Source organism: Lactuca saligna, chromosome 1 (assembly GCF_052625555.1).
Source record: "Lactuca saligna cultivar CGN05327 chromosome 1, ASM5262555v1, whole genome shotgun sequence".
In the NCBI taxonomy this organism is placed as follows: domain Eukaryota; kingdom Viridiplantae; phylum Streptophyta; class Magnoliopsida; order Asterales; family Asteraceae; genus Lactuca; species Lactuca saligna.
In genome coordinates, this window is record NC_136417.1 from 25745196 (window position 1) to 25817284 (window position 72089).

Here is a 72089-nt window from a genome sequence, read left to right on the forward strand (position 1 = left end):
GGACAAAAGCCCGTATCAGAAATAGAATTTGAAATTGATGATTAGGAATTAAACTAAACTTGATTAAGCTGTTTTATTATTGAAAAAAAAAACAAAAATTAAAGTACTTCAATGAATCTTACATTCGATCTTACATCTAGAATCAAGAGCAATAACTTCATATTTAGGAAAAATGATAACATTTAGCCACCCCGAGAGAGAGAGAGAGAGAGAGAGAGAGAGAGAGAGAGAGAGAGAGAGAGAGAGAGAGAGAGAGAGAGAGAGAGAGAGAGAGAGAGAGAGAGAGAGAGAGAGAGAGAGAGAGAGAGAGAGAGAGAGAGAGAGAGAGAGAGATTCTTTGTAGCGGAATATTTTGCAACATATGAATATCATGCATCATATGAACATTTTAGTGTTAGGCCTGTTAAATGATTCATATGCTGCTAAATGTCCCGTTAGAGAAAATGGTATTTGTAAATTTGGCGTTAGCAACCATTAATTAATGTAATTGAATTGGTTATAGTTTTATTATAAAGATAAAAAAAAAAAAATCACTTTGTTTAGAAAAAACCTATCATTTTGATGTTTTATGGCTATATTTTTTCCGTGACAACTGAAAACAAAGCGTACACTTTTCGTTAGAAATACGAATTTCTTTGTTTTTACTAAAAAATATTGATATTATATTTAAGGTAGGATGCATGAGGGACTTGCACTGTAGGGTACAAGTGAATGAGAGAAGTGTTTGAGGAGAATATGCATGTGAATGTGATGGGAGATGAGTGGGTCCTCACAAACCTCAAAGTTGTTTGGTTTTTGTGATTGACTGTCGTCTGAATGCTCAGCATCTATCTAAACCTCACATTACATATTTAATCTTTCTAAAATATAATATCCATACATAAATGTGATATATTTATATTCTATTAATTTTAATTTTAGGTATCAATGGATTTTTTTTACAGATCTACAAATCTACAAATCAAAGTTTATTTTACTTCGTAAGTTCATAATCATATAAAAGTTTGATCTTCTAAAACGAAAATAAACATATCGATGAAACTTTTTCATTATTTTGTTAATGAAAGAGGCAAAGCTTTTATCATTACAAATTTACTCAATAACCCTTAAGCGTATAATGAAAATACGATTATAGATTGGATACAAACGACTAAAAGTACATTTGACAAAACTAATTGATCACTAGTAGTTGAAAACTTAAACATGAAAGTTGTTTATATTTAAGTAAACGTGTTCCGATAAAAATAATTATAAGTTTTCGAAATGAGTAAATTATAAAACATAACAGCTAAAAGCTATCAAAAACAACTTGAATTAGCTTTAAGATTATTGGTTTTTTTTTTATTTAAAATAAAAGTTACAAAGTTTTTTTTTTTTCTCTTTTTAATTTGAATTTTATTTTTAAAATTAAAAATTTAAAACTTATAAAAATAAATATCAAGCATTTGGTTCCAAACATAGTGATAGGCCTGTATTTAAGCCAACCTTTTTGTCTATATCAATTGTTCAAAATTTAAAATAATATTGTGGTCCATGTCTTCATTTTGCAAAATTAATTATTGAGAATTAAATAACATACTTCACAACTTAGTAGCACATACACTTTTAATTCAATTGGTGTTATAAATGTACTATGATGACAATTTTGTCTTCTTCAAATGATGTCAAAAGGAGCATCATGGGATTCTTTATAAAGTGGTAGTAAACCTTTTTTCCATTATGAATCACGTCTCATTATTGCTCATAGTATTCTATATTTGTTAACGTTAGAAAATAGTAAAAAATCATATATATTAAAATGGTTCTTTTTAAAAATTTAAACAAAGTACATTATGACCTACTTTTTAATATCCAAAACGTAACGTGTGTAAATACACTGCAGTAGATCCAAGGTTGATTAATAAGAGATGTGTGAATTACCATTAATGAGTCACCAAGACCCTTGCAGCAAAGAGGACTGATAAACAATTACAAAGAACATGGCTGAGGAAGGTTATAGGGGACCATGCCATGAACAAAGAGATAGAGATAGGATTGTGGGGTCTTGTTCTATGTTGTATCTTATACATCATACATGAAGTTAAAGAATGAGTTAATTTGCTTCAATTTACACTTTATACACAAAGATTGTAAAAAAAACACTAACCATGTCTTTTTAATTGATGTAAAAACCACATGGGGTGCGTTTTTGTGGGGTCGTTTGGGGGGTCCTCTATTTTGTAGTGGTCTCTGCCTCATGTTGATGTGAAATCCACGTGCGAAATGGTTGACGGGCCCTCAAAAATTGGCCCAGACCTGTAAAATATAATATTTAATAAAATATAAATATTTCTATTTTATTAAAAGAATCATATATAGGTTATACTTTTTTTTAACCGACAATTTTATTAAAGAAGCGCACCGCCTAGCAAGTTACTAGACGGTGGACAGGAGAACATCATAAGTTACAACTTATATTTCATTCAGATTAACTATCTCACCCACAACTTAGTGGACATGAACACCATTCAGTTCGTCCATAATTACAACTTGTTCTCCTATGCTTTAGCCAAGAATGCACTATCGATTTAACTCCATCAAGGATCCTGAACAGGGAGGTGCGTACATCCTTGAACATCATGTCACATCTCGCTTTCCATAGTAGCCATATCGTACTCTAGCATACACTAATAAGATTGTTCCTCATTTTCTTACTTCTGCCCCACTTTTTAGCAAAGCTAATGAGATCTCCAATAACATGAAACTAAGGGTGAGGGATCGCACACTATTTGAACACAAGCTCCCAAACATTAGCTGCCATAGGACAGTGGAGCAGAATGTGTGCAGCATCTTCAATTTCCTGTGAACACCACAAACATCTATCTTCTATCCCTGGCACTCCCTCTTGTTTAATGCATTGTTGGACGAAATTCGACCAAGATTAGCTCTCCAAACAATAGTTGAAACCTTTATTGGGATTTCCCACCTAACTTCATTTTCTATAAATATTGTTATTTATTTCCAATCTTACACTAATATTAAATATCTCAAATACACATTATTCAACTAACAACAACATAATTCATACTAATTCAATTATTTTTTTATTTCTTTTTTTATAAGAAGATGACTAGTAAGCAATTCAAGAAGTTCGAGAAAGAAATATTAGTTGTAACATCTTCTGATACCTACAAATATAGTGAGTATCATTATGAAGACAAAGGATCTCATCCTAACCAATTACCTGATCATACACACGTCTTCTCATGAATTATTTCCATCCAAAATGCCTAATAATATATTTGAAGCTATGAAGGTCATTGAAGAACAACAACACAAGGAATCAAAGTGCTCTCGGGAAATTAATGCACATAAATAGGCTCTCATTAAAGAGACAAAAAAAATTATGAAATAGGTTATGGATGTGAAGAAAGTATTACAAGAATATTGTTTTGATGTTGATATGTATTTTTCTAAACTTATTGAAAACATGGATGGTTTTGAAACTAGTATTAGTTACAAACATTGTTTTATTGATGATGAAAAATCAATGTATCCTTTATCATTTTTCGGAACTTTTATAATTTCCTTTTGGTGAGTAAGATAATACATTAGACTATGTGTTGAATATATATATATATATATATATATATGTGTGTGTGTGTGTGTGTGTGTGTGTGTTAGGTTATTGTGTTCTAACTATCTATTGTGTGCATGTAGGATTGATTCTCGACCAATCATTTTAGTTATTTTAATAAAAATAATTAATGCATATTACATGTTAAAGATATAATAAGCATTAATTAAACTTTTAGCATTTAATAAGTATTAATTACTTTCTTAAAATAACTATAATAATTTGTCGAGAATCAATCATATAAGCACACAATAGATAGTAGAAACATTTGAATCTAACTCATATATATATATATATATATATATATATATATATATATATATATATATATATATAATTTAAGTACATTGTACTAAGGACACCTACAACAGAAAATGAATCCACGAAGATAATATACCATATAGCATCAAAATTTATACCTTCAAGACCAATACCATCCAAATGGCATACATTCGCAGAGGAGTCTGTCTCTTGTCCTAAAATGTTCCCAAATAAAAATCATATTTTGTCAATAATATTTGCCATTTTCAAGTATACAATGTGTACATCTTCCTTAAAATAGGGATAAACCATAATGGCGGTCCAATATATCAAACTAGAGTTGTATATAGCGATCCATCATCTAATCGATGAAGAACTCCCTCTTAAAGTCAACATCCAATATTGTGTATATCGTGATTGATCAGAAATTGATGGTATCGGTCAATCCTATGGTGATACTTGTGGTTGACCCAAGGATACATATTTTGATATACTCGTCGATAATGACTAAGGTCTTGATAGTGAAGACTCAATGCTCATATATTTCTCTTGACGTATGGAAGCATTACAACATTAATCATAAAGTGGGGAATGTAACTTTTTTTGAAAGTTTAGTTAAAATGTTATAATATTTAATTGTAAAAAAGAATAGAAAAGTATATTGCTATAGTTGTATAAACAACAAGTAGGTTGTTATTCCATCTAATTCTAAGATAATAAAAGAAAACTATTTGTAAAATTGATAATGATCTTATAAATATTATAGTTTTGCTGTGCTAATATAAAATTCAAAACTTTCAAGAAATGAAAACTACCAAATTATATTTCTTAATATGGAAACAAAACAATATAAGACGACCTGTGTAAAAGAAGCCTTAGGAAACCTGGACTGTGTAAACATGATATTTGGGTTGACAAAGTACATTGGTTAATTTGGACATTGGTAGCATTATACAAGTCGTGTACATAAGACCCTATGAAGCATGACTGTATAAAACCCAAAATTAGACTAACCAAATGTATGTTGGTTAAATGGGAAACTTTATAGAAAACATGATCCATGTAATTAAGGCCTTGGGAAGCATTGCCCGTGTAAATAGAAAATAGGCTAAGTATTTGTTGTTAGCATTACACGTCTCATGTAATTTTGGGCACAAAAAAACATGGTTCGAGTAACTTGACTGACTAAATATTAAAAGTTAAAGTATTCTTAGAGCATGAGATGTGTGATTGTGGAGATCTTGAGCTCAAAGGTGAAGTAAATGAAGTGATTTCAAAAGAAAGAAACGGAATTTGATATTCATAGACTTGGATTTAATGTAAGCTCTCTTTCTTAGAGCATTTATTTGCTATAATGGAAGAAACCTCATGACCCTAGATTTTGTATATTTTATGGATGATGATGATTAAGTTTTGAGAACATGTTTTTAAGCATAAAACACCAAGGATGAGACATATTATATATAACATGATAAATTGATAATTTGGACCTAATCCCTAGTTTGGATAATTGACTTAGACACTTGAAATAGAGTTATCAATTAAGGCACATAAACATGTTACCCGTAACTATCAACATATTAAAAGTAACAATTAGTATTCAAGTTCATGAAATGGGAAAATATGTGACATAAATGAAAGCTAAATTTGAATATAGGTTTAGTTGAATCCTTGTCATTAGAAATGATTTCTTATGCGATTAGGGATTGAAAAAAGATTGCGCAAAAGCACAAGGATAAGGACAAAAATAGTAGTTAACTGAGACTAATTACCAAAAGTGAGTAAATATAGATTTTCTCAAAGTGATACATGTCATATTATTTGTTTTGTGTTTATTGGCTCTCCATAACTGATGGAAAGAACGATATAATCTTGAGTTTTTGAGTTTTAAATTGTTAACTACATATATTGAGCGGCATAAAATCTTTTAAGGACATAAGTCATTGCGTGCAACTTTCAACAATCAATAATCAACAATCTTCATGTTGGTTTTACGTAAAATGTCTCATATTTAAATTTTTCCTCAAAATGGGTTGTTCTCCTTCTACCTTTATTATAATATATATATGATAGTGGACGTTTAATCTGATTTCTAGACGAAACTTGACAATTAAATAATAATAATATGATTTATTATTTGGGATGATTCGATATATTATTCCCAAATATTATTTGTCAGCTTGTTTGCGTTTGACTTACTAATGACTTAGGCTGTGTTTGAAGTGCCACAACTAGCTTATTTTTCGAGATTTTTAATGTTGTTGTGTTTGTTAAGTTAAAAAGTAGCTTATAAGCTAGATTTTTAAAAAGTTACTTAAACTCGCTCTTTAGGAGTTTTTTTTAAATTTTCAAAATACACCCCTTAATTAATTATAGAAAGACATATTTTTACATGTCATTTTATGTAATTTTATATATTTCAGCTAGCTTTTTAGCTAGTTTTACCAAACGTTATTTTTTATTAGTTAGTTTTTCAACTAGTCTGTCAAACATAGCCTTAATATTAGTTCATAATATTAATCATAAGATTGTTTGTTTGTCAAATCTAAAATACCGAAACTAATATGTTATATATTAATGACAACCAACTTTATAAATATAACCTAAAATGAATTGTTTTACAAAATACAAACATTTTTTTCATGATCTTTTAACTCGTAATAAATTCAAGACATGAAAAAAATGATTGCCATTTTTTATAATCAGACATTTTTCAAAGACAGATAATTAAATCAAAATGTGATCTAAACATAGATTCATGGCTTACTTTTGTAAAGTTACTCCGTTTGATTCGGCTTTTGTGCGTTGTTGATTGTTGTCTAATCATGTTTTCAAATTTAAAAAAAACCACTGTTTTGGCATATTTGCTTCATAGGTTAAATTGACAGAGAAAAGGAACTCCAATATTAAAGCCAAAAGCGTGGCTCCATATACTTTATTATAAAGCTTCTTTAATTTTGTATGAAAAGCTATTAATGCATATAGAATCAAAAGCTATGACTTTTAAATTATAATGAACAAAATCAAGCTTTATTATAAATTGACTAATTGGTAATACATGCTGTTTATTAAAAATAAACAGGTTCATAAAGAAGATACATCTCTAAACGTTTGGTTCGATGTAGGAGGACTACGCATCGACTCAGATCGGATCAATCTGAAACCAAAGTAAAAGATAATGTAGCCAAAAAACCAAAGCGATTATGACAAAACCAAAGAATAATATACTTATTTGGATTTTTTTTTTTTTTTTTTTTTTTATTTTTTTTTTTAATGTATTTTGGCAAAATTTATGTAGAAGTCTCAAATTTTATTTTGTTAACAAAAAAGTTCCGATTACCGGATAAAAAATCAAATCAGCCTTTTTTTACCGGTAACTATTTTTTATCCGATTGCTTTCAAAAAAATAAACCTGACAATTTCAGATAAGAAGACACGAATCTATGAGAGACACGACACGAATACATCTTAATAATTAAGACACGAATACATCTTAATAATTAAGATAAAACTTATTTCTCATCTTGTAATCGTATCGTGTCAAACTCGTGACTGACATATTTTCATGAAACGAATACATAAATTATCAGGTCTGCAAAAAAGTCATACTAACTGGCTAAACAAAAGTCTTTTTTTTTTTTTTTTTAATTATTATTTGGCCTAACAAAAGTCTTATTCGTTGTATGATAACTAAAAAGTTGATGATAGTACCTCCAAATATTATGATTTTTTTATTTCAATTTTTTTATCATTTCACTAAAAATCTAGAAATTTCTTGGTTGAAATTATAAATAAAAATAAACTTTATTAAGCTCTACAAAACTAAGGATTAAAGACCTCTATAACCAATTATTTGCTATAAAAGCATCATATTAAACTCATTATCATCCATATAATCCATTTCCCTTACAAATTTATGATACAAGTATTATAAGATATTCAACTTATGTGTTAAACCTTAGTATAATCTACCTATGTTTATATAGAAACCATTGACTCATAACAAATCAATCAGTACGATAGTAGATTAGGTGAGATTATACGGATTATAGAGAAGAGTATGAGTTTTATTCTTAAATCTTAAGCATATTTGAACAATTCTTTCATGAATCAATTACTTTAAGCATATATTTAATTTATTTCATTATATATCCTTAGAATCGAAATAACTTTACAACAATTAATTTTTTATTAACGGAAAACTAACGTCGTTGGCAAAAGGATTTTCGGGTCGTTACATATGACATGTGAAGTTGTCATAAGTGATTAGACCATTTGGGTCTATGTGAATACAGAAGGAGAAGGCATGTGACGAGATAGAGCAAGAGCAGGAGTAGTGATAAGAAAAGAGTATGAGGTGAGAGGGAAGAGTACGAGAAATGGTGAAGATAGAGTATGAGAAGGGCAATTGATGAGGTGAGAAGAGGTGTAGATAGAATAAGAGATGGTTAGGAGATGAGATGAAGACTCAGTAAGAGCCCGAGAAGAGGTAAAGATAGATTGGAGAGAAAGCATGAGGTGAGAAGAGCATGTGAAGTAATGAAGAGATGATAAGGCATAAGGTGAGATATAGTAAGAGTATGAGAAGAAGATGACAGAATGATAGAGTATGAAAGTAAAGAAAGATAGAAGTAAAGTATGATTGCATGAAAACAAAGCACCATATAACTTACCAGACCTGTGATATGATATTGTACACTTTTCATGTATTGCAGGTTCAGGTAGTAGCCGTTGTACGATGGGAGATAGGAGCACGAGCACTTGGACAAGAAGTAGCTTTTATTATTAGTTTATTCTTGTTGCTTTAAATGATAAGTACGATTTTATTGTAAACTCGATATTAACTTGGGATGTAAATTGTTTTTGAGTTATAGAATTCCACAATTTTTTATAGAAAACTCTGATAACCCCTAGAATATTATATGAGAAAATTTGGGTACTTATAGTTGACATACAATGAATGTTGAGTTCAATGTTCATGTCAAGTGGTAATAATGGATTTGAAGTTTAATACACATTGAACTATTGAATAAGGAAATGAGTAATAAAAAAGATTCATACTTTAAAAAAAATGGGAAATTGACATTGTAGCACAACAAACTTTTGGCTTTGTCCCGGATTAGTCACCCAAGTTATTTTTTGCACAATTACTCCTTTAACTTTCAAATTACCTATTAATTACACCTTTATCCTCAATTTTAAAGGTTCAGCCGGTTCTAACGCTTTGTTGACAAGGCTGACATGGAAGCTTCATCCCTCGTGCAACACACGAAATTAGGGGTTATTAATTGAAACCCTTAATCGATACACTTCCTTCACATTTATTCACGTATTCGAAACCGTAAAAACCCTAAAAACTCTCAATGTTATCGTCTTCTTTCCACAACCCATCCGTTCCTCACTTTGGTAGTGAGGATGAAGTGTAGAAATGTCACTATAACTTAGAAGCACTACAAAGGACATTGTGGAAAACAAAAAAACCCTACACGCCCACTTTTTGAACTGTCCCAACTCACTGGTAATCTTTGATTTGAGCAATATTTGTTTATTTCTTTAGAATGTGATAAAGGCTAGCTTCGATATTGGTAAATGTCATGTATGATTTTAATTTACGATGTTTAGGTTAACTGAAATCTTGATCAATGATGTTTGGTGACTTTCGGTGTTTGATTTGTGATGTTTTGAGCTGAAATTTGTTAAATTTCTTTGATGTTTGAATTTTCATGATCGATTTTAGATATTTGATTCTTATTTTGCTTTTTGACTTGGATAGATGATCGAAAGGAGGAGTTGTAGGTTCTTCCATTGGATAGATGATTAGGTACAACCACGATACTATAAGGAGAAGTTGTATGTCATAATGTAGGAATTGGAGTCGTTGTAGGGTTTGCTTGTTAAGGCCAAGAACGGCAATAGAGTTGCTCAACTGGAAAGGTTGGTGACTTTGCATAAAGATAGCATTGTAAGGTTGAAGATGTGCTTGATGTGGATCGTGTTGCTTTGTATCTGCTCGTTTGTAGGGTTGGTTTGGTGTTTCATAAATTTATGGAAGTGATGACATAACTTTTAAGTCTTTTGTTTGGTTGATGTAAAAATTCCAATCAATATGCATGTCTTTTGTACGGTTGATGTATAATTTCAACCAATATGCATGCCTTTTGTTAGATTATGGTAGTGGGTTTAATGTAAACTTGTGGATAATTGGGTAGTATTTTAGTCCTAGAAATATGTTTGTAAGATACTCCTTTATGTAAGTTAATGGAAATTGTATTTGAAAAATGTACTTGGAAAGTTGTCTTGACCTTATTATAATGACTAATGTTGTATTATTTAAACTTATTTTGTTTATGAAAGTGTGTATTAGTAAATGGAATATGCAGGAGTGGACGACTATGCTCCCTTTTAATGTGCATAAAGTGAGTAATTATTAAATAATTGGGACCACATAGTTTTGGTGCATCTATATCATGCACAAATATTGTTAATGTACCATATACCCATTCGTATGCATGCATGCAATAAATTAGGCAACCAAGTTTCTAACATGATAAATTCATTGGAAGTAAATTAAAACAACTTCCATAGAAAGAAACTAAAACATTCCAATTTAGGCAACATACTTTGTTACATGATAAAGACCATTGTCCTATAATAAAACATCTTTCATACAAACATTCTAATTTAGACAACCAACTTTCTTAAATGACAAACAACCAATTATGACCACATTACCAAAAAGGCAAAAACTATGTTACCGTATATTCATAGATTTTTCCTTTGAATTCCCTGCATTTTGATCCAGGATTCAATCAAGAGATCACCGAAAAGATCATGTGAACTATGTAGCTTTAAACTCTTTCCTTTTGAGGAATGATTCAGCTTAGAGAACGAGGCAGGTTAAACCTGCAACTCCTTTGGTGTTATGTTGTTTGGATTTTGGGATACTTTGATTACTAAAATACACTTTTGAAATAATGATTTTGTAAACATTTATGGTTATGGGTTGTTTTTGAAAAGTTGAAATTTATTGTAATTTTTTGGATGTTACATTGGGTTTATGGGTTAAGTGTTTAACCTATTAAGTTATTAGGACAAGTTCCCACTGTGTAACATGTTGCTCTCCATGACGTGGAGGCTGGTGTCACCACAACTGTTTTATCATGTAGCTTCCACGACGTGGAGGTCATCCGGGGGATAACTTTGACCATTGACTTTTGGTCAAACTAGGAGAGGTGTTGAGCTATAGTTTGAGGTTTAGCTTGTGATTGGTTTAGGAGGTTCTTGTAGTTGATCTTGTGGGACTTTGAGTAGTGGATTTCATCTATTCGTTTATATGATTCTTCTCACTGTATCACCTATATCATAGTGTGTGCATGCCATACAACATGTGTTTATTTGTTGATTGATGTATGTGTATCTGAGTTGTTGATAACTTCTGGATTGTTGATAGTCCGTAAGGTTGCTGATAATCCATAGGGCTGCTGTGAGACTACATGAATGTTGATAACCCATGATTGTTTAAATTGTTGTGTTGTATATGATACTTAGGACTGTTGATAGTCGCTGATAACCCATAGCTGATTATTATGAAGTGCGGTATGCATTATGTTGGGGAACTCATTAAGTTTTGTGCTTACAATTGTGGATTAAATGTTTTTAAGGATGTACTTATCGGATTGTGAAAGCAGGTTTGTACACACACATCAACAGTTCTATGATTCGAGATTCCGCATTGTCTTCCTTACAACTCTGATTTTGAATTATGGTTTATGAGCAATTGGTCTGACTTGAATGTAACTTTACAAAAATGGGTGTTTGTTCAATTTTTAAATACGAAAATTTTATTTTAAAATTGGGACGTTACAGTCCCATCTTCTGGAGTTCTATCTGCTTTCAATTTAAACTTTAACACTTTTTCTGATTTCTTTTTTAATTTTATAGGTGTCTTTAATGGTTTACTGTTTTTTTTCTAACTCAACATCTTGTTTTTTTATCTGCAAAAATAAATTCCAACAACATTTTAATATATTACCATAAAAGTAAAATAAAATATTTAATAAAATTTTTTAAATTCGGTTTTACCTTTAGCGGGCACAATTGTAAAAGCTTCTGTAAATGGAATACAATTTCTTCATGTATAAACCCTATTTTTTTTTAACAACATCCTGGCAAATTGGTCTTTAGACTAATACACATTATTTAACAATATCATAAACAAAAAACAAATAATGATTTTTTATTCTAGAACATCATTTTGGAATTAATCTTCGTATTTCGAACTATGTTCTTGGTATTCTAGAGTAATACTACCATTCCGAAATCCCTTGTAAGTTGTAATGTCTAATGTAGATTTATTTACTGACGAAAAATGGTGTTAAACGAATTTTAAGATATTTATATGCATCTTATATGTCTAAAACAAAAAATACATAAAATAGATATTTCGGACTTGTTCTTCGTATTCCGGACATGATCTACGCATTCTGGAATACATATAACTGTTTGTAAACTAAAATACAAGTAGCTTAAAGAGTATAACTCACTTAGTTTGATGAATCCATAGTAAAAACTCTGTCCGAAACGCGGGTAACACGAACTTCAGAATTTCAAAATTCAAAATTTTTACTCCAAATTTTTGGGTGTGGAGCCCATATATAACATTGGGCTACAGTAATGGGCGTGACCTACTTTGATCTGGTCCAAAATGGTTATTCCAGATACAATGGTTACTTTCCAAAAAGAAGATAAAATAATAAGTTGGTTATTTTTGCTAACTATAAACTATTTTTAAAACTATACTCAATAGACTAATAAACAATATTCTGGATTCCCGTTACATTATTGGAGTAGATTTCAACAAGATAAATTGGTGCCGAATCCTAGTGCACTATGACATCAAACATGACATAATTTGTTCACTTATGTCTAAATGACATCCAAAATGATAACATTACCCGGTTCAAATCCAATAAGATCATGTGTTATAATCATCTTTTGTCAAATCCACTTAGACCATGTGTTATACTTATTTTTCACCATCCACTTTTTTTGCTCCACATCACTCCCCTACCATCTACATACCATGTTATACTTATCTTTCATCTTTTAAAAGCAATATACAAATCCTATTTCACAGGCAAGAGAAAAAAAGAAAGGGCAATAGGGAGAGGGGCCGCCCAAGGCGACATGGTGTTCCTGATGATAACCTCCACACCTCACACCCTTTCGGAGGAGGTATAACACTCTGCTTAATTACCTAAGAAAAAATTGTATTATTAAATACAACTAGTAGATAAGTGCCCAACAAACAAACAAATTATTATTGGTTATTATTTTCCAATATTAATCTATACAAAGAACATTAATTTTAATACATGTTTTATAAAAAATAAAATCAATTTAGTAACATAAATAATAAAAACACCCAGTTCATTCATATGATGCAACAAGTGGTTCCACTAAGCTCTGTAGTAAATTAATCATATGGACTGTGCGCCCCACCACACTGTGGTATACTTTCATTTTCGTTCATACATACAATACATTGTGCCCCCATGGAGTACCCATGCTTCTCCTGCCAAATTGTTTGACAAATATATTTGTACCCATGTCCCCAATATGCTATATGTTTCAAACTCCTTTAACTTTTAGTTATAATTTTATTAGTTACGTTAATTGGCCAAATGGTTTAAAATATTTGATATATCTGAAAAACACTAATTATATCTAACAAGCTATGCTATCAATAGCGCGCTATAGCAGTGCTATAGCGATGCTATAGCGTTTTGCGTTATTACCGAACCGCTTTTTTGAAATGGCGTTTACGGATAGGGTGATGCTGTTAGCGGTGCTATTGACCGCTATTTATCGCGAATCTCATCAGTGCTATAACGATATTGCACCCGCTTTTACAATTTCGTACATATTGGCATACGCTGATAAAGAAAAAAACGATTGTGTGTTATTTCAATATTAAATCTTTATTTTTTAAGTAGTCCACTACACTTTTTGTCTTAATAAGTCCAAATAATAAATATAATTAATTACAAACTAGAAAGCAACAAATGACAATTTCTTTTTCTCGTCTCCTTCAATACCTAGAAACCACAAACGACTTGAGTTGCGATGAAATTTTGATACTTTTTAGTTTCCATATTATTATATTAGAATATTATATATAGATTATGTTATGTTTTTTTATGATATTAATTCTATATAGTATAATAATCTAATATATAAATTTTATATAAATTATACATAATACTAAAAAACCGCTATATCACTACTATACCACCGCAATAACTGCGATTTCAAATAAGCATGTGATCGCTATTGAAATTTCAACCGTAATAATTGCTTGGCTAACAAGTTTATTGATTACTTAGATCAAAATGAGCAAGAGAGCAACACATGAAATCCCAAACACTTTTTTGGCCCATTTTGAAAAAAGAAAAAGCAAAACCAGCCACTAGTCTTAACTCTTAAGGTTTTTTTTTTTCTTTTTTTTTGGTCAACGATTAAGTCCATTTCCTTAGAGACCATGGATTGTGCAAGCCGCTGCAAAATATGTTACACGACATTGCAAAATAATCAAAACAATATCGTTTTGCTATTTCACATTGACACCAAAAAATATACATTTCGAAGGTCCACTGCATATGATATAGAGTATTGCGAAATGGTCAAACAACCTCGTTTTGCCATTTTACAAAATAAAACAACATTGTTTTTCCATTTTGTAGGGATACTGAGAAATGTGGAATAATCTTGCGTTCTTGGCCATATTTAGCTAATGTTTTACTTAAAAACATTTATATATGTATGGAAGGTAGAAATTGGGCCGGAAGGAGTAGATGTGATGGAAGAAGATGAATTGGTGGTAGTAGGTGAAGGTGGACGGAAGATAGATTATTAAGATGTACATCCGTCAATAGTTATTCCACACGTCTTAAGTGAATGCACCATTATGATTAATCAACATTTCACATGTACGTATGGATTATCCAAAATAACTTTTACAACGAACTATATACACAAAATATAGCACAACAATACTGTTCGCATTTAGCTAGCGATTCACATTAAGTTAGGGAATATGAACGATTGCAAGGGAGACACTCACAATCAGAAATATATACAACAAACTATGTGCATTTAGTTAGAAATTTGCATTAAGTTGGGTATGAATTGTGTCGAGGGAAACACTCATGTTCATAAATATAGCTAGCAAATGTTGCGGTAGGTTTGTGCTTAAATTCATCACGAAAGTTATTGCCATTGAATATTTGATGATGCCTACCCCATAAAATATTTGTGTGGCATCCCCAATTTACTTTAAAGTGGAGAATGTATTAACTAATAATTATACATTAACCTTATCGATCGTTCTCTATCTTATTCTTTTTTAAAGTTACTTTTTTCATTATATATTGTTAGGTGCTATTTGTGCACCTTTTTGCACACCTTTTAGTCCCATTTTATGCATATATTTAGCAAAATTGTTCTTCCTTTTCCTTGCATTTTATCATATTCATTTTAGTCTCTAGAACAACCTTATTTGCACACTTTTATATCTTTTTCAGGTAAACCGGAGGTTGGAACGCGCTTTGGAAAGTGTCGGGAAGCATTGGTGGAGATTTCGGGACGATCCGGCGAAGAACTAAAAAGTTGGAAAAATCAAATTTGGAATTGGAGTCAGAGAGGTACACGGGGCGTGTTGAATTTACACTAAAAAGTGGGCACGGGGCGTGTTTGACCAAAATGGGAGCTGTTGACCATGCTGAACACGACCCGTGTCAGTTTAGTGCAAACCAACACGGGGCGTGTTGCTGAACACGACCCGTGTCAGTTTAGCCTATTTTAACACGGGCCGTGTTCGACCCAGAAACCAACTTTTGGCAGTTTTTCCTATCTTTCATATTACGGGTTAAGGGTCATTTTTTAGAGGAAAAGAACATAACAGAGCACCATTGAAGGAGGATTTTCAAAGGTTTTTGCAAGGGTTTGATTAGCAATCATTTGGAAACATTATTTCTAGTATTTGTAAGTTGTAATTGCACTTTAATTCCATCTTTTATTCTTGTGATCTTGTTCTAGCCATGTGTGGCTAGAACCCTAATTTCTCCAATTTCATGTTTTGACTTCTTGGTAGTGACTTCATTCATATGACATGATGTTTGTTCTTAATTTCTATTTAATGAATTTGATTTTGCTTCAATCGAATGTTTGATTCTAATTATGATTCTTATTGGCCATTTGAATTAGGGTTAGGTCATTCAAGTTATCTCTTTTACAAAATCCGTAATTGTTTTGTGAAATTGAATAAGTAACAAGCATTAAATTGATCTCTATTGAATGAATTTAGTGTAAATTTTATTCATACACTTTTACACTCCCGAGCTTATGAGGAGTATTGGGTGTTGTTGGGAACATTCACATAAAGCTTCATGCAATCTTATAATCTAATCCTAAGAGCTTGTTTAGATTAGGTTAATAAGGTTAGGATTAATCAAAGAGCTTGTTTTGGTTAATTAATATGGTGAATGGGAAGTGTTAGAGCTTATTAGCACTTTCAAGTACCAACTTAGATAGAATTGAACGAATATTGTGTCATCTTGGAGTCACATTGCTAAATTGTCATACATGGGGTTGGAGTCCTCACAAATTCTGAACTTAATTCACGCACTTAACTGACTGCTTATGTTTTTAATTATTTGTTTAATCATTACATTCTAAAACCCCCTCTCTTTTTACTATTGGTGACTATAATACCTTGTGCAAAGAGGTATAGACTAATTGTCCTGTGTCTCTGTGGATCGACCCTGCTTACCTTGTACTACCTTTTTAGTGCAATATAGTGGGATTATTTTGGAGTATATCGTACCCCTTTATTTGTTGGGTTTGACACACCTAACAAATTGGCGCCGTTGCCGGGGACACGGTGTTACTAATTGTTTATGCCTAGATCTTTTCGTACAGGTACGCCATTGCCAATTGATTCGGAGATAGAGAAGACTGCAAAGAAGTTAAGGAAGCAAGCCAAGCTTCGTAAGAGGCAACCGGGTTCCAGGACTTCTTCATCATCTACTCCCCCGGTCATCAATATTTGGGAGGACATACCCCTCTCAAGTGTATCCACATCAGAAACAGAAAGTCTCTCACTCTCATCACAACCATCTTCACCCAACAATACCACTTCACCTTCTTCACCTATTCATAATATCCTAAACACTTCGCCTACAGAAACATCACCCACTTCTCAAGCCATGGCAGACATCCCTGGAGGAAATCCACCTCCAAACCCACCACCCGAACAAACCCTTCGCCAATGGTCAAGACAAGAGGTGACTCAACAACCTCTTTGCATCACATACCCAGCCGCCACCAACTTGGAACTAAAATCCGGGCTTATCCATTTACTCCCAACTTTTAGAGGATTGGAGAACGAAGATCCTTACAAGTTCCTCACCGAGTTCCATGTAGTATGTGTGGGTATGAAACCACACAATGTCACGGAGGACCAAATCAAGCTTAGGGCATTCCCCTTTGCGGTGCAAGACACGGCCAAAGACTGGCTTTATGACCTCCCACCGGGGACGGTAACTACTTGGGTAGATCTTGCAAGGTTGTTTTTGGATAAGTACTTTCCCGAGATGAAAGCTTCCGCCCTACGGAGGGAAATCATTGGAATCAAGCAGCACAAGAGAGAAGCTTTTCATGCATATTGGGATCGATTCAAGAAACTTTGTGCTCGATGCCCAGAGCATGGGATTACCGAATACCAACTCCTCCAATATTTCATTGAAGGAATGACCCCAATGGAAAGAAGGCTTCTTAACGCCTCTAGTGGTGGATCTTTCCCCGATAAAACCCCAACTGAGATCCGAAATCTAATCAAGAACATGGCTGAAGATTCCAAACATTCAAGCCATGATGAAGAATGGTACACGGATGCACCCCGAGGTGTAAAAGAAGTACAAACTCCTCAGATTGAAGCTCAGTTGTCCGAGCTCACGAAAGTAGTCATGATGTTGGCCAAAGACAAAGGTGTGCAGTCCACACCCCGCCCGTGCGGTATTTGCACCCAAGTGGGGCATCCAACTGATATGTGCCCACAACTCCAAGAGGAAGATTATGAAGAAGCGAAAGTCATGGGAGGCTATTCGGGGGCAAATCAAAGAGGTTATGAGCAACCAAGAGGTGATCAGCGATGGAACAATAATCAAGGGTGGGGAGGCAATCAACAAGGGAACTATCAGCACAATCAATCGCATCAATATCAACCAAGACCACCATTTCCTCAAAATCAACCACGACCACCATTCCAACCTCAAAATTTCCAACCAAGGCATCCACAACAACCCCCTCCCCAAGCGAGTTCTTCAAATATGTCCCTAGAAGACATAGTAAAAAGCCTTGCCACAAGTACTCAAAGCTTTCAACAAGAAACCAAGGCGAGCATAAAAAGCTTGGAGCAACAAGTATCACAACTTGCTCAGTCCGTAAGTAAGATGGAGTCGCAAGGCAAGCTACCATCTCAAACGGAGAAGAACCCAAAACACAATGCGTGTGCAATTACATTAAGAGGTGGGAAAAGCTATGAAAATCCAAAGATGCCGGAGGAAGAAGAAGAAGAGAAGGAGATTGAGGTGGAAGAAGCTATCAAAGAAGAGGAAAAGAAGAGTAATCCAAAGTCCAAGAAGCTAATAGAATCTGAAGTGAAAGTCACACCAGCTCCATTTCCTTCAAGGCTGGCAAGCACCAAAAGAGAAAGGGAAGATGACGAAATCATGGCCATGTTTCGAAAGGTTGAAATCAATATCCCTCTTCTAGATGCCATTACACAAATTCCTAGATATGCTAAGTTCCTTAAGGAACTTTGCACATCTAAGAAAAAGCTTAAAGGAAATCAAACCGTGAAGGTTGGTGAAAATGTCTCAGTCGTGTTACAAAAACGGTTACCAAAAAAATGCAAGGATCCGGGTGTTTTCACGGTTCCTTGCAAAATGGGTAACCTTTTTGTACCACGTGCCATGCTTGATCTTGGAGCCTCAATTAATGTTTTACCTTATTCAAGTTATAAGTCAATGGGAATTGGACCTTTATAAAAAACCGGAGTTATCATTCAACTTGCTGATCGGTCTTTGGTACATCCGAAAGGTGTATTGGAGGACATGTTAGTGCAAGTTAATGAGCTCGTTTTTCCCGCTGATTTTTATGTTTTAGACATGGGTGATGAAAACACCCCACAATCGAGCTCCATCCTTTTGGGGAGACCCTTTATGAGTACCGCAAAAACAAAAATAGATGTAGCCAATGGTACTTTGTCAATGGAATTCGATGGTGAGGTAATTAACTTTAATATCTTTGAAGCTATGCGTTATCCTAGCGATATTCATTCTTTAAACTTCATAGATGTTATTGATTCATGTACTAATGATTGCTTTGAGATGTCAAGCCAAGATGTGCTAACCACCATCTTGAGCAAACACTTTGATGAGATAGGGATTAAAGAGTTGGCTGACAAGTACACATTGGAAGACGAATCAATCGAAGTAATTGATTCCTTGGAGAAAGCACAACCAATGAGAGTTGAACCACCCCGCATGAAGCTAAAAAGTTCTAATCCGAAACTTCTCCCATCCATAGTACAGCCGCCGACTCTTGAGTTGAAGGCTCTTCCTGACCATCTCAAGTATGTCTATCTTGGAGAGGAAGAGACACTACCGGTGATAATTTCGACTAAGCTGGCACGAGAAGAAGAAAAAGAGTTAGTTGGAATTTTGAAGAAATACAAGGAGGCTATTGGTTGGATTATTGCGGATATAAAAGGGTTGAGCCCATCATTATGCATGCACAAAATACTGATGGAAGAGGACTTCAAGCCAACCCGTGAAGCACAGAGGAGGTTGAATCCACCTATGATGGAGGTGGTCAAAAAGGAGATCATGAAGCTCTTGGATGCAGGTGTAATCTATCCTATTTCTGATAGTAAGTGGGTGAGTCCTGTGCAAGTAGTCCCGAAAAAAGCTGGAGTTACCGTTGTCAAAAACTCCGAAGGGGAATTGGTACCCACCCGTGTGCAAAACGGGTGGAGAGTTTGTATCGATTATAGGAAGCTGAATGCTTCCACCCGCAAAGACCACTTCCCTTTGCCATTCATTGATCAGATGTTAGAACGATTGGCTGGGAAATCCCATTACTGCTGCCTTGATGGTTTCTCTGGTTTTCATCAAATTCCGGTTGCCCCGGAAGACCAAGAGAAAACCACATTCACATGTCCCTTCGGCACCTTTGCGTATAGACGCATGCCCTTTGGTTTGTGCAATGCACCCGCAACCTTCCAAAGATGTATGGTGAGCATATTTTCAGAATATGTTGAAAATATCATAGAGGTTTTCATGGACGATTTTACTATTTATGGAAACTCTTTTAATGAATGTTTGCAAAATCTCACCAAAATCTTACAAAGGTGCATTGACACGAACTTAGTCCTTAATTATGAAAAATGTCATTTTATGGTCGACAAGGGCTTGATACTTGGACATGTGGTGTCCCAGAAAGGTTTAGAAGTTGACAAGGCCAAAACAGATATTATTAAGAGCTTACCATACCCGACAAATGTTCGGGAAGTACGTTCTTTTCTTGGCCATGCAGGTTTTTATCGGCGGTTTATAAAGGATTTTTCCAAGATTACGGTACCGATGTGTCAACTTCTACAAAAGGAGGCTGATTTTGAGTTTGGTGATGAATGCAAAAAGGCATTTGATCTTTTGAAAGATTTGTTGACATCCGCCCCCATTATTCAACCGCCAAATTGGGATCTTCCATTCGAAATCATGTGCGATGCTAGCAATACCGCGGTTGGGGCAGTTTTGGGACAAAAGGTTGATCGAGCACATCATGTCATCTACTATGCATCAAAGACCCTTGATAGGGCACAAGGCAACTACACCACAACAGAGAAAGAGTTGCTTGCTATTGTCTTTGCTTTGGAGAAGTTTCGACAATACCTCCTTGGAACTAAAGTGATCATATATTCGGACCATGCAGCCATAAAACACTTGCTTACAAAGAAAGACTCAAAGCCGAGGTTAATACGGTGGATGTTGCTTTTGCAAGAGTTTGATATTGAGATCAAAGACAAGAGTGGAAAGGAAAATCTGGTTGCGGATCATCTAAGTCGCATTGTATCACCCGAAGATGGTAAACCCATCTGTGACACATTTCCGGATGAGAATCTATTTTCAGCCAAAGAGGCACCATGGTATGCAGATATCGTCAACTACTTGGTCACAAGTCAATTTCCCCCAGATTCATCCCGTTGGCAAAGAGACAAAATCAAAAAAGAAGCCAAACGATACATATGGGATGAACCTTACCTTTGGAAGTATTGTGCGGACCAAGTAATTTGCAGGTGTGTTGAGCAAAAAGAGGTACAATCTATCCTTAATTTTTGTCATTCCTATGCTTGTGGTGGTCACTTTGGACCCCAAAGGACAGCTAGGAAAGTTTTAGATGGCGGATTCTTTTGGCCTTCTATTTTTCATGATTCCTATGTACTTTGTGCACATTGCGAAAGATGCCAAAAATCCGGGTCCTTAAGCTCTAGAAATCAAATGCCCCTTACCCCTATTCTAGTATGTGAAATTTTTGATGTATGGGGCATTGACTTTATGGGACCATTTCCATCATCTTTTGGTTGCTCTTATATTTTGTTAGCAGTGGACTATGTATCCAAATGGGTGGAGGCTAAGGCCACCCGTACTAATGATTCAAAAGTTGTGGTTGATTTCCTTAAGGTATAGATTTTCTCACGGTTTGGCACACCAAAGGCGCTCATAAGTGACCGCGGGACCCATTTTTGCAATCGGATGCTAGAAGCTGTTTTGAAGAGATATGGAGTGACACACAAAGTCTCAACGGCTTACCATCCCCAAACCAATGGACAAGCAGAAGTTTCCAACAGACAAATCAAAAGTATCTTGGAGAAAACAATCAATCCAAACCGCAAAGACTAGAGCTTAAGGCTAGATGATGCCTTATGGGCATACCGTACTGCTTTTAAGACTCCAATTGGTATGTCCCCATATCGGCTTGTGTTTGGTAAAGCATGTCATCTCCCAGTTGAGCTCGAGCATAAAGCTTTTTGGGCGGTAAAGAAATTCAACATGACTGAAGATGAGGCGGGACATAAAAGGAAACTGGATATCCAAGAGCTAGAAGAGATTCGGAATGATGCATACGAAAGTAGCATGATCTATAAGGAGAAAACAAAAGCATATCATGACAGAGCAATTTCCCGAAAGACCTTTATACAAGGACAAAAGGTGTTGCTTTATCACTCGAGATTCAAGCTAATTTCAGGAAAGTTAAGATCAAGATGGGTCGGTCCTTTCGTAGTCACAAGGGTGTTTGACCATGGTGCAGTGGAAGTCACGAGCAAGCAAACGGGTAAAACATTCAAAGTCAATAGTCACAGGTTGAAGCCGTTTTATGAGGGATTTGAGGTGAAGAATGAAGAGGTAGAAGAGTTGGAGAACCCCACATACCAAGAATGAATCACGCATGGGGGACAAAGTCGAGCCAACGACTTGAAACAAGGGCGGCTAACCAGGAGACAACCCGGGGGTATTTTTGTCTTTTACTTAAAAACAATTTCCATTTCTTTGAGTTTTTGGTTTTCAATGTTCCAAATGCATTCAATCATGATTTAAAATCACCAAACGGACCTAGGAATGCAAAAGTATTTCATTTCTAAGAGAGGGAATTTTCAAGTTCAAAAAGTGAGGATTAGCATCCAGGGACCAACACGGGTCGTGTCCCTCTTAGCCTTAATGAATGTCAAAATGTCAAAAATACTTGAAAGTGTGGTCTATTTGGACTTGATTCTTAGTTGGAAATCTTTGAAAACCAAATTTCCCGCGAAATTTTGGTGGCCAAGTTCAAAGTTGACTGGACCCATCAACAGTTGACTTTTTGACATTTTGACCCGTTGACTTTTAATCTGTCCCAAACTTGACTATGGAAGCTACATCTTCCAAAAGACCAAGACAAACCAAATCATCCGCCCGCCGTCGGAAGCCTAGATCTCCATCACCTCCATCTAGATCTCCCTCACCTCCATCTAGGTTCCCAACACCCCCAGCCGACCCGTCTCATTTTGGTGTTGTATGTCTTGGCCCAGTTCAACAGGGCAAACTTGAGTCATTCCTTAAAAGAGGTCATGCCATCCAAAAATTCGCGCATGTTCCAACTTTGAAAGAGTTGCATGTTTACAATCAAGTCAAAACCCTGTTTCGCAACATAGGGTGGCACGGCTTGTTGAGGGTCCATGAATTGAGCTATAAAGTCCCAACTGCTGAGTTTCTATCCTCAGTTTATTTAGATCATGGGATCCTCTACTTCCGTCTAATGAATCAAGACTATGAGATCTCCTTGGATCAAATCAATGCCATTGTGGGGGCCCCAACGGAAAACACATTTAGCCCCACTGATCCAATCCAAGGATACTATGACATGACTTGGTGGACCCAGCTCACCCAATTACATCCATATGTCTCTAGCGCTGCTAAAGCCTCATCACTTATCCATCCTGTGATTAAGGTAGTTCACAGAATCATTGCTTCGCTCGTCGCCCCTAGAGAGGAGCGAAGCACCATTAGCGCGCTGGAACTAAAAATCCTTTATGCAATGACCCATCCCGAGAATAACCTCATTCCTCATTATGGTCAGTTTCTGTGCCACAAGCTCATCCGCCTTAGCGCATCCCGATCAGGAAAGATTGTTTGCGGGGGTATTGTCAGCATGCTCGCCAAGAGCGCCCACATCCGAGCCCCATACCCCGGTCCCCACCAGCCACTGCCGGGTGAGCCTTATCTCACCACTGCTATCCTTGAGTCAATGCGACTCTTCCGCTCGGCAGGCGATGGTACACACCACTGGACCGTGGGTCAAAATCATGATCCCAAGCTCCTCATCACACCAGAAAATAAAGGCATTCTTGATTTCCGAAATCCCATTCATATGACTGATTGGCAAATCATTCCATACATCTTCCCCCCACTCTTATTCCACCGAGGCCGATGAGCAAAGCGAAGAAAACGAGGAAGAGGGTGATGATGATGAAGGAGAGGAGGAGCCTCACCATGCTTCTCCCACCGGTGGTGGCAGCTTATCCCGTTTTGCTACACCCCCGCCTTATCATCAACAATATATGGACGAATTCCAATCAATCCATACCCGCCTCGACACCTATCAGCAGGATATTACCAGCCTGACCCATAATTTTTCCACCTTCACCACCCAGTACGCTCGGGATCAAGAGCGTCAACGCAAACATGAGGCGGACTTCTGGGCTTGGACCCAAAACCCCAGCTACTATCCTCCTCCTCCACCTCCGTTTTAGGTTGTTCCACCCTCTCCAAGCATCGGGGACGATGCTTATCTTTAAGCTTGGGGAGGGGTAGACTTGTATTTTAGGTTCGCTCATTCTCATGCATGCATTTTCTTATTTTCAATTTTTCAAATTTTCTTATTTTCAAATTTTCTTATTTTCAAATTTTCTCTTATTTTCAAATTTTCATTCATATGACAAAAAAAAAAGTGTACGAGATGATGACACTCTTTACATACAATTGCTCAATGAAATGAAAAATACCGAAGCAACCGGATTGTTACCGGAAGCATAGAATCAGCTGTCATAACTAGGGGACCCAAATATCGTAATTCGAGACCCTACCCTCAGATAATAAAAAAAATTTATATTGAAACATTTTTTGGGCGGTAATAACAGCTTTAGGATGATTTGCTTTTGAATGTTTAAAAAGAATCTTTATCGGCAACTCTGAACCCACAGAACACGGACCTATTTGTTGACACGCGTTACCCCCGCGGTAACAGAGAGCTTATGTATCAGACCCACACAGTCGAGAATGAAGGAAGGGTACAACTGTCATATCCAGTACCCCAATCAGAATTTCAAATACCAAAACGAAGAAATCTAAAGAAATTCCAAAGAAATTCCAAAGATGAAGATTGAAGAATCCAAATTCAAAACGAAGTACAAATCAAAGCTCAATCAAATCAAAAGCCAACTCAAGTCAAATATGGCGAATGAAGAACTGTGTGATATGATACTTGTGGCTCTCGAAAAAGTGAAAGCATAGGAGCTGAGCCCCTTCGGGTGGGCTCACTGTTTCAGCGAAAGCTGATTCGCCGTGACGGGTTCTTAAGGAGGCGTCGATTCTGATTCTTGGCCATTTAGTCTTAAGGACATGAAATCCGGACTATGTTATTTTCGCCCATAAAGCTTAGTAAGGTATAAAGATTAAATAAAACTTTGGTTGGAGTATTGGGTTACACCGTTTCGGGTCTTCCTCACATTGAGAGTCTGTGATATGTGGAAGGAAACAGGATGGTTGCCAAGGTATCAATGATCGAAGCCCTATTGATGTAAAGTCTGATCGTACCTTTATTTAGTTACAAAAGTACATATTTTGTGTTTGTTCTTAATTTTCTTTTCTTTTGCTTCATTTTGTTTCTCAGGTGCATTTGAACATATTTTCATGGCATTGCATTGCATGCATTCATTCTTAACCTTTCGGATCCTTCATCCCCTTTTCGTTCTAAGTTTTTCTTTTTGCCATCTAGAAATCGTCCTGTTGTCCGGTTCTTGTTCTTTCTTGAGGACAAGAAAGGTCTAAGCTTGGGGAGATTTGTTAGGTGCTATTTGTGCACCTTTTTGCACACCTTTTAGTCCCATTTTATGCATATATTTAGCAAAATTGTTCTTCCTTTTCCTTGCATTTTATCATATTCATTTTAGTCTCTAGAACAACCTTATTTGCACACTTTTATATCTTTTTCAGGTAAACCGGAGGTTGGAACGCGCTTTGGGAAGTGTCGGGAAGCATTGGTGGAGATTTCGGGACGATCCGGCGAAGAACTAAAAAGTTGGAAAAATCAAATTTGGAATTGGAGTCAGAGAGGTACACGGGGCGTGTTGAATTTACACTAAAAAGTGGGCACGGGGCGTGTTTGACCAAAATGGGAGCTGTTGACCATGCTGAACACGACCCGTGTCAGTTTAGTGCAAACCAACATGGGGCGTGTTGCTGAACACGACCCGTGTCAGTTTAGCCTATTTTAACACGGGCCGTGTTCGACCCAGAAACCAACTTTTGGCAGTTTTTCCTATCTTTCATATTCCGGGTTAAGGGTCATTTTTTAGAGGAAAAGAACATAACAGAGCACCATTGAAGGAGGATTTTCAAAGGTTTTTGCAAGGGTTTGATTAGCAATCATTTGGAAACATTATTTCTAGTATTTGTAAGTTGTAATTGCACTTTAATTCCATCTTTTATTCTTGTGATCTTGTTCTAGCCATGTGTGGCTAGAACCCTAATTTCTCCAATTTCATGTTTTGACTTCTTGGTAGTGACTTCATTCATATGACATGATGTTTGTTCTTAATTTCTATTTAATGAATTTGATTTTGCTTCAATCGAATGTTTGATTCTAATTATGATTCTTATTGGCCATTTGAATTAGGGTTAGGTCATTCAAGTTATCTCTTTTACAAAATCCGTAATTGTTTTGTGAAATTGAATAAGTAACAAGCATTAAATTGATCTCTATTGAATGAATTTAGTGTAAATTTTATTCATACACTTTTACACTCCCGAGCTTATGAGGAGTATTGGGTGTTGTTGGGAACATTCACATAAAGCTTCATGCAATCTTATAATCTAATCCTAAGAGCTTGTTTAGATTAGGTTAATAAGGTTAGGATTAATCAAAGAGCTTGTTTTGGTTAATTAATATGGTGAATGGGAAGTGTTAGAGCTTATTAGCACTTTCAAGTACCAACTTAGATAGAATTGAACGAATATTGTGTCATCTTGGAGTCACATTGCTAAATTGTCATACATGGGGTTGGAGTCCTCACAAATTCTGAACTTAATTCACGCACTTAACTGACTGCTTATGTTTTTAATTATTTGTTTAATCATTACATTCTAAAACCCCCTCTCTTTTTACTATTGGTGACTATAATACCTTGTGCAAAGAGGTATAGACTAATTGTCCTGTGTCTCTGTGGATCGACCCTGCTTACCTTGTACTACCTTTTTAGTGCAATATAGTGGGATTATTTTGGAGTATATCGTACCCCTTTATTTGTTGGGTTTGACACACCTAACATATATATATATATATATATATATATATATATATATATATATATATATATATATATATATATATATATATATATATATATATATATATATATATATCTTTACTATCTTATAAAAGAAATCTAACTATTTCTAAAAATAGATTGATTATAATAATAATATTTTTTTAAGATGTCCAAATGATGAAGCTGATATTACAACTAGCCATTAATAAAATAATATTAAATTTTAACCACATTTTGAATTCAAATATTTATCATCAAATCTCCTTATATTTCTCAGCAATTTGATATGGTTCCCTCAAATCCCGGATTCATTCAAATTTTGAACCCTTTTCGATATCCTTAAATTTAGTATGTTAATTTAAATATCCCTCCAATCGCAGATACCTCTTTGTTCCCTCGTCTGCTATAAAGCCCACCGTCTAGGAATAAAAAATGACTTCATCTCCCAAATAACACCATAGTTTGATTATTTTGTCTTCGACATGTACTTTCTTTTGTAACATAACATTTTTGTAGAGGAAACATATCACCGAAAAAATTTACACACCCCGCCGCTTTGCGCGGGTACGCTGCTAGTATATATATATATATATATATATATATATATATATATATATATATATATATATATATATATATATATATATATATCAACATTGTGTAGAAGCAGGGCCGGTCCTCAAGAATTAAATATACTCAAAGTCCCAAGACGAACAAGAAAAAAAGGGTATCATCGTTATTATAAGTTGTTGTTTTTAAATTAAAATAAATAATAAAAAAATTATGTCCTATGTAGCTGCTCACAATGCATTAAACTCTACAAGTTCAATGAAACATATTAAAAAATATTTATTTAAAGATTTAAAGACTTTCCTTTTTCCCATTGAAAAGTTCAATGACCATTGAACTTCAAATTCATTGAATGCCAAGGTGATATTTCACAATGGTGGAGTTGTATCTATTGAATGATAAATAGGCATGACACCTCATTCAACTCTTTCATTAAACTCCCCATTGTGGATGATCTTTTGTCATGTAGATGCCAACTCATATTTTCTCATTTTATCACTTTGAAACCGTATGGAGAGAGAGAGAGATTTGCAGCCAAAGTTTACCAAGCTGCGGCCTAGAGCAGTGTTCCCTTGCCACTGTGGCGACAATGCACCTCACTCCCTAAGCCTAACAAATGGTAAAATCAAATGTATCATTGTGAAGTAAAAGCTCCATTATTTTTGTCATTGAGTGTGTGGAACCATGGTAGAAGTTTCTTGAAGGTTTATTTTGAATGTATAATTTCTAGCTAAAGAGTATATTGTAGTTAAATTTTACAATTTTTAGCTAGGGTTAATGTGATATTTTAATATATATATATATATATATATATATATATATATATATATATATATATATATATATATATATATATATATATATATATATATATATATATATATATATAGAGAGAGAGAGAGAGAGAGAGAACTATAAATGCTTGAGATGGACAGGTGAGAAACTAACATGATAAAAACATAAAGATTTTCTTCTTGAAATACACTCATATAAACAGTGAAAATTGAAAGGAAATATAGTTAGTGTTAAAGAGAATAACAAAAAGGTAGTTTGAAGAAAAAAGAATATAAATTTACAAATGTTATCTTACTCATGGTTGTTCACATTGTGTATTGTAATATTTGTTTTTGTTTATGAAAATATCTATAACAACTTTGCCTATTATTAAAAAATTTAGTGTTCATGTCAATAGTTATATTATCGCGAGAGTTTACGTTAGCTTTATGCCAAAAAGCTATTATCGTGAATTTGCGATTTGCTCTTCACGAATATCATAGTCGTTTTCTTAAATTTTGGAAAAAATTAGTCCCTAATCACGCCCATTTTTTATGATCATCTTAATTTAAGATGAATATGTCAAAAACTTTTTCACCAAGTCTTTTAATGACATATTAATGTTAGCTCAACAAATCAAAAAACTTATAATATTACAATTATAATAAAGTTTCTCACAAATCTGTAAATAAGTCCTCTCACAAGGAAGGGATTTTATATGGGCTAGGGGCTGACCCAGAAATAGTATCTATATTTTAGTTTTATACATATTAAACTTAAAAATATAAAATTTTGATTATAACCCCCAAATTATATTTTTCGGCTCCCAAATAAAAGATTGAAGCTCTGCCTCTCACAATAACTTGTTAGACATTCACAATAATTTATTGGACATTTATGACATTAACCCTAACATGCTTCATCCTAAACCAACACATCGGTATCAATCTATTGATAGCTAGCCAATAGATGAAAAATGAAAAGTTCTGCAAAATATAATAGCAAATAGGACACAAAAGTAGAAGTTACGGTCAAGACATAAGAGGGTTGTATAAGTAATAACCTAACTTTTATGACTTTAACTATATATCTTATTCCTATAAGTGTCATCTTTTTGTTAATATCCTTAAATATGAAATGACATAAAAACCTTTAAAAAATCATTTTAGTATGAACCAGCTCCGACCCTAACATGCCGGACACCTTGTGCGAAAATCAAAATGAAGCCCCATATTTTTTTTGTAAAGTATTACTAAGTAAATTTGCTATTACTAAATTCAAAACTCAAAGTTACTATCAAACATCTCGTAAATTCATGACCATAAAATAATGTATCCACTCATTAGATGTTATAGTTTCTAGGATCATACATATTCATTGTAGTATCTTCTTTGTCATCATCATTATCATTCATGGCGATTATGTCTTCATCTATACAAGGCATATCTTCTGGCACTTGCAGTTCAAATTCTTCTTTTCTAGGTTCTTCAGCAACATCATGAACTTCTTCTCTAGGTTTTTTCACAGCTTCATGAACTTCATCCATGTTTTCTAGCACATGTAATTCAACTTCTCATTCTCTATATTCTTACGTAACTAATTCCTCATTACAATGGTGTTTCGACATCTGTTTAACGATGAATCAATTGATAGTTCCTCTTTAACTATGAATAAATTGTTTTTTTATGTTTTCCTTTTATGTTTAGAACAACCCGACCCAAATTTTCTAGTTAGAGACAACTTTTTTTTATCAAAAAAAATCCATGTTAATAACTTAGCAATATATATATTTGTAATATCTATCAAAAGTTAATATTTAAAATAGTTAGAGCAAGGGGTGAAAACGAGAAGAGACAGCTCATGAGAAACTCGGGCCCGACTCGGAAAATATTCGAAATTGACTCGGCTTTAATCGAATCGAGCTCAAGCTCGAGCTACTCGAGTACCTTATCGAGCCGAGCTCGAGTAGTAAATTACCCGACTCAAAAAGCTCGTGAGCTTAATCGAGTATTTATAAAATTACATTTTTACCCTTTATACATATAGTAAATTATTAAACAATTTTAATATTTTTAACTATTAGTCTTATACTCTATTAGGCGGTAAAGGAAATAAGACACTAAAGATTTCAAAACGTTTTTACACTTTCTAACCCTAATTCCTAGCACATTACACGCCTCCCTCCATGCTCCATTGACGAATCTTATACCTCAAATCCTCAATTCATTGTCGTTCCAGACTTCCGATACGACAATACATGCTATCTTCGACCACCACTAGTCCTCTACCGTCGAGGCTTCAACCACCGCTACCGACCACCGTTACATTCTACAGTCGACGTCGCTATCAGTACCTGCCGCCGTCAACGAAAAAATCTCCGGCTAGTTGACGTTCACAAGCCTAAGAAAGGTATCACTATCATCAATATTCAAAATTTCCAAACAAATTTCAGTGAATGTTATCTTTGATTTTCTGCAGTGTAATCAGTATTGTAAAAAGTTCTAAGAAATAATTTTGATTTGTATTTTTGCACTTCAGTAGTTGATTGGTATGAGTTCACATGGTTGGGAGTTTCGTTACTCATGTTGTGCTTAATGAAGTGTTTTTTTTCTTAACTTGTCTTCATTCTTCACTCATGTCTCTCACTCACGTCTATCACTCTATGATGTATGGACTAAGAAATCAGCCAATCACAACAAAATTCTTTTCTATTACAGATTATTATTAGCATTTAGTTATGAGATTAGATTATGTTAAAAATTGTTGTATTACAGATTTCTTTCATAATTATTTTCCCTGCCTATTATTATGATATTGTATGCTGCCTTTTGGTTTTCATTAAAAAGCTTTTGGTTTATTTTGTTGAATTATCTTTCTTCCCTTGATAGTTTCATAATGTGATATAGATTTTTTGCAAATGGAATCATGTAGACCTGAAGTTTCTTCAGCTCCAACATTGGAGCAAAATTCTGTTGCAAACCCACAACATGAGAACATTGGTTCTGTAAATGACAAAAATAGCCCTCCTAATAATACTGAAGAAGAAAACGCAGATGAAGAAAGTTCCCATTTTGAAAGGAAGAAAAGGCAAAAGACTTCTCCAGTATGGGGTATTTAAAGAAGTTATGATGTGTGATGGGACTAAAAAAGCACAGTGTATACATTGTAAAAGTAAACTCTCCATATTAGTAAGCGCTAGTACTAGTCATTTGGGACGACACTTAAAGAAATGTATCCCAAAAAACTTTATGACCAATAACAACAAAATATCACTTTGCAAGTAGTTGATTCGGGAAGTAATTCACAGCATGTTACCCCCGCCCTTACCGATGGAAAGTTTGATATGATGAAAATGAGAGAGTCAATTTCACATTGGATACTTATGTACGAACATCTTTTCAAAATTGTTGAGGAATAGGGGTTTAACATGATGCAAAAGCGTGGAATTCTTGAGTGGGAAACCGTCTCACATGTTTCCATTAACGCAAACTGTAAAAAAGTTTTTGAGATAGAAAAGAAGAAGTTGAAGGATTTATTGAAATCTATTTCAAGGATTAGTGTGACCACAGATATGTGGAAGTCTACCAATCAGAAGATCGAATATATGGTTCTTACAGACCATTTTGTCGATTCTAATGGGCATTTACAGAAGTGTGTTCTTAGCTTTATTCACTTACCTCCTCCTCATCGTGGGCTTGAGATTGCCGATAATCTTTATAAGTGTTTGAAGGATTGGTGCATTGAAAATAAGGTGTTTACTATTTCGGTTGACAATGCCTCGAATAATGACTTGGCTGTTAGGATCTTAAGTGAAACTTTTTCAAGGGTTAAGAAGTTGCCTTGTGGAGGAAAGATGTTTCATGTACGTTGTTGTGCACACATCTTGAATCTTATGATTCAAGATGGACTTTCTAGAATTGGCGATATTATTGAGGATATGCACAACTCTGTTACATTTATCAATCAAAATGAGTCAAGACTCAACTTGTTTTCTGAGATTGTATTACAATTACAATTGTCACATAGAAAACTTATTCTTGAATGCAAGACAAGGTGGAACTCAACAAATGAAATATTGTCCGCTGCAATCAAATTTAAAGAGGTGTTTCCAATGTACAAAGAAAGAGAGCCACGCTACATTAGTTGTCCCACAAATGAAGATTGGATAAAGGTGGAAAAGGTATGCGAGATTTTAGAAGTTTTTTACTCTACAACTAATATTATCTCTATTAGTGAGTATCCGACTTCAAACCTATTTCTTAATGAAGTTTATAGAATCAAAGTTTTGTTGGACAAGAAGCTTCAAGATCCTAACGAAGATCATTTTGTTCATGACATGGTTCGGTGCATGAAACAAAAATTTGATAAGTATTGGGGAGAGTGCAACTTGATGATGTCGATTGGTGCTATTTTAGATCCTAGGTGCAAAATGAGGGTTATTGAGTTTTGTTTTCCTAGGATATATCCCGAACAGGAAGCTCGTGAAAATATAGACAAAGTTAAAAAAAAAAAAGCTTTATATAAATTGTATGGAGAATATGTGGATGGATATTATTCTAGTGGCGGTGAAGAAAATTATGAAACTGTTGTTGGTTTAAGTGGAAACAATGTGAACATTCAACCTTCATCTTTCGGGTGGTCCGAGTTTCCTCAATTTATAAGAACAGTTGAAAATATACAACCACAAAAATCAGATTTAGATAATTATCTTGAAGAGGGTTGTTACATTTGTGATGTTGGCCCAACATTTTTTGATGCTTTACAATGGTGGCGATCAAATTCGTTAAAATATCATATATTCTGATGCATGGCTCGAGACATACTTGCTATTCCCATCACCATTGTTGCATCGGAAGCTACTTTTAGTGCGGGTAGTAGAGTTATTGCCACATATAGAGCATCATTGGCTCCCGAAACGGTTGAAGTCTTACTTTGTGGAGGAGATTGGTGTCGAAGCCTCCACGGTTTGAAAAGAAAGAACAAGGTATGATTCATTTGTTTCTCGTTACTTTTTATGTATATTTTACAATTTAAATATATTTATTGTTCTCGTGTTTATGCATTTCAGAAAGAGAAACAACAAATGGAGATCAATCTTCCAATTCCATGACAGATACATGAGAAGTAAGCATATTTAAAATGTTTAAAACTGTTAATTTTAACTAATTTTTGTTGTTTTCAGGTTAAGTTATTTTTTCGTTGTTGTTGTTGTTGTTTTTCTGTTGTTGTTGCTGTTTTTTGTCATTGTTTTTTTTTTTTTTTTTCCATCGTTGTTGTTTTTTGGGTGCTGATTTTTGAAGTTGTTTTTTTTGTGGTTATTTGTGATGTATTTTTTCGTTATTGTTGTTATTTTGACAGGTACAAGAGATTGTGTTGGTGCTGAATTGGTAAAATGCAAAGACATAGAAGCTTGATGATATATTGACATTAGATGTTTCTTTTTGGTATTTTGGATATTTATAAAATGCAAAGACACAAATGTTTCTTTTTGGTATTTTGGATATATGTAAAATGCAAATACATAGATGGTTTATTGTGCATTTTTTGATATTTTGGACAATGTAAAAGCATATGGAATGTTTTTAATTTTTGATGATTTTCACCTTTTTTTATTTTACTTTTTTAATTTTAGTCAAGTCGAACCGAGCTCAATAGTATCGAGTATTTCAATGGTCGAGTTTGAGCTTCAGATTTAAGCTCGAGGCGAGTTCGAGTCAAGCTTCGAGCTCGAGTATTTTAAGCGAGTCGATATTCGAGCTTGGCAATACTCGGTTCGATTCGACTCAGCAAACAAAATTCTTGTTTTTTAACATTTCAAAGTATTAGATTATATTATATTAATATTATAAGCCAAAAAATGGAAGCCTATTGCCGTCCTCTCTCACCCCACTCTGAAATTTGCTAATGCTCTATTCTAACCCCTCTATACTAAACATTGAAAAACTAAAGCTATTAAGTTAAGTGATAAACATAATTCACAAGACAATATACGATGTGTAAGGAAAAACAAGAACATTGTTTTTTACTTTCTCTACTTTGTTATTCTTTAACTTCATTATGAATTTATAAATAAATCATTCAAAAAATGAGCATTTAGCCTGGGAAAGAAAGAAGCTAAGCACTGATGGGATTTGGAAATTTTAAAGAGAGATGAGCAACACCGACAATCTACTTGTACCGTTATTAGGTTTGATCTTTTGATGAGTTTTATAAAACATATAACATTTTCTTGAAGTTGTACTAGAAACATATATTTATTTTTTATATAGATACTTTCCTTAATTTTTTTTTATAAATATAGAATTGATGATAAGATTTTGATTTTTTGATTTTCGTTGATTTTTTTTACAATTAAAATTACTTTAAGATTGCAATCAAATGGTTACATTGTGTATATAATTAGTTGCTAAGTTTCTTTAATAATAACACGTAAGTTTCTTTAATAAAAACACATAAAAATATATTTTAAGAAATTACCAACACCATTACTATATATTTCCCTAATTTTAGAGGCCCTTTAAAATCGGAGGCACCGTGCGACCGCACCACTCACATACCCTCAGGTTGCTACCGGTAAGAAGGTGTGTTTCGTACAATATCTGCAACAATTTGTTTAATTAACTTTTTGAATAGTCCGAAACTTATTTAATATAATTTGAGATTCTTAAATTCAAATCTCCATCGTAGATGTACACTGAAAAGAATGGTCTCGAGGCTTGTAATTAAGGGAACACTTATTTCCAATAATAATCCAGAGAAAAAAAAATGGAGGTGAATTGCAACAATTACTAGGTTTTGGTGGCTTTCTGTAAAGTGATGTAAACTTCAAGGTGCTTGCCGAGACAAGGAATATGAGCAATGGCTAACCGTTTTCAACGATCAATGTGTACCAGAAACACCTCCTGATTTTATCGGTCATTTCCCTTTTTTTTCGCGCCAAAATCACTCCGAAATTAGGTTCTCATCAGTATCTCGCTCGTGCGAAACTAGGCTAGTTTTCCGTTTTGTTTCTTCGATTTTGATCTTCTCGGAGCAGGATCTGATAGATTGAAAAAATTGAAGAATTTTAAGGTAAGTAGGTTTCTTCAATTTGATCTGAAATCTTCTTTCATTGTGGCAGATACTGCTCATTCGTGTTTAATTTTCTGAATCTGGAGATTTTTGATGTGCTTTATTTGAATGCCCAAATTGCTACCCTCATATTCGAAATGTTATTCAGTTTGTGCGCATGTCAGATATTGTTTTTCCGTGTTTGATTTTTCTTCGTTGAGCTGTGAAATGAATCTGGAGATGTTTATTGTGCGTATTTCAGATGTTTAAATTGCTACCTTCATTTTCAAAAATCATACTAAAAAAACATCAGTTGCTCGAGATCTCATTTTATAATTCCAATCATACAAATGTGATGATTTTCTAGCTGAATCTCCAGATTCGCATCATACAACAATATATTGTTTGAACACATACATCCAAAACCTTCTTTCCTAATATGATCTTCTCAGCTACATAATTTGTGTTTATGTTTGCTTTAATTGGCTGATGCAAGATGATCCTATTTCTGTAACTGACGACATAAAATTTCATTTGATGATTTGATCACAATAGAGAGTGAGTAATATGCATACATGATCCCCTACATGTCTGGATTGGTGATCAGTTGCTGAACAGAGTAACACATCTGGGGCTAATCGTGTTTGTAATTCTGGTGTTCATCGTGTGGCCTTAGCATTCATGGTACCAGATCCAATTCAACTCCACTTAACCAAACTACCAGAGATATCACAGTGGTACAATTGGCAGTTAAAAGATCTTGAAAGACTTATTGTTACAATCACTGTCATGATTCCCCTTTCTTCCTCCCCCATTCACTTCCCAAAATGTTTGACAATTGTCACACCACAATATACATAGGTGGTCAAGAAGAAAGATTCGTAAGGTACAAATTAATTACTGAAACATAATCAGATAATCTGTCAAGTAACAATTTGATTCTTCAATGTTTTAATTTAGGTTGAATGTTTTGGATTCGAGTTTGTCATATCCATCTAATATAATGAAGAGGTGTGGATTCAATATAGAAGGAGCACCCCCTTCTGGTCATCCACGTACTACTGCATCCAAATCAATTAAGTACGTGAGAAGAAGGTCTGAAGGACTTATAAATTTTGGCCAAACTTTAAAAACCGGAGTCTCACGTGCAGTGTTTTCAGAAGATCTAAAAGTCTCTGAGAACAAAATAATCGATCCTCAAGACAAAACACTTTTGTTATGGAACAAGTTTCTGGTGTTATCTTGCATTCTTGCAGTATATGTGGATCCTTTATTTTTCTATATTCCCGTTTATCATAATACGGAAAGTTGCTTAAAAATACATAGAAGTTTAGCACACTCCATTACAACTGTGAGAACCATAGTCGATATTTTCTACCTTGTACGCATTGGTCTCCAGTTTCGTACAGCTTATATAGCACCATCATCAAGAGTGTTTGGACGTGGTGAACTTGTGATAGATCCTGCACAGATTGCAAGAAGATATATGCAACGTTATTTCTTTGTTGACATTCTCTCTGTGCTACCTTTACCACAGGTTGAAGTATTCATTTTGTTTACAAAAAAATGATTTGTCTTTTTTTTTTTTTAGTTATCTTATTTATGTTTATTTATTTATTTATTTATTTCAGATTGTGGTGTGGAGGTTTCTTCAGAATGATCATGGTTCGGGTGTTTTGGGTACAAAAAAGATTTTACTGTGGATTGTGATTGTGCAATATATTCCTAGATCTCTTCGTATTCTACCATTGTTTTCAGAGCTCAAAAAAACTGTGGGTGTCATTACTGAAACAGCTTGGGCTGGTGCAGCTTACTATTTGGTTTGGTTTGTTCTTGCTGGTCATGTAAATGCTCTTTCTTTCTTTCTTTTTTTTCACTTAATTTGGGGTAAAGCCTATTACTTTTGGAATTCAATAACACACACATATATATATCTAAATATCCATTGGTTTCATCATAAATTATGCATGAAAAAATGTTTATCTGATTTGAAGTGATGTGAACAGATATTTGGAGCTTTCTGGTATCTGTTGGCTGTGGAACGTAAGAGTGCATGTTGGGCGCAAGCATGTCGTGATGAGAGTAAATGTGAGATAGAATATCTTTACTGTGGGCATGACGAGACAGAAGGATACAAAGCTTGGCTGCAAGTTGCTAAAGCCACTCTTGATGAACATTGCGTTGAAAGTGAATCCTATGGAGAATTTGATTATGGGATTTACTTACAAGCTGTGCAATCTCAAGTTGATTCCTCTGAACATTTTCCATCTAAATACTGCTACTGTTTGTGGTGGGGCTTAAGAAACTTAAGGCAAGTTCATTTCTTTTATAACCCACCTAAAAATTCTAATCAAAACATCTCTCAACATTTGCTAAATTCCATACAACAGTACACTAGGTCAGGGGCTTGAAACCAGTACATATGCTAAAGAAATTATTTTCTCAATCATAATCGCCATTTCTGGGCTCATACTCTTTGCTCTTCTCATCGGCAACATGCAGGTAATATTTAGCCCAATAATAATCTTGTGCCACGTGGATTTTTTTTTTTTTTTTTTTTTTTTATTGTTTTGATTTTTGGATTGAGCAGACGTATCTTCAATCGCTTTCGGTTCGTTTAGAGGAGATGAGAATCAAAAGGCGTGACTCTGAACAATGGATGCATCACAGATTGCTTCCTCAAGAGCTTAAAGAACGAGTGCGAAGATACGATCAGTACAAATGGGTGGAAACAAGAGGAGTAGATGAAGAAAGCTTAGTCCAAAGTCTACCAAAAGATCTCAGAAGGGACATCAAAAGACACCTCTGTTTAAATCTAGTAAAAAGGGTATGTTACTGTAGTTAAACAACTTCCATGACTGAAAACTTAAAATCGTAATTGTTGTAGGTTCCATTGTTTGCAAATTTTGACGAAAGATTACTAGACGCCATATGCGAGAGACTTAAACCAAGTCTTTACACAGAAAGCACGTTTGTGTTAAGGGAAGGCGACCCGGTCGACGAAATGTTGTTCATAATCCGGGGGCGTTTAGAAAGCGTCACGACAGACGGCGGGAGAAGCGGTTTTTTCAACCGGGGATTTTTGAAAGAAGGGGATTTTTGCGGGGAAGAGCTGTTGACGTGGGCGTTGGATCCGAAATCGGCGGGTAACCTACCGCCGTCAACACGAACGGTTATGGCATTAACGGAGGTGGAAGCGTTTGCGTTGATCGCAGACGAGGTGAAGTTTATAACGAGTCAGTTTAGGCGGCTTCATAGTCGGCAAGTTCAGCATACTTTCCGGTTTTATTCACAGCAGTGGCGGACATGGGCGGCGAGTTTTATTCAGGCAGCGTGGAGGAGGTATTCCAGAAGGAAGATTATGGAATTGCATCGGTTGGAGGAGGAAGAATCAGATGAGGATTATATGGATGATTATGAGGAGGAGGAAGAGGAGGAGGAGGAGGTTGAAGAGGATGTTAATGAAGAAACTGCGTTGATTAGAGGGCGGGTGTCGTCGTCGTCGTTTGGTGCGACGATGTATGCGTCCAAGTTTGCGGCTAATGCTATGAAACGGGTTCAGAGGAAGCGGGGAGTGTCGACCGGGTTTATTAGTCTTCAAAAGCCTTCCGAGCCGGATTTTGGTGATTTGTAGATGGAAATTTACATTTATTAAGTTGTGAATTATGAACGGATGTTGTAGCTATTTTGAATTTTTGATGTGATATAGATCATAGCCGACCCCAGGGGAAAAACGTTGTTAAACGTTACACGGATTGTGAAAGAGATTATAACTGTGGCCAATACTGGGACACGGTAACAAAAATGAAAGCAGAAAATAATATAAACAGGAAAATTGTGTACTTATGATATACATATGTGAATAAATTATGGTACCCCATCCCCACCACATCTCTTGATGTTTGTATGGGGGGTTAACTCACTCTCAGAGTCTCAGGTACGCCATGCGGAAGATAACTCCAAATCCACGTCTTCCTCCCACCATGTTGCTTTCTGTAACCACATCATGCATTTGTAAGTTGTAACCCAAGAACTATTTGTAAAATGTCTAATAATAATTACTATACCCTCAAACAAAAACATATGTATCTTGTCCATTACCACAAATTATATGTAACAATATAGATATAGTGTTTTTTTATATACCGGGTAGGGGCAGTTTGTTTTTTTGAAAAATGCAATTTTTTTATGGTTAAACTGAAAAAATAACAAGCCATATAGATATAGTGTTTTTTATATAATTTGGCCGAAAACAATTGAAGAATTTTTTAAAATTTCTTGCAAAGAAAGAAATTAAATGAAAGAAATTAGTATGAAAAGAAGCAAACCCTGTAACCACGACGAAGGAACTCAAGTTGGCTTCCTTGTTCCTCCTTGAGTCCAAGGACCCTCAGTAATTCTTCCTTGGTCTAAAATAAACATGCCAAACAAATCTCTCAAAACTCAGAAACATATTTTATTTTATTTATACTCAAAACAGAAAAAGGGTAATAACGGAAATTTACTTCATTAAGCGTGAAGCGTGTTTCGCTTTCTGCAACACAAGCATACGAATTATCTGCTTGCTTAAGCATCACCTGCCAGGGTCCTGCATTATCAACAAGTTTTAAACACTCTTTATTTTTTTATTATTAATAGACTTAATGAGGACATGAGGTTGTTACTTTTTTATTTACTGAGCTTAATAGATTAATCACATAATCTCCACAGCTATATATGTTTATTTTTTTCACTCAATCCAGACTGAATGACTTAGTGGGTTAAGCCAAAAAAAAATGTGGCTTAATGTATTAAGACACCAACCCTTTAACTACTTGCCATTCTTGTTTCCTCCATAAAACTGATGAATATTGTAAAAAAATGTTTATTGGAAAGTAAGGGTAAAATGGTCATCAAGTCACATTTAGAAAAAATTGAGTTAACTTATATAATAATTGTTACCTGGGTATTGGCGGAAGAGGGCACCATCGTAATTAACAATGTATGGTGGTACTGCAACTGTCTTGCATTTTAAAGTAAAAAGATAATAAAAATAAAGTAAAATTTAATAAATACAAAAGCATGAGAGAGAGAGAGAGAGAGAGAGAGAGAGAGGTACCTTGGAATACTCTCTTATTCGAATATAAAAGACAGGAACAAACTGAGAAAGAAATCGGTAGTGTAAATCCTTGGGTGGAAAACCAACAAGGCCAAGGTCAGCTCTGTGATTTCAATAGTTTCATTTGTCAAACAAAAAGTAAGGTTTTTCACAACAACCACGAATTCCATCTGAATTCAAAGGGTATAAACGGAATTACCGCAAAGTTTCAAGCTCCAGATTAAATAGGAGGGCGGGTGTTGATCCACCGAACTTTTCCTATATAATATTGGAGTATAAATACAATACAGAGTAAGTTAATAAGAAACAGCACCACAGAGATGAATATAAGAGAAAGTACACCCTACCAGATATTTCTCAATGGTAGCAAGTTCACGGGTGCTGCAACTGATGAATACAAAAAGTGTTGGTGGTTTGTCAGACAGCCACCTTTCTGTGTTTCATAAAAGGAGACAATTATGAAAAAAAGAATCCAGTCAAAACTTGTGATTCTGTTATATACTTGTTACTTAAAATGATTATGACTATAAAAAAAAAAAAAGGCTAAAACCTTGATTGTCATCATCAAAATCAAAATCAAGAGTGTTCCTTATAGATCTGAAGAAAGAACCAACAGGACCAGTGGGAATATCATCCAAGGAACCAATAGTGATCTCATCAATCTGGAAGAAAACCACAAATATTGGATTACAAGAAATTGTTTTTCTCATCAAATAGATGCAAAAAGTGATCCATATACATATATTTTTATATTAATATGAAACGATTTACTTATTAGAGAAATTAGTTCTAAATTAGCTAACTAAGTTACCAAGTCAATAGCTGATTTGAACAGCTCGGAGGCTCTTCGTTTTTCTGGATTATCAGGAAACACCTACAGCATACGATAAGTTTAACATAAACATATCTTAATGAAGAAAATTCATCGAATATGAAATAAGGTGAAATGCAAGAAAATTCATCGAATAGCTGTTTAGTATGTCGCTCTACTACTTAGCAATTAGTTTCTTTTTTTTTTTTTCAAAGTATCATGTCCCAATAAAAAGAATGAAAGCAAAATGGTATTATTGGGTAGATTCTTTAAAGTAGAATGTCTTGCTAAGAAAAAGTTTAAAGTATAATGTTGTAATTGAAAGAAATGAAAGTGAGGTGATGTAATAAACAAATAAATGAAACTACGTTGCTATTTCTTACATTTATCCCTAAAAAGTAAGTGTAGACTTACAATGCAAGCTCGTGTATCCTTTTTCTCTTTAAGCTTCCTAACAACAGCCAAGGCAAGTTGAACATTGGCATCACTAAACTCGTCTGAAGATCCCTTCATAATGTCATATAGGATTAGGGGAGGCTTTTTACTAAGAAAGGAAAAGCTTTACAGAACCAGCAAGAAAGCATGAAGAGGTTATGAAGATACCTTATATGAAGAAATGCTGGTTGGCAATGGCCTGTTAATGCCATCAAATAACAAATGTAAGCAGTAGTTTTATGGAAATTAAGAAAATCGAACAGGGAGCAATCAAACAATGTATAACGTTTATCTCCAACTACTTTCCACAAATGATCCAAAACTTCGATTAATATGATCGTTTAGAAGACGTTGCAACTGATGAACTGAGAGTGATTCAACTCTACCCTTGATGAGTGATTTTCAACACTTAATGGCGAATTGCAATTACATTTCCACAAAATATCCGCAATTACGTTGTTCTAACATGTCAACCGTACTAATGGCTTATTTGGGACAAAAGAAAAACCGTTCACTAAATAAACAGAATCGTGCAATGAGGAACATTTACCCTTTCACTAAGTTCTCGCTAAAATTACAGTCTGAAGCAACAATGAGTTCGATTGATGAACCAAAAGGTACAGACAGGAACAAAATATTCATTGAATGCTAAAGTTAAGAGAATTACGGAAAATCGATTTCAAGGCGGGTTTTGCCATCGTCGAGAGCGCAAGCGAGGGAATTAGCGGCATCAGTAACAAGAACTTCGTATGATTTAGGCTTGTAAACTGATACCCCAAGCTTTCGAGCAGTTGTTGGTGTAGAAGAAGCTTCGTTGCTGCTGCACTTGATTGAATTCACTGCAAGCTTATTGGGGGAAGATAGAGTTTGAGACAAATTGAAGAGGATTCGAGAGGGGGGTAGAGAGAAAGGAGCAGAGAGAGTGAGATGATGATTGTGATTACGGGAGTAAAGGTGCGAAGAGGAAGGCGAGAATGAGGAAGCCATAGCCAGTTTAGAGGAACGAAGACAGAGCAGAAATTGAGGTGGAGGAGAGATAACGCTTCCAGGAACAGTTGGAGGGGATTAACCGTTGATAACCAAACAATTCTTTATTCTTTTGATTTATGTTGAGTCAAAATTACGACGGTAAAAAAAAAAAACAAAAAAAAAAAAAAAAAAAAAAAAAAAAACTGATGTCATAAAAACACTTAAATTTTTTAATGTTTTTTTGGTTTACCCAAAGTTGAATTTTATGTCCGTTTTTACCCTTCTATTTTTTAAAAGATATTCGGTTTAACCATTATACCAGTGATAACAGGTGTAACAACCCAAAAACCAAATAAAAATTTTCATTTTTGAAAATAGAATACAACCATAATTTGTTCCCAAAAATTCATTACATCATATTGTATCAAATAGCATAGTATCAAAATAGATCAATGAAGAAAATGTTGGAGAGTAAATGTCGCATCATCAAGTCGGGTTCTTCCCCTTAGAACCGGAAGTACCTGAAATCACCCGAATAAACCGTAAGCAAAAGCTAGTGAGTTCCCAAAATATCACATAACATACAACCATAAAATACCATGCAACATACATAAGTTGCCATGGGTTACTCCCATGATCTTTAACAGGAATGTCATGTGCTATCCCCATTGTCTGATATGCAAGTGACATGGGCAACCTCCATGATCTTTACTTGAAAAGCCATGGGCTACCCGCATAATCTGATATCCAGGTACCATAGGCTACCCTCATGGTCTTCACATAAGTGTCATGGGCTACCCTGGGATCGGCATACAGTCAATGCATAACAAATAACAATCCACATATTATATAATGGGTCGGCATTGGTGCCTTCGACCCATTGACATAGTGAGAAGACTCACCTCATACTGTTGATAAAATATTTCTTGGCTACTGGTCCAGAAATCTCACACTAAATAAACACGATTTATCCTATTATATACATATATTAATAACAATAATTTGTAGCAATTGACTTTCATCCTTCAAATTTCAACATTGGTCTTCCCCAATCGTATACACCCATCGTTAGCGCTTTTCATATGTTTCTCCAAAATCTTTGAACTCCATCCTTATTCCTTTCCGACTACTTGCCTTTGACGTTTATGACTCTTTTTCCTCCAGGAATTTAGGGTTTGAATCCCATCTCTTCTAATTCATAAGATATTTCAAATGTAATCTGTATATCTGATTCTTTGAATTACTACTTATTTCCTTTTCATCTTCATGTTAATTTATGAGTTCAATTCACTCTTTGTTTTGAAGAATACGAAGATGCAACAAATTTTACTTTCGCTGGAGATGTAGGCATCTACCATTTGGAGTTTTATTACCGATAGTGGAACTTTGCATAGGCGGTGGATGTGTTGGGCAGTTTTAATTCTTGTGAAGCAAAATAGGGGAACCAACATAATAGTGACTGCGATGGAGGTAAGGAGTTGTTTGATAGAGGCGAAATCAATGGTCTATTTTACCCTAGAACACTTATGCAGAACAATTTTCAAAGAAAATCATATGTTGATTACGATTTTCCATGAACGCGTTTGAAAATTACTCTCGAATTTAAACATTCCTTATTAGATGTCTAATTGTTTACACTGATTTTTGGTGTTGAAGACTTCGGTTCTTCAAGTGAGCCCTAATATTTTAAATTTTTTTGCTTATTTGTTCATGATTTTGGGATTGGATAGATAATTTGCTATGTTGGTGTTCTTCATTCTGATGCTCCTTCCACCGCCATCGGATTTTTTTCGGTTGTTATCGAAGAAATTAGAAATTACAGATTTTTTTGTTGTTATCGAAGAAACCAGAATTCGAAGATGTGTTGAAACAATAGATTTTTCTTTCTTCAAATTAATAGATTGTTCTTCCTTGAGATCTTCTAAGGTCATAAAACCCGACTATTGAATTCAAAATTCAAGAAGATGTTGCATTCCTGGTCTGCTTTAACACAAATTGCTTAAATATTTTTCAATCTCATGTGTCATTCATACAGGTAAGAATCCACAAGATTTCTTTCAATTCACGACAATAGACAACCATAGGACCAACAATCATATCTATCTAGAATTTTCAACAACAAAAAATTGCCCTAATCAATTGATTGTCACAGGATAAAGGCGTCCAACTCTCATGGAAGAACATACACAAACTATTGAAGAATGATGGTCCATCGCCATTTTTTAAGGTTCGTTTGCATATCTATTATCTAATTCTTAGTTTTCTGGTCCAAATATACACATAAACTGTTCTTTAACAATATATTGAGGGCTATTTTTGTCATTTTGTATAGGGTGATCACTGATCAGGTTGTGCTTATTGAAATGCTATAGCGGGTTGAGTCAAAAAAATCCTAACCAAATTGTTTCTTTTTTTTTAATCTTTTAATACTTCTTGAAGAATTTGCATGGGTAAAAATGGTTTTCATTTGTTACAGGAAAAAGACATGTGAGAACTAAGTACACAATAAAAGATCCAAACTTCAAGGAGAAAGAAATAAAGGAACCACACAACAATTTACACAAATAGTTTTTGTAGTTTTTTTTTTCTTTTTTTGAATTTTAACTATCACTCATTTCTTGACAGGTCAATGAGTCAATATATGATATAGATATAATTTGGAAAAGTGTTGTTCTTGAACAACATATAAAGAAAAGGTATATAGGATTCAAATGCAAAGAATGTTGTTAACAAGTATGTATGTTTTTTACTGCTGCTTTTGCTTATATCTTTTAAATCGAGCATGATGATGGTGATGATTTGGTGCTAATTTTTGTTGTTGGTATTATATTTGGTGTTAGTTTTTGTTGTTGGTATTATAGGGTTTGGGTTGATGGTAGTTAATAAATTAATATATAGTCGCACCTTGATATACTGTAATAATTTTATACATGTATTATTATGTTAGATTGTCCTCTTGTACATGTATAACTTATGTGTCCCTTGACATGAATACATCAGGAGTTGCACTAAAATCATATTATGAGTTATGAGTTAAATAGAAAAAAAACCAACAAAAAAACCGATCCGTGGTTTACCACGGGTTCACTTACTAGTTTAGAATTAAATCACAACCCAAGACATAGGCCCAACTCCTAAGTCCAAACTCCTCTAATAAGGCCCAAAAGTCTTTCCTTCATTAATGGGCCTAGCATCCAAAGTCCAAAACTATAATGGGCTATAAGGACCAAAAGGCCCAATCATGTCATCAATGGTCCAATAACAAGTTTAGAGGCACAAACACTAGAAGATCCAAGCCCAAGGTTAATTAGGGCCCAAATGGCCCAAAAATCCATCGGAAGCCCAAAGCTCATTGGAAGCGTACGCCTAACATACCTCTTCAGTACGCGTAGTGTACTCATTTCATGGGTTGTACACGCACTAGACAAACTAGTACGCCCAACGTACAAGCTGCTTTGAACAAAATCCATTAAGTGCTTGATGCATAAAGACTATTCACTCAAATTCCAGATCCTGTTCATTTTAAAGGTCCTAAGGCATAAAGTTGGCAACTTTATGCCTTTGCATGCCATATGTGAACCCAACACCTCACTTCATCCATTAAGACTCTCTTAAGGTCTTAAACTCATGCATGGAGCCATAACAATCATCAAGTTAGCATTTTTATGCTTTAAACATTCCTAATATTCGGAGTTCCTCAAACTCACAAGAGAGGATTCATAGACCCAAAAGTGGACTTCTACAAAACCCTAATTCAAAATAGAAAAATTGTTTTAAATGTGAAAGTGTGTTTTAAATGTGAAATATTGTTTTGAAAATTTACATCATTACAATCGGGTTGGAATGCCAACATACTATGAGTCCAATCATCATCGGGATGGAATACTCTTGACCCACAACCATCGGGTTGGAATGCCCACACACAATACATATATAACAGATACTATAGGTGCAATCATCCATCAGGATGGAATACCCTAGGTCCTCAACCATCGGGTTGGAATGCCCACCTACTACGAGTCCAATCATCATCAGGATGGAATACCCTCGGCCCACAACCATCGGGTTGGAATGCCCATAACCAGTAAAACATGTGAACCTATATCATATAATCATATAACAGTCTATAGAGACAACATACTAGGATCCTATCATCATCGGGATGGAATACCCATCAACTACCAATCAATCATGTTTACATATATCATGTAAAATCCTACCAGCATATAGACAGTCAGACCAAACTATAGGCCACTAAGAATACATGTCCCACAGTGTAAACAATGTTAGGCTAAAGGATTCGATTCCACAACGGTTAGACTCAGACAAGAGCTGTGAAGCAGAACCTAACCCTTTAGCCTAAGATCCTTTAAACCATGTAAGCCAGCACGTACAGATAGTCATACGGACCTAACAGATCACTGATCATAACATCATCCTAAACCAAAATACATATCTAACATAACATCACAACACGTAATCACAAGATAACTAGGATAACAATCCAAAGGGTTGGCCTTGGTGCCTTAGACCCTTGAGTATGGTGAGGATAACTCACCTCGCAATGTCGATCCGAACTGAAGAATCGAACTCCCGAATCGTTGTCTCACCAAAAATCTCGAACTATCCAAAATAACGAATATTAAGTCAACAAATGGGAGTACTAATTTTACCAAGATTCCCATAATAGTCCATTTTTCCTTTTCTCTAACTTGGGCCAAGGCCCAATCCCAAATCCATGATCTACAAGTCCACATATACAAGGCCCATCATTAGCCCGATTTTCCAAATTGGGTCCACTCCCTAATTAGGCCTAATGTTAAGATCCATTACCAAAAAATGGCCCAAAATACTCTATTCATAAAGTCCAGCAAATCCCCAATTCCAACTAGCCCAAAGGTGGCCCAAATTCTGAAGCCCAAATCGTAAAACCCATCAAAGGGCGTATGCTGGGCGTACCCCAAGGTTACGCGGGGCGTACTCAAGCCTGCGTTGACTGGAAATCGGGATCATTAACTCGGTACACGGGGCATACTTCCCTCTATGCGGGGCGTACGCGAGTCTGCACCAAAACTCTCATAAGTGCTTAATGGCTTAAGCACTTAAGCCCAAACTTCAGATCCATCAACCAATTGTGCCTAAGACTCATAAAGTCTTGAACTTTAAGACTTTAGATGTCCAAAAAGTTCTTAATACATGGTCTTAACCCATTAAGACCTTCCTATTCCATGTATGAGACACATTTAGCTATTAGGACATCTTTTTTATCACTTATGACCTCTCTAAGGGTCTGAAAGGACAACTTATCAGGTCCAAAACACATTAAACACAATATTGGGGTTTTTAGGACAAGAAAAGTGCTAAGAAGCTAAACAAGACAAGATCTACTCAAAATGATTACCAATGTAGAAACTTTTTACCTCCTGGAGCTTCTAGAGGACAAGAGGACTTCAGATCTTCAAGCTTGTCTTCCTTCTCCAACTATTTGGTGTAACACCTTCTCCTTCAAGTGCTTAAAACACACACAAACTCACACTTACACACAAGGCTAGGGTTTGGAACGTTTATGGGGTATGGAGGCCGAAAGTAACGGGGGAAATGAGTCATAAGGATGCTTATATAGCACCCAACCACTAAACATTAGGGTGTGCATCTGATGGGAGTACGCTTAGCGTACACAAGTGTATGCCCTGCGTATTAAAGCACGCCTTAGTACGCCCAACGTACCTTATGTACGCTTAGCGTACTAGTCTTGTTTTTTTCAAAATTGCAACTTTAGCCCTTAACCTTCACATGGCTCAACTCATCCAACCCCAGGGACTTTAAATGATAAATTTTGGGATGTTACATTTGGAGACAGATTTGTAAAAAAAAAAAAAAAAAAGTTGCCTAACCTAAGAAAGATGTTGTGAAAATAAAGAAAATGAACTTTGTGCCTCAAAAAAGGTTACTTGAATAAATTAGCACGTGAACAATAGTTGAAGGCTCAAATTTAATCTTAACCCAAAAAAAAATTAAGACCTAACGGCAAAGAATGATCCTCTCAAATGAGAGATCATGAAGACAAGTCTCTTAAAAGACATAAATGGTGTTTAGGAGTAGTTTGTCTTTAAAAAAATAATAATAATAAATTAAGAATAATATAACACAATTAAAAACTTGGGTGCATAACTTGCATATACATCTTAAAAGAGTTTGAATGATTTAAATTAAACATTTAATGAAACTTAGTTGTTATTTAATGATATTGTTATTGACTATAAAATTTTCAAATCAACCACATAAGTAATCTTTAAAAATTTTAAAATCACACTTAAAAAAGGGAAGTGATTCGTACACAATAGTTTTTTGGCATACACAACAATCTATGCATTATATAGTTGTACAATACAATATTTTAAAACACTGATTGTTATGTATTGAGAAAATTTGTTGTGTACGAGTCAGCTCCCCTTAAAAAACAATCATCTCTAATTTTTAGAGTAAATTACTGAAATCGTCCCTATAGTTTGGTCAAAATTGCATGTTTGATCCCTAACTTTTTTTTGCACTCGGATTGTCCCTGGTTTGATTTTGTTGCGTTTTTTGTCCTTCATATACATAAAGTTAGGGACCAAACGTGCAATTTTGACCAAACCGTAGGGACAAAAAACGTAACAAAATCAAATCACAAGGACGATCCGAATACAAAAGAAAAGTTAGGGACCAAACATGCAATTTTGATGATTTCAGTAATTTACTCCAATTTTTAATATGCTCTTTTTCCTCCTTTTTCTTTTTCCAGTAGCATGCTTTCCAAAAGTCTGAAGATGATGCATGGGGTTGCTAAAGGCATCCGGCATGTGCATGCACATCACATGATCCTAAATACTCCTATTACTTATCTATTAAACATTTATAGTTTCTAAATAATTATTTGATTTTAAGGATGTCTGCATGTGTATTTTACTGTCTTATTACAAGAATTTATTAGATAATAAATAGCACATAACTTTTTTTAATAATTTATCACATTAAAATTGTCAAAATTAAAAAGCAATATGTTACTGTTAAGAAAAAACCGAACTCCAAGCTCCAATCGTGATTGACCACGCGTCATGGTGCTCCTTTGACGCCACCTTTCGGAAAAAGCGTGAGTGTACAAATTAAAGTGCATGAAATGTGAATTGGTGTAGACCACTACGACTGCGCTGCACCTCACCACACTGCATAAACTCCAACCACCGATCGTCTTTCTCGGACGTCGCCGCCGAGACGGAAGTCGCTATATATGGAATTCCTGAAGTTAATTTGCCCTAGTTCTCCTTATGTAAGTATATTCTCCCTCCTTATGTTTAATATTTAATGATTCTTCCTAGCGTGTAAGAATGGCGGTTTTGAAATCAGAAATTACGGTTTCGAGTGAGGAGTAAATCAAATTTTATTGCGTAGATGAAGAACTAACAGTTTCATGTTATTTTGTAAAAACTAATTGTTAATCAACCAAATTCATCTATCAATCAATTTGGTCTGTTTCTTCTTCTTCTTCTTCTTCTTCTTCTTCTTCTTCTTCTTCTTCTTCTTCTTCTTCTTCAGAGTTCCAGTACTCTAGTTATTCAACATTTGTGTACTTAAGAATTTTTTTTTACTTAACTTGTAGGATTTATTGTAATCTGTACTTGAATGTTTTTGCCGACACATCAGGTTTGTGTTTACAAATTGTATACTGAAACGAATCATGTTATCTTAATATGGCTTAGTTTCCATAAACTATAACTCTTCTCACTCCGAAAATAAAGCTGCAACTTTTAAACTTTTAGTCAAAAATAGGTCTTTAACTTTTCAATTGTGAAATTTACAGTAAGCTTATTCTATTTGTAGTATTTCTCATAAACTCCAGCGTACTTGATGAATTTTCATGATATATCTAAAACGGAATTGTAATTTTATGGATGAACTTTTTTGTTTCTACGTTTATGAATTGTAAATAAATTAACCTGTAAGCAGATTCTAGTTTGAAGCATTTTTCCCTTTTAGTATTATCTCATAACAATGTCCTAACATTTTTTCTTGTATTCAGATATGGGATGGAAACGGAATTTCAAGATGCTTCAACAACATATATCCTTTATCTTAAAAAACTATATGCTCAAAGTGACAAAAAAACAGTGTTATTCCTATCATACTTCATCATTTATATTTTCTTAACAAGACACACAGTGTTAGGTTTTGGCACAAGTATGATAACATTACTCATCATCATTATCGTTGCAATTACTGAAAGGACTACAAGAGGACGTAGAAAGGTAACTAGTGTTCTTTATTAAAATTGGTGATAATTCATAACTGTTTTGCAATTCCTGCCCTTTACTAATGTTCACTGCAGATATACTTCTATGAGAAGATCTTCTTGCTCATTCTACCTGTCAGTGGTGCATGCATGGCATGTTTTGACATAATTCTCCTTTTGAGTAACACAAGAAGTGGTCATCCTGCTTTATATCATGTGTGGCTCCTTAGATGCTCTCAACTCTTAGTATGGGTAAGTCTGTCATTTATTAATTCTAATATATCTACATAAATATTTAGGTGTTAATTTTTTCATTGTAACACTACAGGCCACAATACTTGTTGTCTCAAGGTTTGATTGCTGGTTATTTGTCTTATCTAATCGGATCCTCTGCTTTTGGTGGATCATGAAATTGTTCTTGGGGATCCCCATTTTACAAGCAGCATTTTCTTCTTTGGAGGTTTTTTTTTTTTTTTTTGGTCTCATGTATAATTCTACATTCTAGATAATCAGAATGACATTAGTTAACTATGATTTTACTCTGCAGGTTTTTAGCTGCATTAATGAGAGCTTAATATTTTCAGTGGATATTCTGTTTGGTATCCTGGTTAATATTATCAGAATGAAACAAGCATCTCGAAGGAACAGGTAATCCATGCATTCAGACTTTCAATTCTTGAAATTTGAACTTAATTCTTGCTTTTATTCTGTTCAATGATCTTCTCTTGATTTTTTACTGTAGATCAATGGAAGAGTCACTGCTTATTGGTGAAATGGATATCAATGACCATTTTCGAACTAAACCTGTATGTGTTATTTTCTTTTCTTACTTATAAGGTTTGATTTGTTTCCTTTTTGAAATAAGGTAACTTATGTGTCTTCTTTACTTGTGTATCAAAGGGAGTTGTTGCTAGATTTTGGAATCTAATGACATTCAGATCTATCAATTTGGTAATGGAACATGGTGCAAAGAAACAGCTTGACTTTGATGATTTGCTTCAACTACCAACTGACATGGATCCTTTGTTCTGCCATGATACTTTGCTGAAATGTTGGGAAGATCAAAGAAGACATGATTCTGATCATCCTTCTTTGTTTTGGACAATCTGTTATGCATATGGTTGGCCATATATGTGCTTAGGTTTGTTAAAGGTACTTTTCCTAATTCCTAAATTTGAGGAAAAAAAAACAAAGAATTCAAGTAAAGGTAAAGTCTTATACTTCATAAATTGCAGGTACTTAATGATTGTCTTGGTTTTGCTGGACCCTTGCTTCTTAATAAGCTGATTAAGTATCTTCAAGAAGGTCTGTTTCTATTTTTCTATTCTCTTTTTGATTTATAGAAGGGTGATATATCAGATATCATATATGTTATATAGTCCCCATTAAAATCCATATTTTTCTATGAACAGGATCTGGGAATCTTGATGGTTATATCCTAGCAATTTCCCTTGGATTGACTTCCATTTTGAAGTAAGTCTTATGCTTATTCTGGAATCTTGTAATTTATTATGGATTGCATTTTAACTTCTCACTATTTAATAATGTGATTTCTGTTCTGATTATGCAAGATCTTTTCTTGATACACAATACACATTTGGGCTTTCCAAGTTAAAGTTAAGACTACGTTCTGGCCTTATGACTATAATATTTGAAAAGGTAAATCATTCTTGTGTGATTCACTAATCATTTATCTCATAAATTTACTGATATATATATATATATATATATACATACATTCTTTCAGTGTCTCCATGTTAGCCTGGCAGAAAGATCAAAATTTTCTGAGGGGGAAATCCAAACATTCATGTCAGTAGATGCTGATCGAACTGTAAATATGTCCAACAGTTTTCATGACATGTGGAGGTCTTTTTCTACTTCTTTCACATATCTTTTTTTGTATTAGAGTAATAATTAAGAAATTTCTATGGCTTTTATTGATTCTAATAATCTAAAATGTTTTGTGAACCTTTCAGCTTGCCTTTACAAATTGGAATCGCCCTGTATCTGCTCTATACACAAGTTCAGTTTGCTTTTGTTGCTGGAATCACAATAACTATTTTATTGATACCAGGTAAAGTCTCCTTAATTTCAGATTCATATCCCTATGTTTTATGATATGTTTGTATCATTATTGATCCCAATAAAGTTCTAATACAGTAAATAAATGGATTGCTGAGTTGATTGCCAGTGCTACCAAAAACATGATGGAGCAAAAGGATGAAAGGTGTGTGCACTTTTTTTTCAAAATTTCAACATGCTTTGTATTTTTCAATGATAAGAATTCTATTTTTTTATTAAACATTCTAACAGGGTTAGAAGGACTGGAGAGCTACTGACTTATATACGCACTTTGAAAATGTATGGTTGGGAGCTTCTTTTTACTAATTGGTTGATGAAGACAAGATCCTTAGAAGTCAAATATTTATCAGTAAGAATCACACTTTCAAAAACCATATTTATATGAAGTTTTAAAATCTTAGTGTTTGACTTTTTATAGACAAGGAAGTATTTGGATGCATGGTGTGTATTCTTTTGGGCAACAACACCAACTCTTTTCTCTTTCTTCACATTTGGACTCTATGTTATGATGGGAAATCAACTGGATGCAGCAACGGTATCATATAAACTATATATATTTTTAATACATAGTAATTAACACTATCTTTTCTTGTTAATTTAATGTTCTGTTTTTGCAGGTTTTTACTTGTCTTGCTCTGTTTAACAATTTGATTTCCCCATTAAACTCATTCCCATGGGTTATTAATGGGTTGATCGATGTGAGTTATATCTATTCTATCTTGTCATTGAACAGCTTTCAGATAAAGTTTTATTGTGTTAAAGGAAAAAATAGCAACATGCTCTCGTTTTTTCCTACTTTTAGAAATCTACCTAATTATATCAATGCGATCCAAATACAAAGTAGATTCCACATTTCCACTACTATAATTGGGTGGAAATTTCAAAGTATAAATCCCTAATAAGAAAAAAAAAAGTTCTATGGTATAATCAAGGTGATTTTTCACAGTGCGATGTTGTAATAGAAATAAATGAAAGTATGTTGCTAACTTTTTTTCATTTAACCCAAGTTTATCAATTAACTGAAAACTTGTTTCTTTTTTCTTTTTTGTTAAAACTTATCCACAGGCAGTCATATCTACCAGGAGGCTGAGCAAGTTCCTCTCATGTTCTGAAACAGACAATTCTTCATCATCTTCCTCCAAATTAACAGATGAAAATATGGATATTCTCATGAAAGATGCATGTTCTGTATGGTCAAGCAGTGATCAGGAAGGGAAGGAGCTGATTCTTGATCGTGTCAATCTTTCCATTCCAAAGGGATCTCTAGTTGCAGTTATCGGAGAGGTCAAAGTCAAACATACCCATTTCACTTATATCTCTTCCTATGGCTATCAGTATTTAAGTAAAATACATGTCTGCATTGCAGGTTGGATCAGGTAAATCATCCTTGTTGAACACTATCCTAGGAGAAATGAAGCTTAACAAGGGATCTATACATTCAAATAGATCTGTTTCCTATGTCCCTCAGGTTTAAAAAGTTTGAATTAATATATTTACTGATGTCAAACTTTGGATCACAAAATTTTCAAAGTTATCCCATCTTTGGATATATAGATACCCTGGATTCTCTCTGGCACTATCCGTGACAATGTGACATTTGGGAAGGACTATGATCCAAGAAGGTACTCTGATGTTCTAGAAGCATGTGCCCTTGATACAGATGTTTCACTTATGGTTGGAGGTGATATGGCTTATATCGGAGAAAAAGGATTAAACCTGTCAGGAGGACAGAGAGCTCGTTTAGCCCTTGCCAGGTGTCATTTTCTCTCAATTCTAATTGCAAATAGCATTTGATGATATTATTTTGTTCATCATGGGAGTTGTTATACTTATATTGAACAGGGCTGTTTACCATGGATCTGAGTTAGTGATGCTGGATGATGTCCTTAGTGCAGTTGATGCACAAGTAGCTTCTTGGATTTTATCAAAAGCCATCCTTAGCCCTCTTATGGATCATAAAACACGCATTCTTTGCACCCATAATGTTCAGGCCATATTTGCTGCTGATATGGTTGTTATAATGGAAAAAGGACAAGTGAAATGGGTGGGGAGTCCACGTGACTGTTCAAATTCTTCATACGCATCATTTGTTACAACAGAAGAACTTAATTCCTCTTATGAGACTGAAACACAAGTAGAAAGTGGAAATACTTGTATAGGAGTCCCAGAAAGTTTGGTGGCTGATCAGAGTGAAGGTATAGATATTATCGATGCCACTGACAACATTATCAGTGTTGAAGAGAGGAAAGAAGGCAGAGTTGAAACAACCGTGTACATGTGAGTCCATGCTAATACTGACACTGGATACTGATACTGACACTGACACTGACACTGATATTGTCCAGGAATTACGCTGCATTCTCTGGTTGGTATATTACAGCCATAACATGCTTATCAGCACTTTTAATGCAAGCTTCTCGAAATGGAAATGATCTATGGCTGTCTTATTGGGTTGATACAACAGCTTTTGAAGAGCACCCAACATCCTTTTATCTGGTCATTATCTTAGCTTCTGATATAGAGATTATGTTCTCAAACAAACTTAATATAAAATCTATCCATCATTCCTGACTCTTTAACTGATATTACAGGTTGTACTATGTATCTTTTGTTTGTTGAACTCTGTTCTTACTCTAGTGAGGGCATTCTCATTTGCATATGGTGGCTTACGTGCAGCAATTCAGGTGCACAATAACCTATTGAAAAAGCTTGTTGATGCGCCTGTTGCCTTTTTTGATCAGACCCCAAGTGGAAGAATACTTAACAGGTACCACAAATTCCTTTTGATAAGATCCGTTTCACCTTTCAAGATGTACATATTGAAAATTGTATTTATAGGCTGTCTTCAGATCTCTACACAATTGATGATTCTCTACCTTTCATTCTCAATATACTCCTTGCCAATTTCGTTGGCCTCTTAGGGATTGCTCTAATTTTGTCATTTGTTCAGGTAACCATTTCATAAAAATATTGAGAATTGAATTTTCATGAACTTTGGTGATGATACATGTTTATGTGTAGGTCATGTTCTTGCTTCTTATACTGCCGTTTTGGTATATCTACAGCAAAGTACAGGTATCATTTAAATTCAAGAATCACTAAGAGCATTCACAGTAGGAAAGCTTTTTCAACAAACCAAAAACTTCAAAAAATCATGTACGAAAAAAAAAAACTGATGAGTTCTTGAAGGCCCTTTTAAAACTACCAAAGTGTCAAGAACTACGTAAATGACTAAAATATCATCATAATTATGAAAAAGCAAGTAAATTTACAAGCAAAGTGAAAAAGCTCCCCCATTAAGCTCCTTCTGCAGATGCTCTAATTCGTAGAAATTTATAAAAATTAATAGTACACACTACACACTAAGTAACGGATTTTACAGTTCTACTACAGGTCAACATCACGTGAATTAAGAAGGCTTGACAGTGTATCTCGATCACCCATATATGCATCATTCTCAGAGATACTTGATGGGTCATCAACTATAAGGGCCTTTAAATCCGAGGTCAACATGTTAATTTGAAATTTGTTTTTATAAAGATTTTTTTACCCAAAAATGTTATTTACGCAATAAAAGTTTGCATATTATTATTATTCATGTCACATTCATATTTAGCTTCACGTTCTTTATGGACTGCATTTATTTCTTACTATAATTCTCTACTTCTGTATACAGGACTATTTCTTGGCTAGATTTGTTGAGCATGTTAAGATGTATCAGAAAACATCTTATTCAGAGATAATAGCAAGCCTGTGGCTATCCTTACGACTACAAGTATGTCTCTTAAACTTGAAATTTATATTGCATTTTTTTTTAAAAAAAGATGTTAGTAACAAACAAATCAATGAAAGTACATTGCTATTTCTTGCATTTTCCGCTAACAAGTCATAATTAGTGTATGGCCTTAGTTCTTAGCAGCTTTTGTTGTATCCTATATTGCGGTGATGGCAGTTATTGGATCTCATGGGTATCTTCCAATCAATCTAGGTACCCCAGGGCTGGTAAGTCATCAATTTTCTCAATCATGTTTAGTTTTTAAACCAATGTCACAAAAAAAAATGTAAAATTAAAAACTTTGTAAACAGGTGGGTTTAGCTCTTTCTTACGCAGCTCCGGTTGTATCATTATTGGGGAGCTTTTTAACAAGTTTCACAGAAACTGAAAAGGAATTGGTCTCAGTTGAGAGAGTTCTTCAGGTTCACTGAACACAACTCTGTTTAAAGCTCATTAATCTTTACGATTAAAAAAAATTAACATTTGATTTGATTGATAATTATAGTACATGAGCATCCCTCAAGAAGAGCTTGAAGGGCACAAAATTGTAGATGCAAATTGGCCATTTCAAGGCCAAATTGAATTCCATAACGTAACACTCAAATACATGCCGTCTTTGCCTCCTGCGCTCCGTGATCTTACTTTGACAATCACCGGAGGAACACAGGTAGGAATCGTCGGAAGGACAGGTGCCGGAAAATCTAGTATCATAAACGCTTTATTCCGACTCAACCCAATATGTGGAGGACGTATAATAGTCGACGGAGTAAACATCTCCGACGTTTCATTAAGAGATCTTAGGTCACGTTTTGCGGTTGTTCCACAGACTCCGTTCCTTTTTAAAGCATCTTTAAGGTACGTAGAAATGGATAAATTTATGAAGTATCATTTGCTAATTAAGTAATTAACCTAACCCTAATATCTGATATAGGGAAAACCTAGATCCCTTCAACTTAAACGACGACTTACAAATCTGGAAAGCTTTGGAGAAATGTTATATTGAGGCGGAGGTCAGGGCAGCAGGGGGGCTAGACATGGAAATGAAGGAGTCTGGGACTTCGTTTTCAGTTGGGCAACGACAGCTACTTTGTCTTGCACGCGCCTTTCTTAAGTCTTCCATGGTTAGAACTTAAAAGGGTATTTTCGACTTTTAATTTATGTGTTGATGTTTGAACTTTGAAGTGTCTAATTTAATTTGTATGGAATGATGTAGGTGTTGTGTTTGGATGAATGCACAGCAAATATAGACACTCAAACTGCTTCCAAATTGAAGGATGCCATAGCAAGTGAATGTAGAGGATTGACTGTGATCACAATTGCTCATCGAATCTCCACGATTCTACATATGGACAATGTACTCATTCTTGATCAAGGAGTCTTGGTATGTTCATCTAATAGATTTTTCTTGTTTTATGTCTGATTTGTTTACCAAAAGTTGCAATGTGAAAATTGTCTAATATTGTGAATTTTGTTTTCTGGACAAAATAGTTATTTGGTCTAGTTAAAACCGTTTATAAAGTTTAGAAAGAAAAAGAAAAACATTATGTATATGATACTTTATACAATGAAACATCAATTTTTTTTTTTAATAAATTTATGGTGTGGTTAATGATGTAGGTGGAGCAAGGGAACCCTCAGATTTTGGTCCAAGATGAATCTTCTAGATTTTCAAGCTTTGCTAAAGCTTCCACAATGTGATGCAAGAAATCAAGATTGTGTTCTTTGTATGTGTTGCACATAACCTTGTAACATATCACCCTAAACTTAAACACAACAAGAATGAGTAGTTTTTTTGTATAATTTAGTGCAACTTTTGTAGTATCTAGAGTTTCATGGTCTCTTGTAAACATGTTCAAAAAGATGTTAATGTAGTATGATAATTTCAATCTATTCATCTAGAAATATGTAAATAGTTTGAATATATTTCGTCTCTGAAAAAAGCTATATGGGGAAAAGTAATAAACTTATAAATTTATTAAAGTAAACGACTTTAATTTTTGTTGTTGAGGTCTCTTAACTACAAAGGATAAGTTATTTAAGGACAAAAGTAACCAACAAACTTTGTAACATGTCATACAATAATCAATTAATCATATGACGTGACTCGAGAACAATAATGTGTCCCCCATGTGGAACTTTATTGCTTTTACATCTTAGTTTTGGAGTGAATGAGTGATAGATCTCAAAAATAGAGACATATATGAGCTTCAAACACACACTCAAACTCCTCCCACTAATTATTTTATTATCTCTTGACCTATACGATTAATTTCTACTCAGGAGTTCGTTGTCAACTCACATGTTTCAAATCCATGAACTGTCGATATTTGATTTTGGTATCCATAGAAAATCATGGAGATATGAATTGTTGAGATGAAAGGAGACATAAAGGATAAGAAGATTGAAGATGATATGAAGGAGATGTTGGTGGTGAACCAAAAATTATGATAATGGACGTGTCTCATGCCCATATTTCCCTTCAATGGAACTACTCCACCTTTTTATTATTATTTATTCAATTATTTGAAAAATATTCCTCTAAATAATTGTGATGATGATTTCAAGTGTAAGAGTGTGCAAATGGTTTGAACTTTGAATAGATAAAAACCAAAAAAAATGGAATTAAATCGAACCGAAATATACTACATTCATTTTCATTGTTGGTTTTAGATATTCTTGAACTTTTTTTTTAAAAATCCTCTTGATTACATAGTGCCTTAAGTTAAGGGGAAATCCTTATAAATAACATGAAGGCTGAAGCTAGTAAGCGTAAAGTATCAAAATAATGGAAAAACAATTCGCACTATGTTAAAAAGCCATGTTTTATGTTTTAAATGACAAACGTACCCTTCAATTATAATTCAAACAAGTATATACTACAATGTAAATCGCTGTGGCTTACTTTGTGGTCCATGGGGCAAAATTGTTATCGTTACGACCACGGCAATAACATCAAGATTCTTGTACATTCTAGCAAGGTCTTTTATGTAGAAATAGCCACGTATAATAATAAAAAAAACAACAAGCTAAGTAGATGTGGGTTAAAAAATTCCAGAAGAACAAATTTTGTATCAATCTCGATGTATACTACATAACTTATTGCATTTAGTCAACGACTAATAGAGTATTTTGAGAAATAACTTATTTATTTGAGAAGGCCTACTTTTCATTAACTGGTGTAATAATATCAATACATACATAGAAACATGATACATAAAAACATGAGTTTGAGAAATCTATTTTTGTTATATATCATACTATTGGATTTTATGTAAAAATGTATTTACATACAAATTTGAACTTTTACCACTACAATAAATACTACTATTAGCGGCGATATGTAGCATCAGCGGTGACAAATCATATTAACAACGGTTTTTTGAACTATTGTGAGACGGCAAAGTTGTGACGATTTAGCGATGATATTTGTCGCCTTTAATGAGCATTTTTCTTTGTAGTGCACCCCTTCTATTTACATAATAACTTCTAATTACATCTATTATAAATTTTGCTGTATATACCTTATCAATTTAATATATTAATTTAGTTTAGTAGAAATAATATATATATATATATATATATATATATATATATATATATATATATATATATATATATATAAAGTATAAAAATGATAAACTTTCACATTTTTAGTTTTCATTTTTGAAAAACTAAAATCCGAGAAGATATAAAAAAAATAAAAAAAAAACAAAAAAAAAAACAAGATCATACATGCATGTAGTGCAAAAGATACTTTTTCTTAAAGATTTTTTTTTTTTAATATTTCGTATTTTATATCAATAAAAAAAATTATAAATTTTCACATTATTATTTTTCGTTTTTGAAAAATATGCAATTTTTAAAAAAAAGTAAAAAAATAAAAATAAAGCATGCATGCATGCTATTTTTAAATTTCATTTTTATGGTTTTATCTTTAAACTTTATTTAGAACAACGATGCTAATTTATTCATATTCTACACTTTAATTAAGAGTGGCAAAAGTCAACGCAACATAACAAAAATACATGATACGAAACGAAATCGATTTGAATTCGAGTTCGTGTCGTATTTACGTTCAAAATCCAACACGATAATATTGTGTTTTTATAGAATTGAGTTTGTATTAATGAACAAAAGTACGTTATTGTGTCATGTACGTTTGTATTAAAAAGAAATCAAGTTATGTCGTGTTCGACAAAAATACATTGTCTAATTTAACACCCCTCGCTAACCTTCAACCATGTTAAGTAAGGTCACTTCAAAGATAACCAAAGGCCTTTTGGTTACAAAGCTATTAAAGAAGAGATCTACAAAATAAATAACGTATTATTTATATGGACATGTTACCTCTAATGAACAAGTATTCGAATTTAACATTCTTATATAAGTTAAATTAAAAAACACGGATCTATCAAAGTCAAAAGCATTTATACAAATTTAGTAGTACATAGTGTTATACTTTGAAGTGTAACCCTACTATGACTTTCTAAATATTTTCCTTGTTTGGTAGTTAACCGTTACTATCCTCACCTTGCCAGCTCCATACAATGTCTTGTAGGCCTGGTCTAACGTCCTCTTCGAACTTTTTGTACTCAAGTGTGTCCCCGGATTCCTTCGAAAATTCCACCACCGCCACCTCCGGCGCCACCTCAAAAACTTCCACCGTCACAGACAGCTTCCCTTTTCGTCCCTCCGATATCCCCTGCATCTTCAACTTGTACTCGTTCTGTTTCGAAAACCAAATCTTGAAATTCAATTTCTTAGCTACTGATTCAAGCTTGTCCATGACTGTTGAAGCACGGGATTTTGATGTAAATAACGACCCCGATTTCCGATGAGTCTCAAACATGCCGGATAAGTCGAAACCAGAGGACATGGAGGAGATGAACTCGAAAGCATTGTAGAATCGCGGCGATGAGTTTGACTTTGACCTTTTCATGGACTTTTCCGATTCACCTGTCGTTTCATCCTTCTCTGGTTCGTCAATAGGAATCGGAGCAATAATAAGACCTACGAATGAAAAGCCAAAAGAATAAATTAATTATTATAAATATCTATTGTAGAAAGAGAAAATTAACTGTATACATACTTGATAGTTTATCATGGGAACTGTGATTGGTTCTGGATACTTTCGAGAACCATGGAACATGCATGATCTCCGGAACTGTGACTCGCTGCGATGGGTCGACCACCAGTAGTTTCGAAATCAACTGCCGTGAACCGGCTGAGAACCACGGTGGAAATTCGTACTCTGCTTTGAATATCTTTTTGTACATATGCATGATGTTAACTTCTCGAAATGGAAGACATCCGGCGAGAAGAACGTATAAAATTACCCCACACGACCAGATATCCGCCTTAGCGCCGTCGTAACCTTTTCTCCGAAGAACTTCCGGCGCAACGTAAGCGGGGGTACCACACTGTGTGTGAAGCATTCCGTCGTTTCTAAGCTGTTCCGGCAATGCAGACAACCCGAAATCGGAAACTTTAAGATTTTCATTCTCGTCGAGTAGGAGATTTTCCGGCTTCAGGTCACGGTGGGAGACACCGCGGCTATGGCAGTAGTCGATGGCGCTGACTAATTGCTGAAAATATTTTCTTGCTAAATCTTCTTTCAATCGTCCCTTTTCAATTTTGGCAAATAATTCGCCGCCTTTGACGTACTCCATTACCAGAAAGATCTTGGTTTTGGTAGCCATAACTTCCTTCAATTGAACGACGTTAGGGTGCCGGACGAGCCGCATGACGGCGATTTCACGGGTGATTTGCTCCATGAAACCTTCTTTTCTTACCTGCTCCGTCTTGATGACTTTAACGGCGACACTCTCCGCCGTGACGGAGTCCCTGGCGTAGTATACCTTTGCAAACGTTCCTTGTCCCAGCATCCTCCCCATCTCGTATTTCCCGAAGATTATGCGGCGGTGTCCGGCGCTGGTGCGGCGCCAGTCCTCCGAAGAATCCTCCATATTTTTTTCTCTTTTCTTTTGAAAAAGTAAGTCGTTATTGAGAGTTTGGGTGGCTTGGTGTTGTATAGGGTGGTGAAGAGGTGAATAAATGGAGATTGGGGGAGGCGGGTCCGCACAGATTGTAGGGTTTGTCAGGAAGTGATTGGCGGAAGTCGGGTTTGTTGGGAATCTCTCCATCTGAAGAAGTTTTGGTCACTTTCATTGCATTATCGACTGGTTGCCAATGGAACTTTGTCACGTATCATACTTAAAACCAAGTTTTAAAAAAGTTTATTATATTCAAAGTTTGTATTGAGATTTAAAAAAAATGCATTTTACAGTCATATATAAAAATAAATAATAGGAATATATATATATATATATATATATATATATATATATATATATATATATATATATATATATATATATATATATACAATTATCGCCTTAAATTATCACCTAATTATCTTAATTGTAAGTTTAATTATATAATTATATTAAAAGAGAGTTCTCAATTCAACAGTTCTTGCTGATGATTGGACCGTTTCTATCTTTTATTTTATTTTATTCTTTTTAATATGCTCTTGATAATGTGTTTCCCCACTGTCTTTTACTACGTATCCTCCACCGCCACCATCATCCAGTACATACACACCAATGCCACCAAAACCCACCGTCTCTCTCTAAACTCATCCTATCCACTGCTTAAAATTGGGATCTCCTCTCAATACGTCTCGAACCTTTCATTCTCTCCACCGCCTTAGCCCTCTTCTACTTCATAGTTTATGGCGCTGTTTGATTTCAGCCTCTGTGTTGAAGGTATCCTGCCTCCATGAGCAAGGTGGTTCCAGGTTTAATTTTCGATTATCAGGTGTTCTCTCGGTTCAATATTAATGCACCGAACTTTGTCGGGCCATGAAGATGACCTCTAAGTGTTGTTGTTTGTTGATTCCTTACATATAAAAATCAAAGTTTTTTTTTCCTATAGTCGACATCGGTCTTGCACTCTCTTATCGCAATTGATTGTTGTTGTTGCAATAGGATCGTCGACCCTAATGCCTAATTTGGTTTGGGGAGAGATAGAAGGCGAGATAGGACCCCGTCTACAAAAATGTTTGTTGTCGGCGCCCGTACGATTTTTTTTGGGAAATCAGCTGGGTGGTTCTAATTTAAACCTGACAAAGCTTGGGATTGGAGCTTGGTCATGTGCAGTATCAGTTATTGGAACAATTTCGAATGGGATGATAAGTTTCATTAAATATTGAAAATTTTGTCCACCAAGTGTTTGTGAACTGTCCTCTGTCAACTTTTTTAAGCTTATGTGCTCTATTATATATTGGTTTTTGACTGAAAATGATATCAGGACCTGCTTTCTCTTCCAAATTATTGTAGACAGGAAGATGAAAGCTTGTAAGCATGCATTTGATGCAAGTATGGATAGTCCTATAAGTTGGTTTGATACTGTTGAGGTTTATGTCTCGAAGGTAAGAATAAATTGCATTATTATCCTAATTTTCTTGATTATTTTTCTTAAAAAATTGTTTGTTACTAAAAGCTCCCATCGATCATGACAGAGAGGTTTCAACTTCAAGGGAGATTCAGATTCTTGGTATATGTTTTTGAGGTTTGCTACTAATCACAGTTCTTACCTGTATACATGTTCTAATTTTTTTGTTTGTTTTCTTTGGTTTACAAGTTTCAATTTTCTTGGCCTAAAAACTTTTTTTTTTAATTTTCTACGGCCGGTTACTCCTTATTCCCTCTCCATGATATTTGTTTTTTATTATATATGGAACGACCATCATATGTTTGTTGCAGCTTCGATGAAGTATCGGAAACCTCAATTGTGCCACCACAAAATCAACTATGAGTTAGGTAATGATATTGCTGATCTTCACTGGATTCTGATTCTGCTTCTGCTTCTGCTACGACAATGGGTTTCAAGTATTCATCCCAAATGCATAACACCATTTGAATGTTTTGATGCACTTTGTGACATATAAATATGAAGTTGAAACTTTTTCTGTTACATTTAATGATTTCATAATAGAAAAAATGATTATAGAATATTAAAAAAATACAAAAAAAAAAAAAAAAAAAAAAAAAAAAAAAAAAAAAACTATACTTTACAATCGGTTTTCAGATGCGAGGCTAAGAATTCACTCTCGTTTGTTCATTCCACAGCGTCGGAATCACCAGGGTACCAGTACATGTTCGACTTATTTGATCATCCAAAATCTGACTCGAGTATACAAACTTTCATCTTCAACATAATCATATAAAGTTTTACTAAAATTAAGGTTCTTTATAACATATAAGATCATAATTTAGTCTTACTTTTTTATGCGGTTCATAGGGGCAACAATGAAACCAAAAATTAATGTTATTTATAACAGTCACTGCACACTCACCACATCAGAGTTCCAGTTACGGTTAGGCTACTTTCCATCCCATCAGTTGCTACTATTTCATTTCTTGGATTGACCTTGCATAGTCTATTTTTATTGGTGAGATTTTTTTATAACAGTTATCTTTGACCTTTTTTTCTTTATACCAGGAAAAGATTAAAGTGAAGAAAAATTATACAGGTACTTTCTTTCTTACTTTTCTGAGTTAGAGGCATCAATCATATAGACCATTCTAATTCTTATTTTGACAATCATTGATCTAAAATGAAGGAAATAAGATTACTTTATTGCAATAGTTAGACATAGTTGTCAAACTTTGGAATTGAATCAATTGATGTGGTTTTGTTATATATATATGACATGCCTCTTTGTTAATGGTTACAATATTTAGTATTTGAGATTATGCACTAAATTTTCGTACTTGCTTTGTTGTTGTTTTTTGTTTTTTTTTTTTGTTTTTGTTTTGTTTTTTTTTTTTTTGTGAAAATGCTTTGATAATGATTCATGCTTGTATATACTTTTATTAGATAATGGACCCAAAGATAGATCCAATCATTGTTTGTAGATATTATTCTGTTGATAAAGCCATTAAAGATGGTTCTGTACATATCCCTTTGAGTCTTAACAAAACTGTAGATGTTCATTGTATGATTAATACCATGGATCATATGCTTTCATGTGAGGTTCTTTTTAATATTCCAACTCCTACTGCTTTCATCATGTAGTCTATATAGTTAATTCATATGATGAGGGTATTTTGGTCTTTGAATTAGATGGTCAATGATGTAAGTTCTATTCAATTTCCTTAACATTATATCATTTGATGCTAACATTACACCGAATGCGACCAATTTTGAAGGGATGTGATTACTTACATTTTGGTAAACTTAATTCCTTTTCCACAACCTATTTACCTTTTATTCCATCATAGAATGGAGTGAAGTACTGCACTGGATCTTGAAGGAAACTTGAGAAGATTTGTCTACATTTAAATATGTTCTTGAATGAAATTCTAGAAAATTTATCACGATCTATGTTTCTTGTGATGTGTATATTTTTACATTGGCTTTGCATGTATACCACCATTTGTATGGTGAGTTTGAATCAAACATTGGAATAACATGAAAAAGAAGTTTTCTTGCATCTTTTCATATTTCCATGTATTTGATTTATGATTAAAAATGACATTATTCTTGTTTACGTGCGCAAAAGTACGTCTCCAATATGTGGTTGTGGCAACAAAATTAGATTTGTATTACGTTATTCTCTTTTTCTATTTCGTTTGTCGCTACCTAATCCACTTTTTAAATATAATATGTTTTTTTTTGTAGAATTAGCAACACAAACACAAATCGAAACCCTCCAACCCATGCAAAGCATGGGAAACTTCTCTAGTTATATTGCAAAATTTTATGGTAACTACCTTCAAATTTATGAAGGAACTACATAATATTTTTTTACAAAAACAAAAATAGAATAATTCCTAAACCAACTTAAAATTTATCCAAAAAAATTAGCCCAATCAATTAAAATTAAAATTAAACAAAAATAATAAAAATAAACAAAAGACCACAACTGAATCGTCACCTACACTTTTGGCTTTTGCGCTCCATCAAATCAAACGCACAAGTACATGCCACACGTTGATTCAACATAACGACCAACTATGAAATATTAGCATGTGAAAAGGATGTATTAGAAAGTTTCGATTAAGATATGATTATCAATATATTTCAAGATATAGGTCCTCGTCGGATACAATTCTAAAAATGTTGATATTATGACCCGACCTGCTACTAGTATATTTTAGTTGTTATATGTTTCAACATTATTTAAATAAGGAACCATGTGGTTTTCGGATCTAGATTCACCAGTGCTTAAATGAAGTCTTGTAAACGATGTGTATCGTCACGACTTGTAAAAACTTGAGACTTGACATTCACGGTTATTTACAATATTTGTTAAAACTACCTAAGTGTAGATTTCATTAGGTGGAAAGTCTTCGAATATTTACATTATATCATCAAAGACTTTGTGTTCTTTATTTATGGAGTTACCACTAACATGTGACATCCTCAAATTCACGGTCATTTTAAAAATTTTATTTATGCTTCTTTAAAAATCAGAGTATCATTTTGTCACAACTAGCATTTTAGGGCTAAGAAATTTTGTCCATGTGTAAGTAACTTCTAGCATATATTGTAACCTTAATGTTGATAAAATACAAGTGGTTCATTCAAAAACAACAATTCGAATCAAAACTCACTCATGAAGCCCTAATGTAGCACCTGGTTTTTGGTACGTAATTCTTTTTATTTTTTTATCTAAGTGTTTTGCATTTTTGGCATTGGACTCGGCGAGTTGAAGGACAACTCGCTGAGTAGAAGCGGGACGGGACGCGAGATTTAAGTGATGGACTCGGCGAGTCGGGTCCCGGACTCGACGAGTAGCCCCTGGCTGGACAAAAACCCTAATATGAGGGTTTGCCCCCTATTTAAACATCTCATTCAATCACCCATCATCCCATTTGCTCCTAGAAGACCCCCATAGCAAACCCCAATCATGTGAGTGAAGATCTAAGGACTTTTGAGTGATTTTGGTGCTTTTGTCATCTAAGAAAGGAAGGAAAAGCTTGAAAAAACAAGAAGAGGCTAGAGGGATCCAAGTTTGAGCATCTTCCACAGTGCATTTGAGGTATAAAGCTTATACTTTGCTCATTATTATTATTATAGATCTGTTCTTGAAGGAAGTTAGGGCTTCTAAGAGCCATTTTGGCTACCAACCATGATTTCAAGCATGGTTTAGGGCTAGGGTTTCGGATCCAGGGTTCTTGAGGGACCCTAAGGCAGAAAGCAACTGTTTTAGAACCTATGGAAAGCCTCATGCATGTTGGGAGTTCCTTTTTGAGCCATTTGGGCTCATTCTTCCATGCATGCACGTAAATTTTGTAACTTTACGTGCTAGATCGAGCTTAGGGGCTTGGATCTATCATTTAGTCAAGCGTTGTACATCAGAAATCGAGGATTTAAAGTGTGGACGTTATCGACTCGGCGAGTCCGTTCTTGGGACTCGACGAGTCCAAGGCTTTGTGTCCCATATCTATTAAGGATCAAAAGAACTTAGTTGGGTGTTAGAAGGGTTGTAGCAGGACAGAAGGAGTGACCCAGCACATTGGAGTTAGTTTTAGACCTGGAGTTCATGGGACTCAATGAGTGCTAGAACAGACTCGGCGAGTCCAAGGCAATCTCCTTATGACTGAAGATGAACTCGACGAGTTGTTCATACAACTCGGCGAGTCAAGGTTAGGACTTGTTCATCATATGAAGGTGAACTCGATGAGTTATTCATACAACTCATCGAGTCGGATGAAGGATCATTCGATGTTTATATAGGAGAGGAACTCGTCGAGTCATTGCTAAACTCGACGAGTTGAGTTATGGATAAGGTCATGTAAAGGGATAGGGACTCGACGAGTTAACGGACCAACTTGGCGAGTCGAGTCAACTTGAAGTTGACTTTGACTTGGACTTGATTGTAGTTAAAATAGTCATCTTACCATTAAGAGCAGATGTCAGTTTCTGACTAAGTGTTTTGTGGGGATTGTAGCCGGAGGATTTCCGGAGCAGCAGCAAGCAGAGACTTCCCGCATGGATTATTAGGAGCTACTTGTTCGAGGTGAGCTACTTGTTCGAGGTGAGTCACCTTCCATTAGCCGACAAACGGTGGTTGTCGCTACTGTCGTTCATGGTTAAAGAAGAGCGAACCTCTCCCATCACCTTCTCCGGTTCTATTCTGGTACTTCACTGTTGCGGTTCTGACAACTACTCCAGTCACCACCTTTCTGTTTGACTGCCACCATCCTCTATTCTCTTCGTTCTCCATCTATTTTCGACGTCGCACCGTTGCCCGTTTCCTTTGAAGAGAAGTTGTCGTTGGACGCTAGGCTTTTGTTGCTTCTGTGAAACGCCATTAGCCGTTGCTATGGCCGCCTCCAAGTGTTGTTGTCATCAACAGTACCACTACTGTCGCCTTCTTGTGTCACTGCCGCCACCGTACGCCACTAGGTGGGTAGCTGGTTCCACTTTGCAAACAAAAAACGTGTGTTGTGTCATGTGTGTGGGGTTTTTTGGCCGGAATTCACAAGAAAAGCCACCACCACCACTGTGAGGTGGTGGCTGCCACCTTGTACCACTGTCGCCCACTACAAGGATGGCTGTGAGTGTGTGTATCTTATTGTGTGTGTCTTTATCTTTGGATATTGTTGTATAATTGTAATTAGTTACCATAATAATTAAGGAAATTTATAATCACCATCGTGAGATGGTAGTCGTCGCCGCAAGTCGTTGTTGACCACCACTACTTGAGGTGGTAGTGGGTGGTGCCCGACTTATTTAACCCTAATTGACTTAATGAGACCCTAATTAACCTAAATACCTAATTTTGATTAATTTTCTTGTAATTAGGGTTTGGAAAACCCTAATTTTGGAAATGTGTATTTTGGATTTGTCGGGACCCGTGTTTGAACCATTGGATTCGGAATGTTGAATTATGCCCGATCATGTAGTATGTTTGGACTAGTGGAGTGGTGGACTTAATGGATTAAGTCCTTAATGGGTTAAGCAGGAACACTTAACCCTAATTATCATTTTATATGAAAAACCCTAATTGAGTTTGGGTTCATGTTGGGCCATTTCTTAGACTACGTTGCTTTGGTCCTTCGTAGGCCAGATGGAAACAAGCTTATGGGCTAAGGAAATTATTGGGCTTTAGGATAAGGCCCATTGGAAAGTCTTGGGCCCAATTTGGAAAATTAAGCCATACATGGGACATAATCGGGCCTTGATGATTATGAGATATTAGACCATCGTGATCTTGCTTAGACTAGAATAGATTGTTAGGCCTTAAGATAAGCCCATGTAGAGGCTTGGGCCTAATTTCAAAATTTGGGCCATATGTTGGGCCTTGATTGATTGGTTGGCTTTGGGTTTCAGAGTATGAGTTTGGGCCTTGGTTTTGGACCAAGTTATGTTAAGGGTAAAATAGTCTTTTTACCCCAAGCATGGACTTACGGTTATGTATTGGAACCCAATAATTAATTGGGTGTCGTTTTGATGTTGACAGTTCGAGAATCTGTCAACCATCAGCTAGAATTTTATCCGCGAGACTTCAGCAGTGTGAGGTGAGTCTCCTCACCATACTAATGGGTCGAAGGCACCAAGGCCGGCCCATTATGTATTATGTGATATGCTAGTTGATTTCGTGTTATGTGGTGTGCTAATTGATTATGTGGTATGTGATATGCTAGTTGTCTTTGTGATACTTGCATGGAAGACCTGGGGGGGGGGGGGGGGGAGGGGGTTCACGGGGCACTTACATGTGTAAGACATTAGAGAGTTTCCACAACATCCTAGGTGAAGACCTCAAGGGGTTCCTAAGTCACTAGGGTTTGAGACCTTGGAGGGTTTCCATGGCATCCTTAGTTAAGATCATGTGGGGGTTCCCATGGTATTGGGCTAAGACCATGTGGGGGTTCCCATGGCACCCGGTGTAAGACCCTAGAGGGTTTCCAGGGCATCCTTATATGTTTGAATGTTTAGCTCATATGTTTGTATGTATGGTTTGATTGGTGGTTAGTGAAGACCATGTGGGGGTTCTCATGGCAGTAGGCTAAGACCCTGGAGGGTTGTTCAAGGCACCCCGAGTAAGACCCTGAGGGTTTCCAGGGCATCCCTATATGTTATATGCATAACTTGTGTAATGGATACGATTTATGTTATTAGGTGTGTAATACCCTGGAGGGTTTCCAAGACATGCTATGCATGGCTTATATTGCTTAGATGATTGATATGGTTTATGCGGTTATGTGGATTTTGTGGATTATGTGGGGTATGCTCTATGGAACTCACTAAGTTTTGTGCTTATAGTTTTGTTTATGGTTTCAGGTATTTATATTTGCATAATTAGTCATATGTTTAGCATACATTTTCATTCATTTTTAGCTAATTATGTGCATAATGTGGACAAAAGGTACTTAATAGTGCTTAAATTTTGTTTTCAGTCCAAAAGACATGCTTGGAAGTGAAAGGGAACAAGGAGAAGCGATTAGAGACCAACGAATGAAGAATGAGGAACAAAAGCACATCTACTCGGCGAGTTCTCGAGGCTACTCGGCGAGTACCCAAGAATATTCCAGAAAATAAGTCAAGACTCCTGGCATGAGACGGATTTTATGCATCTACTCGGCAAGTTGGGTGTTCTACTCGCCGAGTACCCCCTGTTTGGTGATAATTATAAATATCGAACCATTATCCGAATGGGAGAGAGTTTTGGCGTTTTTGAGAGTTGCATCTGTGAAAAAGAACCCTTTTGAAGAGCTGAGAAACCCTAACCTTCAATCTTTTGAAGAATCAAGGCAATTTAGGTTATTCATTCCACTTAACCTTAGGAATTAAGCATGTTTAGCCTGGTTGAATTTGTTTTTGAGTTTGTTTTTGCTATGACTATGAACTAAATTCGTTTTGTTTCTGTTGGGGGAGACCAAGTTACTCCTATGGTTTAATTATTACTTTTTGATTGATTGTTATTTGGTGATTTTATTAAATTAAGTTTGTTAAAGAACCTTATGCATTAATAATAACTATTTTCTGTTAATTGGAAGGCAATTAAGTTGCATGAACATCTCTTAGTTGTTAACCTCATATGTTTATGTGAACACTTTATCATATGCTTAGGAATAATGAATATGAAACTAGGATTAATTAGAGAATGGGTAAATTAATGTGTGAGCTTGTTTGAGAAACCAATAAACAAGAGGTTAATT

The 72089-nt window shown here is 34.8% G+C and overlaps 5 protein-coding genes and 1 pseudogene across 6 annotated transcripts; 4 read left to right on the plus strand and 2 right to left on the minus strand.

Annotated features, from left to right (window-relative positions):
• The first annotated feature begins 16833 nt into the window (after positions 1-16833).
• Positions 16834-18984, plus strand: LOC145003880 (uncharacterized). Its single transcript, XM_078962789.1, has one exon. The coding sequence runs from the start codon at positions 16834-16836 to the stop codon at positions 18982-18984; it is 2151 nt and encodes a 716-aa protein (XP_078818915.1).
• Positions 18985-31995: 13011 nt separating this feature from the next.
• On the plus strand, positions 31996-33534 carry LOC145003899 (zinc finger BED domain-containing protein RICESLEEPER 2-like; annotated as a pseudogene).
• A 1624-nt stretch (positions 33535-35158) lies between these two features.
• On the plus strand, positions 35159-39223 carry LOC145029570 (putative cyclic nucleotide-gated ion channel 5). Its single transcript, XM_078978073.1, has 8 exons — positions 35159-35495; positions 36030-36360; positions 36435-37011; positions 37106-37318; positions 37481-37785; positions 37865-37976; positions 38065-38301; positions 38362-39223. The coding sequence occupies exons 2-8, from the start codon at positions 36302-36304 to the stop codon at positions 39106-39108; spliced, it is 2250 nt and encodes a 749-aa protein (XP_078834199.1). The 5' UTR covers positions 35159-35495; positions 36030-36301; the 3' UTR covers positions 39109-39223.
• A 52-nt stretch (positions 39224-39275) lies between these two features.
• LPA3 (Low PSII Accumulation 3) lies at positions 39276-42898 on the minus strand. The gene is made up of 12 exons (XM_078978079.1): positions 42486-42898; positions 41987-42017; positions 41798-41890; positions 41384-41446; positions 41123-41234; positions 40920-41005; positions 40772-40830; positions 40573-40675; positions 40416-40476; positions 39980-40062; positions 39803-39883; positions 39276-39467 (listed from the first exon to the last, which is right to left on the minus strand). The coding sequence occupies exons 1-12, from the start codon at positions 42803-42805 to the stop codon at positions 39408-39410; spliced, it is 1152 nt and encodes a 383-aa protein (XP_078834205.1). The 5' UTR covers positions 42806-42898; the 3' UTR covers positions 39276-39407.
• A 7047-nt stretch (positions 42899-49945) lies between these two features.
• Positions 49946-58805, plus strand: ABCC13 (multidrug resistance-associated protein 11). 2 transcript variants are annotated; one of them, XM_078978088.1, is made up of 34 exons: positions 49946-50096; positions 50427-50470; positions 50847-50887; positions 50985-51072; positions 51153-51308; positions 51385-51516; positions 51604-51704; positions 51799-51862; positions 51957-52208; positions 52292-52361; positions 52469-52529; positions 52628-52715; positions 52804-52922; positions 53033-53130; positions 53217-53283; positions 53370-53487; positions 53557-53673; positions 53756-53836; positions 54204-54422; positions 54505-54606; positions 54693-54892; positions 54981-55415; positions 55484-55634; positions 55730-55905; positions 55977-56088; positions 56160-56213; positions 56521-56643; positions 56815-56913; positions 57048-57140; positions 57225-57335; positions 57419-57768; positions 57845-58034; positions 58127-58294; positions 58531-58805. In XM_078978088.1, the coding sequence occupies exons 2-34, from the start codon at positions 50450-50452 to the stop codon at positions 58609-58611; spliced, it is 4338 nt and encodes a 1445-aa protein (XP_078834214.1). In that variant the 5' UTR covers positions 49946-50096; positions 50427-50449; the 3' UTR covers positions 58612-58805. The 2 variants fall into 2 exon arrangements, with proteins under 2 accessions (XP_078834214.1, XP_078834211.1); XM_078978085.1 differs by lacking the exon at positions 50427-50470.
• A 2416-nt stretch (positions 58806-61221) lies between these two features.
• LOC145029594 (CBL-interacting serine/threonine-protein kinase 5-like) lies at positions 61222-63006 on the minus strand. The gene is made up of 2 exons (XM_078978092.1): positions 62003-63006; positions 61222-61923 (listed from the first exon to the last, which is right to left on the minus strand). The coding sequence occupies exons 1-2, from the start codon at positions 62877-62879 to the stop codon at positions 61424-61426; spliced, it is 1377 nt and encodes a 458-aa protein (XP_078834218.1). The 5' UTR covers positions 62880-63006; the 3' UTR covers positions 61222-61423.
• Positions 63007-72089: the final 9083 nt, after the last annotated feature.

Excerpts from the sequence above, each read along its gene's own strand:
- LOC145003880 (XM_078962789.1), top strand. The coding sequence starts at position 16,834 with ATGCCTAGATCTTTTCGTACAGGTACGCCATTGCCAATTGATTCGGAG.
- LOC145029570 (XM_078978073.1), top strand. The coding sequence starts at position 36,302 with ATGTTTGACAATTGTCACACCACAATATACATAGGTGGTCAAGAAGAA. Across the intron at positions 37,319-37,480 it reads GGTTTGTTCTTGCTGGTCAT|ATATTTGGAGCTTTCTGGTA; the intron begins GTAAATGCTCTT and ends TGATGTGAACAG. Across the intron at positions 37,977-38,064 it reads TTCTCATCGGCAACATGCAG|ACGTATCTTCAATCGCTTTC; the intron begins GTAATATTTAGC and ends TGGATTGAGCAG.
- LPA3 (XM_078978079.1), bottom strand. The coding sequence starts at position 42,805 with ATGGCTTCCTCATTCTCGCCTTCCTCTTCGCACCTTTACTCCCGTAAT. Across the intron at positions 41,006-41,122 it reads TTTTGATGATGACAATCAAG|AAAGGTGGCTGTCTGACAAA; the intron begins GTTTTAGCCTTT and ends TATGAAACACAG. Across the intron at positions 40,831-40,919 it reads CTACCATTGAGAAATATCTG|GAAAAGTTCGGTGGATCAAC; the intron begins GTAGGGTGTACT and ends AATATTATATAG.
- ABCC13 (XM_078978085.1), top strand. The coding sequence starts at position 50,058 with ATGGAATTCCTGAAGTTAATTTGCCCTAGTTCTCCTTAT. Across the intron at positions 53,837-54,203 it reads TTATTAATGGGTTGATCGAT|GCAGTCATATCTACCAGGAG; the intron begins GTGAGTTATATC and ends ACTTATCCACAG. Across the intron at positions 58,035-58,126 it reads CCTTTCTTAAGTCTTCCATG|GTGTTGTGTTTGGATGAATG; the intron begins GTTAGAACTTAA and ends GGAATGATGTAG.
- LOC145029594 (XM_078978092.1), bottom strand. The coding sequence starts at position 62,879 with ATGGAGGATTCTTCGGAGGACTGGCGCCGCACCAGCGCCGGACACCGC. Across the intron at positions 61,924-62,002 it reads TTCCCATGATAAACTATCAA|GTCTTATTATTGCTCCGATT; the intron begins GTATGTATACAG and ends TTTCATTCGTAG.